Raw genomic sequence first — 72,089 nt, forward strand, 5'->3', positions numbered from 1 at the left:
GGTTGTTCCTAGCTTGCATAATGAAAGGATCCAGAGCAAAGTTTCGAATGGTGCAAGCTCCCTAAAAATTGAACCTATCGATGAGACATCCTTATTATACGATTGGCATGAGCAGTTTTTATGTGGAGTTCAAGCTCGTTAAAAATTAAACCTAAGCACTGAGCAAATGTTTCCCCCAGAGTTTAAGCTCATTAAAAAATGAACCAATCTCTGGTAAATAACCATTATGAATGCATTATCATAAGCTTTTGAGCCTTGGTCGTGTTCTTACCATCACCTCCACTCTGTTTTAGCCAATCATTCACCTCCATTTGATTGTTTACCCCTTTTGAGGAATAGCTGCGACGAGTGATCTTCTTAGCCATCCTTGTGACACTACCGTGATTGGAAAATTCCAAACCTTACCTGGAATCAACTGCTACATGAAATTATCACTCGTTCCTCAAATGAAGAGTCTCCTTTAAGCTCTTTTCACCGGACTCGTAATATATGAAAAGATTGCCAAGCAATTGGCCTCCTTAGCTTGTTAAAACTACCGGAAGTGCTATCCCTCCTCTAGATTTTAATCTTTTTGGACCTGAGGGATTATTACACAAAAAGATCGAGCACTTGTTTTGTTCAGCTCGTTAAAATTACCGAAAATTCATCCCTTTCGTATTATTTTATGCTTTTTCAGACTTAAGGGATTATATGACAAAAAAGGATTATTGGAGTCCCCTTTACGTCCCTTTCAGACTCTCTAAAATTGAAAAGGACCGAGTTATCTTTGTTGTTAAACTCGTTAAAACCGAATAGCGACAAACTTGTCCATACGAACAAGAACGAGTTTCACTGTCGCTAGACTCGTTAAAACATAGCGACGGGTTTGCCCGAAGGGAAAATTATAGAACAAGCATATGTTATCCTCCTCAAGCTTGACAAAAATAAAGACGTACTGGTCAGCAATGACTGGGGAAAAATTGGGAAGAAAACTTGAAGAAACTTTATTGGTAGCAAGTCGCTCTTGAACATGACACTTTCACTCCGCATCCGAGTCGGGTTGGGTTGTTCCGTTCACCGGTCATATCACCATTGGTCCATCGCACCATCCATATTTGGGGTTAACGCTACCAATCCATGTCAGTGTCGCCGGTATGTTCAAGAGATGTTGCTCAGAGAATTCACCTGTGTCTCATTCGCTGCAATACATTCACACTCCATTCTTTCATGACTGCCACCCTGAAATCTATATCATCAGATCGTTTTCATCTCCGAAATCATTTACTCCATTCCGTGTCATAGATGTGGGATTCATTAAGGCCCTCCTACGACGGGTCACTTCTTGTCGACATCAACTCATTATCCAATAAGTCGACTTAGGAAAAACCCTTTCAGTACTTTGAAGCTTGCATGCCTCAATGGCAAGTTTCTCACTTCTGGCGACAGGTTTACATCAATGGCCTTCGACTGAAAGATTTTGCATGGTGTTCGACGCCAAGTCCCTTTTTCACACCATGCGAATTGTACTATAGTACCTTGAGGGTCATCAACATTGTCGGTGATTCCTCTCACACCTGTTAACAGCCTACATCATTAGCTGGTAATCAATCGATGTCTTTCCATGTTCGACTCCAGAACATCTTTCACATGCATCGACTTGTACTCTGAGTGAAGATTGGACGCGTTTGAAGACCCCGGATCTAGTTTCATCCATCCGGGATGTGATATATTCAGGAAAATAAAGACATCAAATGTACATTGTTGCTGCACAGATGGTCATCGAAATCAAAGGATGATGACTCTATCAGAATCATCAGTCTGCCACTCAGACGGTTGTCTGTCTTATGTACATGAAAATGAATTTATAAAGCTGAGCATGGGAATGCCCGCCTCAGCTAGATCATGAAAAATATTATGAAGATAATGTATTGTATTGTATCTTATTACAGATCTCCTTCCAGCTCGAAAAAACTTCAGATCCTCATGATAGCATTTCACCTAACATCAAAAGATTAACGACCTCATGCTTTAGGGGGAAACTGTTATAGACATTTTTGGGCACTGCAACCCCAATCAAACATGTCCATAAACCAAGGGCTCCTAAGTCCCTAAAAGTGTTGCTTCACACTCTAAAGGAACAAGGTCTGTTGATTACATCATCTCCAAGAAGTTCTCCATAGAAAACTGCTCAGAACTGGTCAAAGCTGGACCATACAGACTGCCCAGTGTAGAGGGTGCGATGCATCTCACCTGCCCAGTGTAAAGGGTGCGATGCATACCAGAAAGCCCTTCTGTAGGGTGTGATGGGTGAGAGTAGACAAATGGCAGAGACAGTTTGCAAGGTGGATCGTCATGGAATCTTCCAGAAACTTCTCTTGTGACACTTGCCTCTCTGAATTCGCCCAGGGATGAGTAAGAGATCATCAATCTCCAATTGGAATCAAGAACTATCAGAGAGAGGACACTAATCCAAATCCTAGAAGCTGACTAACCCCCCTGCAATCATCTATATATGGATCCTTCATCCCAGAGATGTAGGGGTTGGAATTTTGTATCTTGTAAGGAAGTGCTGTTGGTTTCTTGGTGGAATATCATAGTGTTGGGTGATCTAAGCTTTTCATGAGGTGAAGAAGGGCTTTCATGCTGAGAGGATGACGCTGGGTCAGAACAATTGGTTGTAATCCTCTTTTCTATTCTTGATATTAATAAAGCTATTCAAGTTTTCCTCCACATTCTTGTATGTTTGATGATATATGCATTTGTGTGGTCGATATATATCTGGTCCTATATTGTTTATGATTTTAGATCTCTGTTCTTCGATAGTATTGTGCTGCTTTGATCCCACAGGTGCTCTTTGAAGCTGGGTAGACGAAGGCAAAGCGACAAGGATCTGGCAGAAGGGAGAGGAACCAAACAAGGAATCAAGCGCAAGATTGAGGTTGGTGTACTTTGTTCCCCTCTTATCTACTTCTCATAAAGGAAAGCGAAAGTAGTTTTAGTTAGTTTGTTTCTAAGATAACTACCAGTCTTAGTGGGACTAGTAGCTCCGAGTGGACACTAGATTTCCCGATAACAGTTACTAGGCCACATTGTAAATAAACAAAGGATTTACATAGATTCTTTGACAAAATTTCTTTACTAAGGATGATATGGGGATGAATATGGTATCCAAGGGTGTGAGGAATGTTTTGGACTTCCTTTAAAATGAGTTTCATGACATGGATGTTAATGAGTGTTTCTAGTAATTTATGTGCAGACAAGAAACCCACAACTTTGAACTAGATTGAAAGGTGTGGAAAATTAGTGGTGTGTGATGCTATCATCACCAAGGAAGTTGTTAGCAAGGTTTTGAAGACAACTGTTCTATTTTTTTTGAATATGAACAAGCTCAAGAACATAACTGGATCTACACTAGCTAGTGCAATGGGAGGCTTCAATGCTCACACATCCAAGATTGTATACTATATTTATTGTAACTAATATATATATTGGTTTCATTTTCTAATCTATATTAGTCTAACAAAATTATAGCATATATTAGCTGTCAATTCACAACAATTTGTGATTATGATGACAATTTAAGTACATATGAGTGTAATTCCCATGATGGGATGTATGAATTGTCCTCCGCATATTTCCCATCAATGACTATAACCTTGAATGGGCTAGCTCTAGTATGTTATCACCATCTCAGAATAACACAATAGATGAAAATTTACCATGTCTGTCATAATCACTTCACATTGTCTCATAGATGACCCCTTCTACATATTATATGCAATGATTTCTATCAAGTTATCCTCTCTACCTAGCCTATGATTGATTGTGAGAACATGTGAACAAAGTACAATTTATAAGTAGGAGATCTTGGCAACAAAGATCCGTCAATTGTCCTTTATTCACTTGTTGCCACAATTAATCATAAGAGAGGTAGAGGGGAGGACCTTCCATAAATTCATGCATATAATCAATTGAAAGCATCATCCATGAGATAGTGGGAAGTGAAAATGACATAAATTGTAAATTTTCATTTATCGGGTCATTTTGAGATAATGAGATAGACCAGTTCTAGCCCATTCAAGGTTATAATCATTGAGAGGAAATTTGTGGAGGACAATTCATACGTTCCATCATGGAAATTACCCACATATGTACTTAAATTGTCATCATAATCACAAATTGTTGTTGTAGAAATTCCTTGTAGATTCAAACTGCTAATTGTAATTTACTAAAACAATAGACTTGAATCTACTCTACTAATCAGCGGAAATAATTAAATGATCACGAAATCATGAAGCATACAAGAGAAATAATTTAATCAACACATAAAAAAATGATTTCCTGAGGAAAGCCACAACTAAAAACCCCTTCTATTTGTATATTGAATTACTCAGAAAATAAGACAAGATTACAATGCTTTGCTCAAGCCCATGCAACCTCTGCACTATCTCTATCTATCTCAGCACTTCCTAGTCAAGCCAAAACCAATACTTAACCAATTTCCTACTTGCCAAAGTCCCTATTTCCTTGCATTGTTCCTCAATGAATTAGCCCCCTATTAATTAGGAAAATTTCTCAATTGGAATTGCTCAATCCTCATAGACTTTCCTTTGATTGCATGCACCACAAGTATAATTCAAATAATTATACAACTAATAGTACACTATCCCTAAACTCCAATCTCAACTGGGTCTTTCTTAGATTTGACATGCATGAGTTATTTATGAGTGAATCATCGGTTTACTAGTTGATCACTGCAGTTAGCACTACACTCCATTGCAGGGAACACCACACTACTAGACCTCTCACTAGTTCCTCCAATAGTTGGAACTAGTTTAACTAACTTTAACTCAATTAAATTGAATTAATTAATTACAAATCAAAATAAACTCAACTAGGGTTCTTATAATGTAGGAGACACTCTACATGACTCTAGTTAGACCCTAAACTTGAATTAACTGAGCCAACTAAGTCAAATTAACTTACTTAACTAATAAAAGTTGCCATGAGATGTGGAAATACAATTTTATTCCCAATTTAATTCAAGGATAAAATTAAAATAGGATTTTCTTGTTGCATTTTCAACACTCCCTCTCAATAAGAAAGTGATTATTTGCTACCCCAATCCTGCCTCTGTGAAACTCGAATTTGCATCTTGACAATGCCTTTTTCAAAATATCTACATCCTGTTCCTCTCTAGGAATGTACTCCAGCGACACGATTCTCCACTACACACAATATCATAAATGGTGATATCATATGTCAATATTCGTGGACTGATCATGAAAAACTAGATTCTCAAGGAGTTTGATACAACTTTGGTTGTCACAGTAAATCACTATTGGATCGATCTACTGATCAAATAACCCAACAAGTATCTTCCTCATCTAGATGGCCTCAGAAGCTGCTTGACTAGAAGCCATGTGCGCTACTTCTGTGGAACTTAGTGCAACCGATCTCTGCTTCCTGTTGTACCAAGAAACTGCTACTGACCCAATACTGAAGATTCCCATGATGTGCTCTTTCTGTTTGATGGACTCCCTACCCAATCTACAACTGTGAATCCTTGAAGCTTCACTCCATCTGTCCATATGTACCAAAGACCAAACTGTGTGGTGCCTCTGAGGTATCTCAACACATGTTTAGTTGCCTTCCAATAGAGTTTGGTTGGCTTAACCATTTCTTGACTAAGTTGGTTAATTGCAAAGCATATGTATGTTCATGTGTTCAGTGAATACATAAGTGAACCCACAAGCTTCCTGTAAATAGTAGCCTCCACTACTTCACTTGAATTAGTATCTTTCTTCCTCCAATTCCCTACTAGAGGAGTATCCATGGGATTGCTGCTCTCCATGTGGAACTTTTTCAATATCTCGTTGGCATACTTTCCGTGAGAGACAAATAATTCCTCATCTACTTGACATACTTCCATACCAAGGAAATAATGCATGAGCCCCAGTTTCTTCATCTCGAATTCTCTTGCAAGATCCTCTTTGCAAGACTTTACCATCTTCTAATCACTTGTTAGAATTAAACCATCAACATATAATACTATAATCATCAATTTACCTTCAACCAAAATATGGTAAAGGTTTACATCTGCTTTAGTTTTGATGAAGCCCAACCTAGTGAAATAACTTTAAACCCTGGTGTACCAAGCATAGGGTTCTCATTTCAATCCATATAGGGCTCGCTTGAGTCTGCACACATGTGACTCTCTATTGAAGGTCTCAAATCCTTCTGACTGATCAATGTACACATCTTCCTCAATCCCACAATTGAGGATTGTTGTCTTCACATCCATCTGATGTATCTTCCATCCCATTTACGCTAAAAGTGCTAGAATAGATCTGATTGAAGAGTACCTTGCTACTGGATAAAATGTCTCCTTGTAATCAATTCCCTCTGCTTGAGAGAATCCTCTAGCCACAAATATGGCCTTGTGTTTCTCCACACCATATGTTGCTTTATTTACCTTATAAATCCATTTGGAACTCACCATTAACTTGTGTGTTGGTCTTGCGATCACTTCCCAAATATTGTTTCTGATAATGGTGTCATACTCCTCAACCATGGCATCAACCCATACTGGTTTCTGCACTGCTTCCTCGAATGAGGATGGCTAAATCTCTACACTCTTTCTCATCGTAGCCATGTAGCGAGTGTACCGATCTAGTGACCTCATCTTCATGCGCTGTGATGTGGGTGCTCCTACATTCTCTCTAGAATCATGCATTAATTTGTTAGCCTCTCCGGTGTGCTTCCTTCCATCTCTGGAAGTCTCTGCATGAGTGGGTGATTCCACTGTCTTCTCTTCTACATGTGGTTTCTCAACATCATCCTGAGGTTCTTCATTCAGATCTAAAAGATCCTATTCTCCATGCAATTGAAGATCCCTCTCAAGGGAAAATCTCATGGCCTTCTCTTCATCAAACTTCACATCTCTACGAACCACTGTCATCTTGTGAGATGGTAGGTACATCCGATAGTTGTGAGGTGTATCCGTGTATCCAAAAAATATGCCTAACCCATCTGTTGGTTCTTGCTCTTTCCTTGCATCCTTGGTAACATGACAGTAGACTGATGAACCAAAGATCCTAAAGTGTGCCACATCTGATTTCTTACTTGAAAAAACTTCTTTTGGTGCACTCATCCTAAGAATCCAATGAGGAATCTTGTTCTCCACATATAAAATTGTGTTGCATGATTCAACCCACAAGTGCAATGGTAGGCCCTAATCATGTAACTTACCTATGAAGCTCCCACAATACTTTTGTTCTTCCTTTAAATCACCCCATTATATTGTGGGTTATGGGGTGTTATTAACTCTTGTCGAATTCCTTTTGATGCACAAAAGTTCTTGAATTCATTTGACACATATTCTCCACCATTATCACTCCTGAGAGCTTTAACTTTCGTGCCAGTACCTTTCTCAAAACGTGCTTTAAATTCACAAAATTGAGCAAACGTCTAATATTTCTTTTGCATGAAGAAAATCTAGCATTTATGAGACAAATCATTTACAAATATTACATAATTCGTGTGCTTGGCTATGGACGCTGTCGAGAATGGTCCACATACATCTGAGTGAACTGTTTCAAGGATTGCTTGTGATCGACTGTCTTATTATGAAAGGTCTATTTGGTGTACTTCTCTAATGTACACCCTTTGCATGTGTCTCTCTACTCTAGTGTACCCTTGGGAATTCATGTAGAAATTTGTTGCATGAACTTCAAAGCTCCGTGGTGCATGTGACCCAATATTTTATTCCACAACTCACCGATGTCTCAGCTCTGCACCTTCTCTTCCTTAGTGCTCAAAGTAGCACAACATTCTACATCCAATTTGTATAGGTTCTTCACCTGAACGCCAATTTGCTTCACTTGCACTGAGACTATGTGACGAAGGAGATCCTTTCCGTTGCTAAATATCACATCATAGCCATAATCCTCCAACATGGCAACTAAAACCAAATTGTTCTTCAAACCCAGAACATATATGACATATTTTATTGTGAGAGGAGAACCAAAATCCATCTGAAAGGTAACAATACCAATGTCGGTCGCACTATACCTCCCATCATCTCCCATTTCAATGTGCATCTTGAGGTCCTTTTCCTCCAAGTCACTGAAGAATTCTTTGTTATCGGTCATATGGAATGAGGCTCCATTATCCAAATACCACACACTACCCATCACTGATGTCACCATGCAAGCGATGAGGATGAAACCCAACTCGAATTGTGAAGCAAGAGATTCACCTACCACTATTTTTGAGGGCTTCTTGTCGGGCTTCTTGTGTGGACACTTTGTGGCATAGTGTCCCAACTTGTGATAGTGAAAACATTTAATATTCAACATGTCCTTCTTCTTTCCACCTTGATCTGAATATTATTTGGAATGGGATTAATTTCCTTTCCCTTTCTTTGTCATTTTTTTATCACTCAGGTTGTTCCCAAAAGTTGTAAGAAAGAGAATACGACCGAGGTAACCACAAACCAATCTTTTAGATACAGAATCTAGCCAATCTGTATCCAGAGAGGGCTCTCTCTTTATGATTTAGCTTTGTTTTTTAAAGGTTTTAGGCTAGTTATGAAGTACCAGGGTTTCGTTTTGAGTTTGGGTGGTGAGATTCAATAGAACAGTGAGGCAAAACTGAAGAGTCCAGTCCATTGGGCATGATGGAGTCAAAGAAGGATGGTTTCCTGGATTTGGTTTCTAACAGAGGATGGCATCATAGAGCAAGGTAGTCAAACATGGAACAATTAAAGAGCTAAAAACAGATGGAATGGGCTCAAATGGATGAAGGGCAGTTGAGAATCCTTCAACATATTGAAAGAGGGAAAATGGATGTTTACCGACAAAGAGCAGTTAAGAATTCTTTATCAAATAATCAATATGAGAGAATCAGGAAACATGAGCAATTAAGAATTCACTGTTTATGCTAATTCTGAAGAAAACATAGAGAATAATAAAGACTGGAAACAGAGTGCACTCAAGAAAATTCTGAATTAATCTTTTTCTTCATCATTCAGATCATGAAACAGAGATGATATAAAAACTCAGAAAAATATAAAACATAAGGTATAAGGGACTTATTGATTCAGAGTTTGATTCAAGAATTCTGTGACAGGTCCTTTGATTCAATTCTTCATCCAGTATGCCAGACAACAGTTTGTTTCCAACAGCTCTTTATTTCGAAGTTCAATATTACAACAAAGTCTAAGAAATCTACACACACCCCACCCTCTTTAAAACTCTAATGAAGGGGGTATTTATACAACAAAATATGTACAACAGGTATCTCATCAAAGCTGTGAGATAATATTTGGATTTTAACCTAAAGTAATTTACAAGAAAAGTAGAAACAACTAACTTATGCTGTGCTGGAGGTTGGCTCTTTAGGGTTTGGCTTGCAGCTGTCCTGTAGTAGCTCTGTGCATCTGCCTATCTTAGCTGCGCTCTTAAATTTCTAATCTGCTTCTCTTAGTCGGCTCCGATATTCATTAATTCTGATTTGACTTGTCTTTAATTCTGCACTGATACTCTTTAAAGCTTGATCTGATACTCTTTATCACTGATCTGACCCCTGCTCACTACATTTCTGGCAAAAACAAGACTGCAATATGTCTTCTCACCACTTTTAATTTGGAAAATGATGTCTTTGCAGGTTCCCACTGGATAGGGCTAGCAAATATCCCTATAAATCTCTGTTTTTTCTTCTGTGGGCTAGGAAGTCCTTTGGCGCTGGCTTGAACTGTATTTAAAAGGAAGAATATTGTATAATGGAAACTTTGGTTGAGGCCGCAAGCTCATTGTTTGGAGCTTTTTTGGCTGGAGGCGGTTGAAAACTTGAACTGAGAGCTCAGACGCTTTTATGCCTCGAACGCTGTTTGCAGCGAAAACATAACAAAAAATGACCTTTTTACCCTTTATTGAACAAAAATGATTTTTGGCTGGAAATGTTGGTTCGAAGGATGGATGATGTCATCATGACATCAGTGGGGGGGTATGGGATGGATGACGTGGCAGTGACGTCAGCGAAGGGGCAGTGGGAGGGTGGTAAGCTACTTTGCTCGCAGCGCTTTTGGGCTTGGGTGGTTTCGGGCGGAGGGGCAGCGAACAATGCGGGAGAGCAACGCGTGGCACCTGTACGGGAGCAATACTGCCGGTTTCCGGGGAGGTAAAAGTCAATAGTGAAGGGGGTCACAATATGATTATGGACCGTTGGATGTGGAGGTCCAGATCGGATGGTGGACGCTCAACAGAGATGGCAGGAGGTTAAATGCGCGGGCCCGGTGAATTAAAATGTGTTTTTAATGGTGTCAGGTAGGTTTTCATTGGTTGCGGGGCTTTGGTTATTAATTAACGTGGGGTTAATTAATCCCTTTATTTGCGCGCCAAGGCTATTAAAGGTTTCAAATAAACCTTCAGTTCCTTTTTGAAACAATGATATACGTATATAGTTTAATCGGGGGCGGGAATAATAATGTTTTTGGGGTTTTTATATATATTAATATAATATGGAAAAGGGGAATGGGTTATATTGGATTTAAATAATAAAAGTTAATTTGTTAATATGAAAGAAATGAATCGAGCGCTAAGTTATAGTGTTGAAAACTTAGGCTTAAAGGGAAAAAAGAGTTTATGCAAGAAATATGGCTAATCCCTAAGTAAAACATATTCTTACTTAGGCAAACATTATGGAATGAGATGAGTGATTCAGTGATATTAAGCACATCTCAATATCATTGGGGGAAATTAGTAAGTGATTGGGGAAATAGTATGAAGGGGAGTTAGCCATGCCTCGCTTGAGCTGCTCCAAAATATCTGCTTTGCACTTGTGATAGAGATGTAAGTTAATACATGTTTTGAGAAACAGAATCCATCACAAGTTTCATTCTGCAATAGAAACCTACCTACCCTGCCTACTTAGCCTAACATTTTTTCTTCTTTCTTGGGTGCATTTAGACTTGCAAACCCTTTTCAATTTTTCTTTTCTTTGCATGGTAAACCTACCTAAGTCTGCACTTATTACTTCCAAGGGCTTAGATTAAACAGTTGAGCTCCTTTGCTTCTCTACCTATCTACTTATCTTCCAAGTTTAAACAGTTTGGACAGATTTTATTCTCTATCTCTAAAACAGGAAATTCAAATATGAACTAGCTAAGATTAAGCTATTTGGCCATTCATAAATTGTGGCAAAAGTTTCAACAAGATGTACATGATGCTTTATTTACAAAAAAATGAAATAGCGGTGGCATTTGGACTTGCACACTTTCCTGGTCTTTTTGTTTGGGGTTCATTTCTTTTCATTTTTTTCTCTTGACCATTTTATTCTTTTTACCCTTTGATTTTTCTTTTAGGGTATACCCTCTTTACATTTTTTAATATATTTTTTTTTGATTTTTCGATAATATGGAAACCTTTGCAGCAAGGAAAGGTGTGAACATATTACAGAGCCCAACCAGTCAATCATGAAATATGACACCTATTACTATAGGAGTACAACACTGGCTCCACTCGGGGATGGCTTTCCCTGGTGGAAAGTCAAGAAAAATAGGTCAGATGGCCTTATGAATACCTTTTACTGTGCTCTGAAATCTTCCTTTGTTGAATGTAGAAATTGTACAAAAGGATGCTGTAAAATATATACATTATTCTAGAGCTGATTCAAACAACTATACATCTGCGCTGGATAGTCTACTTGCATTATCTGATCTTATGTTTTCTACTCCCAAGTCTTCTTCTGCAATCTCTAATAAACTGAAATGAGGCAAAACAAAATGGTAAGGTTCCTTCACTGCTTTCAAAATTTTCTGTACTTTCCTCCTCATTCTCATTGCTGCAATAAACAAGCTGATCACTTCTTTCAAGCTGCTGAAACTGAACTTCCTTATGTACATGTTAGAGTCAGAATATATCAAAAAACTGGATCAAAGTAATGTTTCAGCATTCAACCATTCACTGATCCTTCTTCTGTTTCTGTACCATCCAGGCTCTTCAGAAAGTAAGTATTGTTACCTTGTAATGCCTGAATGATAAATGGCCCTTTCCACAAGAAGTCAAACTTCCCATGTTTTCCTTTGTCTTTTCTCCTGGAATCCCACTTTAGAACTTTATCTCCAATGTAGAAGTCTTTTGCTTTGGTCCTTTTATCAAATATCTTCTTGAGTTTTTCTTGTAATACTTGAGATCTTTGGTGCACTTCTTCTCTAGTCTGCTGCAAATGAATAGTCCGATTTATTATTTTTTGAATGGCATTGGGTTCCACCTGAGCTTCTTGTAGTAGTTTCATCACATGAATTTCTAAAGATGAAGGAAACACAACCTCCATTCTAAAACTAGCTCATAAGGGCCGGTTCCAATAGATCTCTTTGTAGTAAGTTTGTCTGCCCACAGTGCATTTGTAGGTTTCTTGTGCCAGTTTTTCTTGTTCTCTTCCAACATTTTCTTAATAATATTGATCAGGATTTTATTGGAAGACTCAGCTAGACCATTACCTTGAGGGTAATAGGCTATGGAATGGCCTAAAGTGATATGGTATTTGCTGCAAAAATTTATTAGTTTCTTGGATTTGAAGGCAGCAACATTATCAGTTATGATTTTTTCAGGAAAACCAAATCTAGACAAGATGTTGGTCTCTAAGAATCCTATAATCACTGTATCGTTGGCTTGTCTAGTAGGGATGGCTTCTATCCATTTGGTGAAATAGTCTGTGCCAATAGGAATCCATTTATGTTGGCCAGAAGAGGGAGGATGGATTTATCCAAGGAAGTCCAAACTCCATTGTTGAAATGGTCTTTTAGTGGAAATTGGTCTCAAGGGCAAGGGTAACAGTTTTCTTTTGCCTTCAAAAATTTGGCATTTGTGGCAAGTAGTGACAAACTTATTTACATCAGCGAACAAGGTTGGCCAGTAAAATCCAGCCCTTAGGATTTTTTCAGCAGTTTATTTCCAGTAAAGGTGTCCACTGCAGTCCCCTGCATGAAATTCTTTGAGAACCTTGTCAACTTATTCCTTTATTAAACAATTCAATAAAATACATTCATGATTTTTCCAAAAAAGAGCACCATCTAAAACACAGAATTTTGAATCTTTCATCTTCAAAAATCTTTTCTTTGTTCTGGATAACCCTATAGGAGCTTGTAGGTTTAATAATACATGAATTATATTAGCATACCAAGGTGATTCTAAGAAGGCCTGGCTAATTTGTGGAGTCACCATCTCCTGTTCATTATCCAGTTCATTGATGTCTAGGGCTTGAAAGTTTGTTTCAGTGATGAGTTTAGCTAACCCCTGTCCTTTTATCAGCTTTGTAGGTTTTATTTCAATGTCATACTCCAATATTTTTGCTATCCATTTACCTCGTTTTCCTTCAATTCTGTCCTGAGTCAAGATGTCTTTGACAACAACATTTGGTACATAAGCTATTACATGTGAATACAATATGTAGACTATGAAATCTTGGATAGATTTGACAAGTGCATAAACCTGTTTTTCCATGATTTTGTAATTCAGAGGTGCATCTCTAAGTGCTTTACTGAAAAAGGCTATGGGTTTTTCAGATCCTTGATCATCTTTTTGAAGTAAAACAACTGCTATGGTGTGTTCTGATGCAAATGAGAAAATTATGAAGTCTCTGTCAAACTTTGGACTTGTGAGGACTAGTGTTCTGGTCAAAGCCAGTTTAATTTCTTCAAATGCTTGTTTGGCTTCTACTATCCATTTAACCTTTGAATCCTTTTTTAACATGTTGTTCAACAATCTTATTAGTTCAGCCAAATTAGGTATGAATCTTCTCAAAAAGTTAATATTTCCTAGGAAGTCTTGAAGTTCTTTGACATTTCTGGGGTGGGGTATTTGCAGAATGGCTTTAATTCTAGCAGGATCAATTCTGATGCCATCTTTAGAGATGATATGGCCTAAGAGTTTACCTTTTTCTAGACCAAACAAAGATTTTTTAGGATTTAATGAAATACCATACTCTCTGCACTTAAGGAATACTTGTCTCAAATGATCTAAATGTTGCTGATCTGTTTTGGAAAACACAGTGAGGTCATCAAGATACACAACTAGAAAATCATGAATTTCTTTTGAAAATGCTATGTCCATTGCTCGTTGAAAGGTTTCCCTTGCGTTCTTAAGTCCGAATGGCATTTTAACATATTTGAATGTACCCCATGGTGTTGTAAATGCAGTTTTTTCTTGGTCATCAGGGTGAACTAAACTCTGATTAAAACCTGAAAACCCATCCAGAAGTGAAATTCTAGAAGCACCTACTACCCTTTGTAAAATATGATCCATCTTGGGTAAAGGGTATTTGTCCTTCAAAGAGACCTTGTTAAATTTATTAAGTCAACACATAATCTGATTTCCCCTGTTTTCTTCCTGGTAGGCACTAAATTAGACACCCACTTTGGAAACCTGATTGGAACAATTATCCCTGCATCATGCATTCGTCTGATTTCTTTTTCAATTAAAGGAAGCAGTACTGGGTTGATTCTTCTGAGTTTCTGTTTGAATGGTTTTTGATTTTCCTTGAGGGGTATTGCATGCTGAATTATAGAGGTATCATAAGACTTCAGATATTCATAGCTCAAGGAAAAAACATCTTGGAATTCTTTGATTAGTTCAACATACTTAAGTTTTTGATCAGGGGGCAAAGTTTTGGACAATTTTACCATTTTTGGGTTGTGGTCAGTTCCTATGTTGTAATATTCAATGTCTACTTTTGGAGGTTCCATCTGGGGTTTCTTTGGAATGTCATTGAAATCAAAGAGATCTTCCAAAGGAGTTAATCCTTTAGGCAAATGATTGTCTTTTAGATTGATAATTTCAGATTCTCCTTCAATAAACTCATCAACATATGTTTCTTTGAGCTCTTGTATTTCTTCTTTGGTAAATTTTGTTGGATGAAGCATTTGAGTTATGTTTTCTGCTGAAATGTCTATTTGTATCTGATTGGCTGGATCAAACTCAGTAACCGTATCTTCATTTACATAAGCGCTGGAAAATTCCTTTTCTAGGGTAAAAAATCTGTTGATCTGTTTATCACTGTCAAACACTTGCCAGTTTTTCAAATTATCAGGTATGGCTGGCCTGTGCCTAATTTCTGCTGTGAATTGATGATTTGGTTCAAATGGCAATTTATAGGTGCTGGCAAAATTTGCTAGGCTGTGAGCTTGCAAATTATGTTTTCTAGGGATTTTGAAAAGCTGGGTTTCCAAAAATGTGTTGAGGATTTCTATGGCTGTTTCTTTGTATTTTCTCAATCCGGGATCATTTGTCAAGAATTTCCCTTTTATCTGTTGAATGATTAATCAGAATCTCCTAATACTGACACTCTAGTTGCTCCCAATTTCTTCAGGAGTTTAAGACCTAGCAACAGAGCTTCATATTCAACCATATTATTAGTGCATCTAAAGTTTAACCTGTAGGCATGGCCTTCAGAATGATTGTTTTCAAGATTGTGCACCCAGACCCTTGCTTCGGCTCCTAATTTGTTCACCGAACAGTCAAATTCTAAGTACCAAAGGATTTTATGTTTATGATTTGTATCAGGAGTTTCAGGGATCTGTTCAGCAAGGATATCTGGTTTTCGATTCTCTTTTGGTTTATCTAATGTTTCATGATTTTCAAAAATTTCTTGGATTTGGACCCTAGACCTGTCATTTACAATTTTTTCTATTTCAGCCATTAGAACATTCATTTCGTGTGGGTGATCAATTTCAGCGTTGTAAAGGATAAAAGAATCCATATCTGAATGCACTGAGTAGATAGGGAAATTTTGAGGTTTCTCTTGACTTCTTACTACATACTTCATAAGGGTTTATTTGTACAGTCTCTTTGGTTGACCAAACACTGAAATAGTAGCATAAGACATGTCTAACTGCAGAGATCCTTGAAGGTTTGCACCCTAAGATCTAGACAATAACATACCATACTTTGGTGGAATATCAACAACTACTATGTCCATTAATATGGTTATGGTATGATATTGGACTAGTGACACACATAAATCTTTGATTAAACCTAAACATTTGACCTGACTTGAATCAAAAGAGAAAAGGTCTTTATATGGCCTAGTGATGTCAAGATCAAGTTTCTCCATTACAGATTTAGGCATTAAATTATGGGAAGCACCACAATCGAACATGGCATTATGGAGTATCTTATCATGTATTTTTAAAGCCACATAAAAAGGAGGAACTTGTCCTTCTATTGTTTTTCCATTTACTTCAGGGCCGAATATCAGTTCTGGGTGGTCATCAAAAATGTTTACTGAATCTTCGTTGAAAGAAATTTTGAGTGATCTACTGATTTGACTTCTGTAGACATCATGTTTAGAAAATTATGATAATGGAACAACTATCTTTATTTTGCCTACTTCTGTCTCAAGATTGAAAGGTTTATCGGTCTGAGTTTTCGTAATTCGGATGGCTGAATTTTCTGCATTTTTCTCGTCTTCAGGAGTGGTATTATGTGCTGAAATGTTTTCCAAATCATGTTCTAGAGGTTGTTCTTCCTTTTCTTTAGCAGGAATAACAGTGGAAGGTTTTCTGTTAGGTGTTTGATCATCTGATACATATTCCACAATTGGATAATTTGGGTTAGGGTCTGTTTTAGAAAGAATATGTACAGGGGGGTTATTGATCTTACCTTTGTTAGGCTGCTTGGTATCTTTCTGTTTTCTGATTTCAGGGACATCTATTCTTCTGCTCCTCAGATTATATTGTTTGTGGACTTCATAAGTGGCTGTATCATATCCCTCCCTAAAGTCAAATGATTCACCTGACTCAGTTTGGAATTGTTTCACAATGTGAGCTTCTTGATTTTCATGGGTCAAAAAAAACTTGTTGTTCATTGTTGAGTCCCATCAAATTAATTTGAGTTTCTTCTGTTGGCTCATCAGAAGTTGAGGCTTCAGCATAATTTTCTTGAAATGGGAGCCTAGTATTTTGGTCAGGCCATGTCTTTCCAGTATTATGATTTTGATTTTTCTTGAAATTTGGATTTCTTCCTGCATTGCTTGGTTGACCATCCCAAGGGGATTTTCTCTCAGTTGTTTCTACTCTATCTCCAAGCCTATCCATTCCTTTAATGATTGCATCTAATTTCTGTTCAAAGGCAGAAAGTTCTTCTTTGAAAGGTGTCCTTCTTTTAGCTCTGGCTCTAGACTGTTTAGATATCAGATTGGCCTCCATACTGACAGCTATGCTCTGCATTTCTTCTAAGTTTCTATGAGCTCTTTCCCTAAGTTGGTATGCCATATCAGAATCAAATGCATCAGGGAATTTGATCAAGGCCAGATCTGGAGGAGGTTTGAGATTTTGAGGAATAGCATTGTAGATATTATTAAATCTGGTACAATAATCTTGGACAGTTTCTTGTGTGCCTCTTCTTAGGTTTTCATACTTTGATAAAATGTGTAGAGGATATTTTTTCTTTTCCCATATGTTCAAGAAAGTTTGATAAAGAGAGTGTGGGTCATTGATACTATTTGTGGGGAGGGCTCTAAACCAGGTACTAACATCTCCTGTTAAACTTTGAACAAACACTTTCATTCTGACATCATCATCATCAATCTCATAGTTTTCAAAATAGTCGGTCATTTTATTGGTGTGTTGTTGAGCTGTGTAAGTGCCAACACCGTCGAAATAGGTGATTTTTCTTTGATAGTCTTGAGGCATAGCCCCTGGATTTGCAAGTAAGTTTAGGGGAGTATATTGGTTTGCCATGGTTGCTGCAATAGATGTGACAACTGAAAGAGCAGGGATAATAGTGGGAATGCATGCTGTAGATGGAGGAGTGGAAAGGGTGGCTTGAGGTGCTGATGGGGAACTTGGAGAAGCTGTAGTAATCACAGAAAGGTTTGGTGTTTTTCAGAGGTAAGCTTAGATTGGATAGGGTTTTGCAAATTTTTGTCAAGGTGTGAACTAGCATAATTTTCTTGGCTTTCTTGTCTTCTAACAATCCTAGAAATCAGATTAGGATTTTCAAACACAGGTGGGGGATTAGGATCAGGATTTGATCTTGTGTAATGAGACTTTTCTGAAGCCAGTTTCTAGGTATGTTTTTGGTTTTTTCTTGAAATAGATTTAATAGTACAACTTTAAACAATATCTTCTTAGGAAGTTTTGGATGTTGGGGTTTTGAACTTTCCTAAAGAGTTATTTGAAAAGAGGAACTGATCAAGTATTTGAAAGAAACTGTTCAAAACATAAACTAGACTGGAGATAGACTGAAGCAGCATTTATTTACTTCTGCAATTGCAAAGCAAAAGTAGTTTCAAAGGCTACCTGGCTATCTTCAGGCTCCATCTGTAGTTTATGAAATAAACAATAGTAACAGACAATTATTCAAGTCCCCAGTGGAGTCACCAATGATGTTATCACCCAGTTTGTTCCCAAAAGTTGTAAGAAAGGGAATACGGCCGAGGTAACCACAGAACAATCTTTTAGATACAGAATCTAGCCAATCTGTATCTAGAGAGGGATCTCTCTTTATGATTTAGCTTTGTTTTTAAATGTTTTAGGCTAGTTATGAAGTACCAGGGTTTCCTTTTGAGTTTCGGTGGTGAGATTCAATAGAACAGTGATGAAAAACTGAAGGATGGAGTAAAAGAAGGATGGTTTCCTGGATTTGGTCTCTAACAGAGGATGGCATCACAGAGCAAGGTAGTCAAACATGGAACAATTAATGAGCTGAAAATAGATGGAATGGGCTCAAATGGATGAAGGGCAATTAAGAATCCTTCAACATATTGAAAGAGGGAAAATGGATGTTTACCGACAATGAGCAGTTAAGAATTCTTTATCAAATAATAAATATGAGAGAATAAGGAAACAAGGGAAATTAAGAATTCACTGTTTATGCTAATTCTAAAGAAAACATAGAGAATAATAAAGACTGAAAACAGAGTGCAGTCAAGCAAATTCTGAATTAATCTTTTTCTTCATCATTCAGATCATGAAATAGAGGTGATATAGAAACTTAGAAAACTGTAAAACATAAGATATAAGGGACTTATTGATTCAGAGTTTGATTCAAGAATTCTGTGACAGGTCCTTTGCTTCAATTCTTCATCCAGTAGGCCAAACAACAGTTTGTATCCAACAGCTCTTTATTCCGAAGTTCAATATTACAGCAAAGTCTAAGAAATCTACACACACCCCACCCTCTTTAAAACTCTGATGAAGGGGGTATTTATACAACAAAATATGTACAACATATATCTCATCAAAGCTGTGAGGTAATATCTGGATTTTAACCTAAAGTAATTTACAAGCAAAGTAGAAACAACTAACTTATGCTGTGTTGGAAGCTGGCTCTTTAGGGTTTGGCTTATAGATGTCCTGTAGTGTTATCGAGAAATCTAATGTCTATGCAGAGCTGCTAGTCCCACTAAGATGGGTAGCTATCTTAGAAACAAACATATTAAAGTTACTTTCGTTTTCCTTTATGAGAAGTAGATAGGAGAGGATCAAAGAATACCAACCTCGATCTTTTGCTCGGTTCTTCGCTGGTCCCTTCTCCTCACTGACAGGTCTTTACCGCTTCTCCCTTGACCACTCCGCTTCAAAGAGTACCTATAAAGTCAAAGTAGCATAATACCTTCAAAGTGTAGAGATCTACAATCATAAACAATATAGGACCAGATATATATTGACCACACAAATGCATATACTATCAGACATACAAGAATATGGAGGAAAACTTGAATAGCTTTATTGATATAAAGATTAGAAGAGAGGATTACAACCCATTGTTCTAACCTAGCGTCATCCTCCCAGCATGAAAGCCATTCTTCACCTCATGAAAAGCTTAGATCACCCAACACTATGATATTCCACCAAGAAACCAACAACACTTCCTTACAAGATACGAAATTCCAGCCTCTAGATCTCTGGGATGAGGGATCCATATATAGATGATTGCAGGGGGTGAGTCAGCTTCTGGGATTTTGATTAGTGTCCTCTCTCTGATATTTCTTGATTCCACTTAGAGATTGATGATCTCTTACTCATCCTTGGGCGAACTTAGAGAGGCAAGTGTCACAGGAGAAGCTTCTGGAAGATTCCATGATGATCCACCATGCAAACTGTCTCTGCCATTTGTCTACTCTCGCCCATCACACCCTACAAAAGGTCTTTCTAGTATGCATCGCACCCTTCACACTGAGAAGGTGGGATGCATCGCACCCTCTGCATTGGGTAGTTTGTATGGTCTAGCTTTGACCAGTTCTGAGCAGTTTTCTGTGGAGAACTTCTGGGAGATGATGTAATCAGCTGACCTTGTTCCTTTAGGGTGTGAAGCAACACTTTTAGGGACTTAGGAGCCCTTGCTTTATGGACATGTATGATTGGGGTTACAGTGCCCAAAAATGTCTATAACAGTTGCCCCCTAAAGCATGAGGTCTTTAATCTTTTGATGTTGGGTGAAATGCTTTATCATGAGGATCCGAAGTTTTTTCGAGCTGGAAGGCGACCTGTAATAAGATACAATTTAATACATTATATTAATAATATTTTTCATGATCTAGCTGAGGCGGGCGTTCCCATGCTCAGCTTTATAAATTCATTTTTATGTACATAAGACACACAAACGTCTTTGTGGCAGACTGATGATTCTGATAGAGCCATCATCCAAGTTTGATTCGGATGATCATCTGTGCAGCAATGATGTACATTTGATGTCTTTATTTTCTTGAATATATCACAGCCCGGATGGATGAAACTAGATCTGGGGTCTTCAAACTCATCCAATCTTCACTCGGAGTACAAGTCGATCCATGTGAAAGATGTTCTGGAGTCGAACATGGAAAGACATCGCCTGATTACCAGCCAATGATGTAAGTTGTTAACAGGTGAGAGAGGAATCACCAATAATGATGATGACCCTAAAGGTACTACAGTACAATTCGCGTGGTGTGAAAAAGGGACTTGGCTTCAAACACCATGCAAAATCTTTCGGTTGAAGGCCATTGATGTAAACCTGTCGCCAGAAGTGAGAAACATGCCATTGAGGCATGCAAGCTTCAAAGTACTGAAAGGGTTGTTCCTAGGTCGACTTCTTGGATAATGAGCTGATGTCGATAAGAAGTGACCCGTCGTAGGAGGGCCTTAATGAATCCCACATCTATGACACGGAACAGAGTAAATTATTTTAGAGGTGAAAATGATTTGATGATACGCGGTTCAGGGTGGCGGCCATAAAAGAATGGAGCGTGAATGTATTGCAGCGGATGAGACATAGGCGAATTCTCTGAGTGACTTCTCTTGAACATACCAGTGACATTGACATGGATTGGTAGTGTTAACCCAAAATATGGATGGTGCGATGGAACAATGGTGATATGACCAGTGAATGGAATAACCCAACCCGACTCAGACATGGAGTGAAAGTGTCATGTTCAAGAGTGACTTGCTACCAATAAAGTTTCTTCAAGTTTTCTTCCCAATTTTTCCCCAGTCATTGCTGACCAGTACCTCTTTATTTTTATCAAGCTTGAGGAGGATAACATATGATTGTTCTATAATTTTCCCTTCGAGCAAACCTGTCGCTATGTTTTAATGAGCCTAGCTACAGTGAAACTTGTTCTTGTCTATATGGACAAGTTTGTCGCTATTGGTTTTAACGAGGTTAACGACAAAGATAACTCGGTCCTTTTCAATTTTAGAGAGTCTGAAAGGGATGTAAAGGAAACTCAAATAATCCTTTTTTGTCATATAATCCCTCAAGTCCAAAAAAGTATAAAATAATACGAAAGGGATGAATTTTTGATAATTTTAACGAGCCGAACAAAACAAGTGCTCAATCGTTTTTTGTAGTAATCCCTCAGGTCCAAAAAGATTAAAATCTAGAGGAGGGATAGCACTCCTGGTATCTTTAACGAGCTGGAGAGGCAAACTGCTCAGCAATCTTTTCATATTTTACGAGTCAGACGAAAAGAGCTTAAAGGAGACTGGTTTTTTGAGGAACGAGTGATAATTTCAGGTAGCAACTGTTTCCAAGTAATGTTTGGAATTTTCCACTTACGGCAGTGTCACAAGGATGGCTAACAGGATCACTCTTTGCAGCTGTTCCTCAAAAAGGGGTAAACAATCAAATGGGGGTGAATGATCAGCTAAAATAGAGTGGAGGTGATGATGAGGACACAACCAGGGATCAAAAGCTGATGATAATGCATTCACAATGGTTATTTACCAGATATTGGTTCATTTTTTAATGAGCTTAAACTATGGGGGAAACATTTTCTCATTGCTTAGGTTTAATTTTTAACGAGCTTGAACTTCACATAAAAACTGCTCGTGATAATGGTCATTGATTATTTGATTTCACCGCTAACCACTTTGTTCCTTCGACGGTTGTACTGCCTGTTCAATTGCTTCATCAAACCGATTAGAAATGAATAATACATGCTTGAAAAATGAGTAAAAACACTAATAATTTACTCGAATTACGTGAAAAGTAATTTAAAAGTGGGTTTTACCCCTCATTTTACCATTTCATTTGAACTTTGGTTTGTTGGAGCTTTGGAGGTGCCTTTCCCCCTTGATTTTCACCAGCTGATTCCAGGAGATTCTGTAGACGATTCTTGGCGCCATCTAGACCAGGTAGGAGCTAAACCTGAGCTCTTTAGTTGCATTCCCTCCTTTTTGAATTATGAGCATGTTTCCTTGTTTTTCTGAGCGCCTAGGGTTTGAAAAATTCACCCTGGCTCCATCGCACCCTTCCTATATCGAAAGGTGCAATGCATACTAGCCTGGCCATTGGCCAGTTAGTATGCATCTCACCTAGTACACTGCTGGGGTGCGATGGGCGCGAGAAGGGAAACTTTTGCACTATTTTCTCATGGAATTTTTTCCTGTTTTTTGCCAAATCAAGACCCTGACTCCTTCCTTGCTTGTTTTGCAGTGATTCATCAGAGAAAAATGGTTGTTACATGGTGAGAACATGAGCATGAAGAAGAAGACATGGTTGCTTTACATGATCCAGGTACGGTGATTGCACTGCGGAACTGTGGCCTACTCAAGTTTTTTCGCATCTCTAGCATGAGGCAACAAATCAACTTGTTGCAATATTTTCTCGATGCATGGGATCCTACCAACCAGGTGTTTTAGATCAGAGGCAAATCCATCCCCTTGACTCTCGTGGACATCTATTTTTTGACTGGTTTATCGAGGCGTGGTGCCCCTCTCTCATTATCAGGTTCCGCCTATGGGAGAAAATCCGTGAGAGATTATCTTCGCCGGTATTGCAGAGAGGGATCTCAGCCGAGTAGGGACAGCAAGATCAACATCTGAGATGTCACTAACTGGTCCTTAAGGACCATTCTTTTCACTTTTTCTATACTGGCTGGTAGTGCGGCTCTTCACCTGGCTAACAGGTCCTATATGCAGTACGCCTTGGAATGCCTTGAACCAAAGGTGTTCAATTCGTGTGATGCAGTACTCCCTGTGATGAAAGAACAACTGACCAAGGTAAAAAGTGGAAAATCCAAGAATTTCGGCTATGGTTCTATTTTGACCGCTTTCACATTAGAAAAGATCCCACTGATGCAGCCGCAATACATTTCACTTAGTTTTCCTCCACCGACTGAGCCATGGATGTAGAGATGGGTCGACCTCATGGCCCGACACGCTGGTTAGTCTCAGGTTTCCTTCTCTGATACCTTATTTGAGTGGTTCAACCGTTAGGAGATGGTTTTTTCTGAGTGTCCATATGCTGGTATGGATTTCCGGGGTTACCCGGATTTGGTGCTTCCGGCTGGTGAGCAGTGGGGTGCTATCGGTAAATTCTCTGACCATATCCCTATTTATTGTTTTTTATAATGTTCTAATGATTTCTTCTATCAAGACTAATAAAAAATCATGTGGTCATGCAGATATTGGACCAGTTTGACCAGCAGTACGTCTGAGAGCACCAGCTGCCGTTCCAGCAGGAGAGGCTGTGGGGAGGGCTATCCTTCACGACCTTGATGTGGTCAAGACTCTTTCAGCATTACAGGATCAGGTCGAGGGTCTCACTCTTGGTATTCCGGATGTGAGGACCAACGAGTTGCCTCTGAGGTTGCAGTGACATACTACTGTTGTGCCGCGTCGATGGACAAGGCTTTTACGCATGATTGCACGGGCGGTGACTTGTTATCACCAGCATCATTAGACTAGGTGCCCCCTAGAATTTTGAGTTTTAGGTCATTTGACTGATTTTGTCTTGGTTACAGAACATTATGTATAAACCATAAATAGTATATATATATATATATATATATATATATATATATATATATATATATATATATATATATATATATATATATATATATATATTTGATTTTTGGAGCTTTATTTTGGTTAAGTTACATGATCTTGATGCAAGTATTGATGAAATTCTTTTTTTATAAATGTTGCAAATGTCTATCTAACACATAATTTGCTAATGAGTCCATTAATGTGTTTAAGTTTTTGGAAATATGCTGATATTGAATAGAATCAAACTGCCTTTCCAAAATCTTGACTCTTAGGAACATGCGATAGATAGTTGGATTCCGTACGGAGTAGATACCGGTGAGTTGTAGGATGACGAGTTGTGAGTCTAGCCTGACAATGAGTCAGCGTATGCCACCTGTGATGGCATCAGAGAGGAGTTCTATCAACGCGCTGTATTCAGCAATATTGTTCATTGACCGACCAATACATACCCCTCTAAAACTCACTAACTCGCCGCTTGGATCGAAGATGGCCCAGGCCATAGAAGATAGGTCCCGCGAACTACGACTCGCTCTGTCGGCATATCCAACAAATGATTCTAATAGGTCCGACATCTGCCACAAATGTGAAAGCGGATCACTTAACCAAAAACGATTACCCTTATCGAAAACAAAAATGTAACAAAAGCATAGGGGTAACTATCTTGAGTCAAGCATAGTAACGCTTAAGGTACAACCCGTTTCGAGGTTGTGCCAATGGAGTCCCATCATAATCCACTAACTCGTAGGCTCCTTTTTGCTAATACACGCTTAACAATATAGGGGCCCATCCATAAAGACTTGAACTTATCTGCTCCCAGTTTATCGGATTCTTGGTCATAAAGTAAGACTAGGTCACCTTCTGAGAAGACACGGGGTTTGACATTCTTGTCGAACTGCACCTTGACTCATTTCTTATGGGCTTCATTAGGCAAAGCGGCATCACAACGGGTTTCATCCAATTGGATTAGTTTCAAGAAACGAGCCTTCTCTTCTGAAGTCCGGGGAGAAGGTCGACCGCGAGTTTGAGGGACGAGATTTCACATTTAACTAGTAAGATCGCTTCCAGGCTATACACCAGTTGAAAGGGTGTAAACCCAGTTGCATTCCTCACCGATGTCTGGTATGCCCATAAGGCTGAGTACAGGATCAGGTGCCAACTCATTTTGTGGACCAATCATCCTTTGCAACAGCCGCTTCAGGACCTTGTTGATTTCCTCAACTTGCCCGTTGGCTTGCAGATAATACGAAGTAGAGCTGTCGTGGGACAACCCTAATTTGGCAGCCAACTCAACCATCATGTGATTGCGAAAATGCAATCCATGATCTGTGACTATGGCCTGTGGAACGCCAAATCTGGAGTCTACATGATTGAAAAAGAAGAGGGTAGTCGTTTCGCCGCTGTTGTTTAATGTAGGCATCGCCTCGGCCCATTTGGTAAAATAGTCTACTGCGACTATGATATACCCATGCCCCCTAGCCGAGGTGGGGTTACATGTCATGAAATCTATGCCCCATTTGGCAAATGGCCCAACAACAACTACTAGTTGCAGAGGTGCGGGTGGTATTCTAGTTTTTTTATCAAAGATTTGACATGCATGGCAATTTCTGACTGCGGTTATGCAATCTTTGAACATTGTTGACCAGAAGTATCCTGCTTGTAAAATCTTTTGCGCTGTAGCGCAACTAGATTGATGCCCCACACATATGCCTGAATGGCAATCATTTAGGAATTTTTCGGCCTGCTCGTGGGTGAGGCACCTCCTCAGAATTGTATCGATCCCATGACGGTAAAGCGTATCACCGACGATCCTGTAGTCTTTAGCTTGGTATCAAATCCGTTGTTGTTCCGAGCGGGAGGTATTAGACCTATATGTTTGGGTTTGAAGATAGATTATTATGTCTCCATACCACGGATTGCTTGAAGATATTAGAAACAAAGATTCGTCCACGATCGCTTCTTCTGATGTTGCATCGTTGGACGACGATGGGAGATCGCATAGTAACTCTGTGAAAACTAGGGATTTCTTCGATTTGGATTTTATAAATTCCAGATCAAACTCTTGTATAATTTCTATCCATTTTGAATATTTTCCCCCCAGCAACTGTCGCGACAATATATAAGTCATGGGATTGCAATGGTAGTTTTTCGAAAGAGGACATAGTGTCAAAATCTCTGTATCGCTTGAACAGCTGCAAGAGCTAGCTTTTCAACGTAGGAGTACTTGCTTTCTATATCATTTAATTTTCTACTCAAATAATATATAGGATGTTCAATTCCATTGTCTTCTTGAACTAAAACCATTGCGATGGTCGTATCCGTTGCAGCCAGATATAGGTTAAAGTCTTTTTGATAATCAGGAGCGTACATTAATGATTCTTTTATTAGGGATTCCTTTAAAGCATCAAAGGAAGCTTGCGCGACCTGATCCCAGATGAAGGGTACTTCTTTTTTCAATAGACAAGTAAAACCTTTAGCAAGTTCGGCGTAATTTGGAATGAACCTCCTCAGAAAGTTTGATTTCCCTTGGAGTTTCTGAATCTGAAGCAAATTTGAAGGTGGAGGCATATTAATGATTGCCTGAACCTTACATGGGTCAAGACGAATCCCATCCTTTGAGACCACAAAGCTAGGTAAATGACCAGAACTGACACAAAACACACATTTGTGTGGATTGAGTCGTATCTTGTAGTGTCGGAAGTGTAGAAATATCGCTCTCAAATGCTGCGGATGATCGGTCTGCTTTCGCGAATGAGCCGGAAGATCGTCGAGATATGGTTGAACGATGTTTTTGATGTCATGGAAGGCATAATTCATTGCCCTCTCAAATTTTGCCCTTGCATTCTTTAAACCAAAGGGTAGCTTGCGATATGCAAATGTGCCCCACGGACAAATAAATGCAGTCTTTGACTGGTCCTGTGGGTGGATATTTATTTGATTATACCCAGAAAATCCATCCATGAATGAAAAGATTTCACATCTGATGCATTCATCAATTATCTGGTCAATGAAGGGTGTATGGTAGTTGTCTTTCGGACAAGCTTGATTTACATACCTATAATTGACACACACTCTAATTATTCCTTGTTTTTCATTACAGGAACAATATTCGATACCCAATCGGTTAGAGGAACCGGGTAAATAAAACCAGCATGGAGAAGTTTTTCAACTTCTGCCTTGATGGCAGCGGCTTTCTTGGGGTGCACCTGCCGTAGCCGTTGTCATACTAGTTTGACATCTGGATACATCTTAATTTCGTGTTCAACTATGATCGAGTCAATGCTTGGCATTTCATCATACGACCAAGCAAAGACATCTCTGAACTCGTGAAAAAGAGCGTGATATATTTCCAGTTCTGAAGGAGAACAATATTTTCCGACATGAATATTCTCTACAACATCTGTTTTGGTCGAGATATTTATGGCAATAGTCGCTTCAATATTGGACAAGTTTCGTTCGGAATCCACCGTGTTTACAGTATTTGATAGAAAGTAAAAAATTGAGGGATGATGAAGGTCACTAGGAGTATCTTCCTTGTAATCTAGAAGATGGGAATGATGGTGGTAATCTTCCCATGGTGTGCCGTCAATCATCATTGACTGAACAATTCCTTCGTCTGTATAATGTACTTGTGACCAAGGATCTGAAGGGGTACCATATTCCTTAGACCTATCTATCCAAACGCTTGATGAGCGTTGATTTGGGTTTGCCTCCCATGCCGAAAACATTGATTGCAACAATATTGGGCTTGGAGGCAATACCTATAGATGATCCATGTTAATATCATTTTCGGACATGTTTTGAATAGGAGATATCATATTGTAGGTTCCCACCATTGCCACTTCCGCTAGATTGATTGGAGGCGGTAGGGAAAAAGTCCCCATTAATATAGGGTCTTTTAGTAGGCATACTCTGATATTTTGAAGCGAATGAGGGCTTCCATGGATCATCAGAATGCTTCCCGTAACTTGTGAACTGTTGGGGAGAAATATTTGCTGGTCGATGATTCTAATACTTCCTTGGAAGGGAAATGAAATCTTCCTGAAGTAGGTCGACACAACGGCAGCCATAGCGTATATCCAGGGCCTTCCCAGTAGGATGTTGTAATCGAGGTTTTTGTCGATCACTTCAACATCAATTTCTATCGTTTTGCCCCCCAGTTCAACTTGCAAGTTACTTAAAATCCCATATGAGGTGTATGTTCGTCCATCAAATTATTTTAATGTCGTCGAAGGCCGCGACAAGGGTGGAGATCCTAAAGTTTTCCCTCATCAATAATGGTTCGATGAACAGTTTTGTTGAGGGCTTTCACTTGAATAAGGAAAGCTAGTTGAGCTGGTAACTGAGGGTCATATCCTTTGTGATTAAAGGACACAAGATTGGAATCTGTTGGGTCAATCCCACCTATAATAAAGCCTGCTTTTGGCAGGGTCATTTTTGCAGTACCTCAAGTGTCGACATAGCGGATGGTGATTGGGTCAGATCCTCCACTATATTATAATGCTATGCTACTCTGGCATGAGGATTAAATGTCGATTTGTGTACTACTCCTTTTGGCGGATTTATCGTTAGTTTAGGAATGATGGGTGGCACAACTTCGGTCGAAGTTGTTGTCGAACTACTAGGTTGATCATTAGCCTTGTTTTCCGACAGTTGTGGATTCTCGTAATCTTTATTCCTTGTCGATATCAAAGCATCATTTTTCTGCTTTGAAACCAACAACATTAGCACTTGGGACGGGGAAGCATTGTCACTAGCAACCAGATTTGTTCCTGGATTTGGAAATGGATCAGTCAATACCACCGAGGTTTTTGAATTCTTGAAGAATTTTCTAAGCTCAGCTTTATATGGACACTCTCTTGTCCAATGATCCTCATCACATATAAGGCATGGACGATTTGGTTTCCTATCTCCAGAAGGGTTTGCAGAAGATTTTTCAGGGGATGAATCTTCCTGTTTCTTCTTCTTCCCTTTCTTTTTCTTCTTGCCTCCTGGTTGCTTGGTTTCTTTGCCTTTGTCAGTCGACACGGCATTTACTTCCGAGGCGAGAAGTTCTTCATTTGCATTTTGACCTGAAACCGTACGGGCCTTCTTCCAATTAGCCTTTACGGTTTTCATGTTGGTCGTTCCTATCATGCCGTCCCAGGCATGAGAGTCTTTGTTTGATTTAGGAGAGGGAGGAACAGAAAATTTCAGTCTAGGAGCTTCAGGGATTTTATCATAGAGCATGCTAGACTGAGTATAGATCAAATCTAAATATTGCGCACGAGAAATGACTTGCTCTTCAGTGACGACTCCTCCCTTTGCCACATCTTCTGTAATAGAAGGTAATAATGACTTAATAAACCACTCAGCCAACAAATGATTAGGAAGATACGTTTTTACCATTCTACGACGACGTCGCCACTCATGAAGATGATCAGATATGTGAGTGGCCGTTGTTTGCTTGAAATTGGTAAGAAGCTCTGTTCCCATTTCATGCCTTATGGGTAACTGAAAATGGGTTAAAAAGGTTGTGGCTAGGGTAATGAAGTTATCAAATGATGATCTAGGCACTTCGATATATCATTTTGCTGCCAGACCAGTTAATGTTCGCTGAAAAAGATGAAGCCTAATCAAATCATCATTTAGAGTGTTAGATGAACACCATAGATGAAAGGTCATCACATGATTCGACGATTGCTCACTTGGATTTCCATTAAATTTAGGAATATTTGACAGAAGTTTATGAGGAATCGCTGGCCACCAAGGGGCGTAAGCGATTGGATCGTTTGTTAGTCGATTTAGATCTGGTAACTCTAAAGTTGCCACGAAGGGCAACTGTTGATTCAGGTTCGGCGAAGCATACCCAGGATAAGATGGGATTGCCTGAGCAGTGGGTCTTTGCATACCAGCATAGTGCATTTGATGCTGATAACTTTGGTAAGGTTGATGGGCATAACCATTATGAAATGGTTGATGTTGACCGTTTTGAATATACGGTTGCCCATTACTTGCAAAGATTTGGTGCTCAGATCCTTGGTAAACTTGTTGGAATTGTGGTTGTTGATATTGCATCAGCCATGGTTATGAGACCATTTTTTGTTGTCCAATACTGGCTGTTTGACCAAGATGAGGGGTAATGGTACCCGTTTGAGCCTGGGTCACTCCAGTTAAGGAGCCACTAATCGATGATTGTGGTGGCATCGTAGAGACAAGAGGCTGTTGACTTGTGACCTGTGAGACTTGAGGTTGGCATAAAACATGCAATGCTTGTACTTGCGATATCGTCATAATAGGCAGTGTAGTGGGGATATTTGACATAGGCAGACTTTGTTGCATTGAGTATACAACTCTTGGTTGTTGAGGCAATTATTGGCACCCAACTGCTAGATGTAATTCCAGCATAACCTGAATTCTGTTGTGAACTCTCGTATGTTTGTTCTCCCATAGGAGACAATGAAAGGGTATATTTCCCTCCATACGATGGTAATTCAGTGCTTAAAGGGATGATCTACCTTTGAGGACCGGACTGCCCAAATTGACATTGCGAAGAATCAATTTGTTGAGACTCAACATAAGAGATTCCAGATATTATTCCGGACGAACAAACGGGAACAGACCATACTGTCGAAACAACCCCTGGATGAATCCCGCCCAGTGCTTGAGAGCTAGTTGCGACAGATGGTATGCTAACAAACATTGTTGGAGTGACATCAGGAAGTTCTGTTGCTGCTGTGTCAGATGACACGGCCTTAGATGTCGATGGTTGTTCAGACATATCTAGTCTATCCAAAAGATTTCCTAGCAATTCTATAGGAACTTCCGATAACTGTAGACTAATTTCTGACGAAGAAGGATATAGGGTGATCCCAACTCCAAAATGCGATGGAGTACTAGATGGGAGATCCTCCAAAATCTCTTCTATAGCAATCAATCCAGGTGGAAGAGGTAGACCGTTAGGTCCGTAAAATGTTTCTGGTGCTGAAGAAGGTATAGATTCTGCAGCGACAGATGTTTGGGGAATAACACCTTTCGAATCAGCTGTAGATGGAGCCGGTTCAGGAATAGAAGTGTTTACCTTCACACTAGGATCAGTTCTACTATCCTCTGGTGGCTGCGGAACTTCTTCTGTAAAGGCAAGGATACCAGAAATGTTTGGAGTAACTGGAGTCTCCGAGGGTGTCGGAACACTTGTTCCAACCAGACCAGGGGACTTTGAACCGGTTAAAAGAGTTCTCTTTGTCCGGAATAGTTTTGATTCTAGAGACAAAGACGGTTGACTCGTAAGTCTCCACGAACGATGGGGTTTTGATTGAATTTCTTCCACGAATTTGGATTACTCGATCAACTAAAAATAGAGGGGCAAAAAGATTCCGAATTAAATGAATTTTAGACACTTTGACACAACTTGTTTTTTCAATTTTTAAGAGCCGAGAAAAAACAAAAGATGACTCTAGTCGCCTTTGATTTTTAATGAGCCTAAAGTGACAAGTGCTCAGATGGACCTTTTCCTTTAAGGAGTCTGAAAAGGAACAAAAGAGACTACTCTGGAAATCTAGACATATGGATTACCAAACCAATCGCAAAACTGCAGAATACTTTTTATGGTATGGCAGTCAATCTTCCCGAATGCTATGTTCAGTGCATTGCGATCGATAGGGCGGCAGACACGGCTTCCTATGGATAAAGGATATAGCCTATTGTGGTCTCCCAATATATACTCGACGGTACGTGGGAGCACAAGTCCATACTGGCACTTGTCATCTCAAAGAGGAGGAATCACCCAACCAACAATGAAAGCGACAGTTACCAGGCTTTACGACGCCAGAATACGTCTTTAGCCTAGACTTCTAGATGTTGTGCGTTAGGTTGCAAAGCGTTTTTATGTTCATTAAATTTATTTTACAGTTGATCTTTCTTAAGAAATTTGCCTTTCAGGTTCACTGCGTGATGTAGATATACAATTCCTAAAATGCAATCTAAGATTATAAACAATCGTTTAATCTTCTTTTTGTAATGAAAATCCTAGCTACTAAAGAAAGAGAGATGATATTCTTTCAACATAGAGGAGAGAGCACACACTAGATGCACTGTCCTAAATCAAACCAACAAGCAGTCTAAATGCAAATGCATATGCATGTATTTGTTTTCAGCTTTCTTAATGTGTGAATGACAAGAAGAATGCTAAGTACAAAGTTGAATTATCTTTTCAAAGCAAAAGTACTAACAAATTTCTCTTCAAAAACAAAAGGAAGATAATGACGACACTTTGCTATTTTGAATTGAAAACTACTTTCGACACTTGAAAAACTACTAATTCAAATCAAATACAAGAGTAACTGTATAATCGACCATCAAGAACAATAGAATTATTTTCTTTGACTGAAAACAACACTTGCGACACTTCCAAATCAAAAGACGACAGTTTGATTACGTTACTTTTTGTAAAAGAGAACTATAAATGGCGCACGATACTCAAAAACATTCAAAAATCTTTGTACTATGGAGGCGGAATCATGCAAAGGAAGGGAGTTTCCACAGTGGTATATTGATCACAGACAGAAAAACTCCTAAATAAAGTTGAAGGGAGTGAACACAAAACCAAAATTTGAGAGAAGAAGAGGTCTTATCTGATCAGTGCACCTGCAACATAGGGAAAGTGTGATGCAGTGCACCTACTGCACACAGGAGGTGCAATGCATCTAGATTCCCAAGAGGAGAAAGCGTGATGGTGCAGGATGAGAGTTCAACTTGGTTCTTGGTCACTGTTTGCAGCTTAGTTCAGGGAGTTAGGTCGAGCTAATGATGTTTAGTAAATAGAAATCACAGGGGCTGATCTAATGAGGTTACTAGAGCCACCACTAGGGAAATTAGGATGTTTGCAAATCGATTGTTCAGTTTATAAACAAAACCCAGAGATAGATTGAAGCAACATTGATCTACTTTGCACTTGCATATCAAATGCAGTTCGAAGGCTAGTTGGCTTAACTTCAGGCTCCGTCTGTAAGTTTATAAAGAAAACAAATATAGACAAGCTATTCTCTCCCCAGCGGAGTCGCCATTTTGTTATCGGGAAATCTAGTGTCTATGCAGAGCTGCTAGTCCCACTAAGATGGGTAGCTATCTTAGAAACAAACAGATTAAAGTTACTTTCGTTTTCCTTTATGAGAAGTAGATAGGAGAGGATCAAAGAATACCAACCTTGATCTTTCGCTTGTCCCTTCTCCTCACTGAAAGGTCTTTGCCGCTTCTCCCTTGACCACTCCGCTTCAAAGAATACCTGTAAAGTCAAAGCAGTATAATAACTTCAAAGTGCAGAGATCTACAGTCATAAACAATATAGGACCAGATATATATTGACCACACAAATGCATATATTATCAGACATACAAGAATATGGAGGAAAACTTGAATAGCTTTATTGATATAAAGATTAGAAAAGAGGATTACAACCCATTGATCTGACCCAGTGTCATCCTCCTAGCATGAAAGCTCTTCTTCACCTCATGAAAAGTTTAGATCACCCAACACTATGATATTCCACCAAGAAACCAACAACACTTCCTTACAAGATACAAAATTCCAGCCTCTAGATCTTTGGGATGAGGGATCCATATATAGATGATTGCAGGGGGGTGAGTCAGCTTCTGGGATTTTGGTTAGTGTCCTCTCTCTGATAGTTCTTGATTCCACTTGGAGATTGATGATCTCTTACTCATCCCTGGGCGAATTCATATAGGCAAGTGTCATAGGAGAAGTTTCTGGAAGATTCCATGACGATCCACCTTGCAAACTATCTTTGCCATTTGTCTACTCTCGCCCATCGCACCCTACAGAAGGGCTTTCCAGTATGCATCACACCCTTTACACTGAGCAGGTGGGATGCATCGCACCCTTTGCATTGGGTAGTCTGTATGCTCTAGCTTTGACCAGCCTTGAGCAGTTTTCTGTGGAGAACTTCTGGGAGATGATGTAATCAGATGACCTTGTTCCTTTAGGGTGTGAAGCAACAATTTTAGGGACTTAGGAGCCCTTGGTTTATGGACATGTATGATTGGGGTTGCAGTGCCCAAAAATGTCTATAACATGTAGTAGCTCTGTGCATCTGCCTGTCTTAACTGCGCTCTTAAATTTCTGATCTGCGTCTCTTAGTCGGCTCCGATATTCATTAATTATGATTTGACTTGTCTTTAATTCTACACTGATACTCTTTAAAGCTTGATCTGATACTCTTTATCGCTGATCTGACCCCTGGTCACCGCGTTTCTGGCAAAAGCAAGACTGAAACATGTCTTCTCACCACTTTTACTTTGGCAAAAGATGTCTCTGCAGGTTCCCACTGGCTAGGGCTAGCAAATATCCCTGTAAATCTTTTTTTTGTTTTCTCTGGGCTAGGAAGTCCTTCGGCGCTGGCTCGAACTGTATTTAAAAGGAACAAGACTATATAATGGCAACTTTTACACCCCAAAGGAGCTCAGACGCTTTTACGCCCCAAACGCTGTTTGCAGTGAAAACATAACAAAAAATGACCTTTTTACCCTTTATTGAACAAAAATGATTTTTGGCGAGAGATTTTGGTTCAAAGGACGGATGATGTCAGCATGACGTTAGTGGGGGGGGGGGTACAAGACGGATGACGTGGCAGTGATGTTAGTAGAGGGGCAGCGAGAGGGCGGTAAGCTGCTTTGCCCACACCGCTTTTGGGCTTGGGAAGTTTCAGGCGTAGGGGCAGCAAACAATGCGGGAGAGTGACGCGTGGCACCTGTACGGTAGCAATACTGCCAGTTTCTCGAGAGGTAAAAGTCAGCAGTGGAGGGGGTTGCGATATGATTATGCATCGTTGGTTGTGGAGGTCCAGATCGGACGGTGGGCACTTAGCGGAGATGGCGGGAGGTTAAATGGGCGGGCCCGATGAATTAAAATGTGTTTTTAATGGTGTTGGGCGGGTTTTCATTGGTTGTGGGGCTTTGGTTATTAATTAACGTGGGGTTAATTAATCCCTTTATTTGTGCGACAAGGCTATTAAAGGTTTCAAATAAACCTTCAGTTCCTTTTTGAAACAGTGATATACGGCTATAGTTTAACTGGGGGCGGGAATAATACTATTTTTGGGGTTTTTATATATTAATATAATATGGGAAAGGGGAATGGATTATATGGGATTTAAACAATAAAAGTTAATTTGTTAATATGAAAGAAATGAATCGAGCGCTAAGTTATAGTGTTGAAAACTTAGGCTTAAAGGGAAAGAAGAGTTTATAGAAGAAATATGGCTAATCCCTAAGTAAAACAGATTCTTACTTAGGTAAACGTTATGGAATGAGATGAGTGATTCGGTGATATTAAGCAGATCTCAATATCACTGAGGGAAATTAGTAAGTGATTGGGGAAACAGTATGAAGGGGAGTCAGCCATACCTCGCTTGAGCTGCTCCAAAATATCTGCTTTGCACTTGTGATAGAGATGTAAGTTAATACATGTTTTGAGAAACAGAATCCATCACAAGTTTCATTCTGCAATAGCAACCTACCTACCCTGCTTACTTAGCCTAACATTTTTGCTTCTTTCTTGGGTGCATTTAGACTTGCAAACCCTTTTCAATTTTTCTTTTCTTTGCATGGTAAACCTACCTAAGTCTTCACTTACTACTTCCAAGGGCTTAGATTAAACAGTTGAGCTCCTTTGCTTCTCTACCTATCTACTTATCTTCCAAGTTTAAACAATTTGGACAGATTTTATTCTCTATCTCTAAAACAGGAAATTCAAATATGAACTAGCTAAGATTAAGCTGTTTGGCCATTCATAAATTGTGGCAAAAGTTTCAACAAGATGTACATGATGCTTTATTTACAAAAAAATGAAATAGCAGTGGCATTTGGACTTGCACACTTTCCTGGTCTTTTTGTTTGGGGTTCATTTCTTTTCATTTTTTTCTCTTGACCATTTTATTCTTTTTACCCTTTGATTTTTCTTTTAGGGTATACCCTCTTTACATTTTTTAATAATTTTTATTTTGATTTTTTTTGATTTTTTGGTAATATGGAAACCTTTGCAGCAAGGAAAGGTGTGAACATATTACAGAGCCCAACCAGTCAATCATGAAATATGACACCTATTACTATAGGAGTATAACACATTCCAACTAAGGTACAATTCTCCTCATCATCATGCTTGGATGAGGATCCATATTGTTAGGTGTGGAGCCCGATTATCATCTTTATTCCGAGGTATCACCTTATTGGACCCCAGTTCATAATGTGGGCCGTTCATTAGGTGGAAATCTGATGGTAGAAGTTATGTTTAGTTTAGGGTTTTTTCCCTAGAAGACAACCCCTCACTATATATGAGGGAATTGTATCGCAGTAATGTAGGTCTATATTCTGAGCGAGGAAGAGAGAGGATATTGTGTGAGAGTGGAGAGGGAATTATATCGGATCTGCTGTAGGTTGTATCTCTTCATTTTGATGGATAATATAAAAGAAGGGACTGGCTGTTTCTCTGTGGATGTAGCCCAAATTGGGTGAACCACGTATATCTATGTCTCTCTTGTTTTATGTGTTTTCTGTGTATATTTTTGCAATAAATTTTATGTGTTCCATTGCTCTGTAACATATAATTTTCTAATGACTGGTATCAGAGCCAAAGGTCTATTTGGTTGATAAATTCGTAGGAGAGAAGGGTTCTTGGTTCAAGTGGGAGCAATGGCAGAAGATGGTAGGTTTAGGGTCGAAAAGTTTAACGGCCAAAACTACCAATTGTGGAAGATGCAGATGGAATATCACTTGTATCAGCAATATCTGTACCTACCATTGAATGGAAAGAAAAAGAAGCTGACGAGTATGACAAACATAGAATGGGATAATTCTCGACAGAAAGGCACTTGGAACAATATGGCTGTGCCTAGTAGCATTGGTAGCCTTTAATATTTCAAAGGAAACGACAACAAAGGGTTTGATGTCGGCATTGGCCAAACTATATGAAAAACCCTTGGCCTCAAATAAGGCATTTCTTATGAAGATTTTATTTAATATGAAAATGTCAGAAGGTGGATCTGTTGCTGATCATTTAAATGAATTTAATATAGTTACCATCCAGTTAAGTTCTGTAGGGGTAACTTTTGATGATGAAGTTAGGGCTCTCTTATTTCTGTGCTCATTTCTAGAAAGTTGGAATGGTTTAGTTATGGAAATTAGTAACTCTGTCTTCGGATCTAGTACTTTAAAGTTTGATGATGTTGTCAGTGAAATCCTTAGTGAGGAAATGCGATGGAAAAGCTTCAGTGAGATATTAGGTAATTATTTGACTATAGAGACTAGGGGAAGAAAAATGGAAAGAGGAAAGAGCCTAGGATACCGCAGTAAGTCAAGGAAAGGAAGATCCAAGTCCAGATCGAGGATAGTGTGTTGGAAATGCGGGAAGAGAGGACACCTAAAGAAAGACTACAAGTCTCAGAAGGGAAACGAAGGAGACACACAACAAGAAAACAATAATGAAGCGAATGTGATAGGTGATGTGTTGCAATATGCTTTGATTCTTTCATTAGAAAATATTATTGATGCCTGGGTGGTATATTCAGGGGCCTCATTCCATGCCACACCTGACAGGAGACATTTTCATGATTATGTTCAAGGATATTTTGGACAGGTTCGATTAGGTGATGATAAACCCTGTAAAATCATTGAAATGAGTATAGTTTTCATAAAACAACAAAATGGAAATAAATGGCTCTTGAAGGAGGTAAGGCATGTTCCAGATTTAAAGAAAAATCTAATTTCAATAGGGAGTTGGGAGGTGAAGGTTGTGTGACTACTTTTACAGATAAAACTTGGAAGGTCACTAAAGGAGCCCTGGTAATAGCAAAAGGAAAAAAGGTTGGTACATTGTATTTATGCAATGGTATTTCTAATTATGTTAATGCTTTAACTTCTACAAGAGAAGATATGGCATTGTGGCATCATAGGCTCAGGCACGTGAGTGAGAAGGGAATGTAGATTCTTCACTCAAGAAATTTGTTGTTAGGATTGAAGCATGTTGATTTAAAATTCTGTGAGAATTGTTTTTATGGAAAACAGAAGAGAGTCAGATTCCTCAGAGTTGGGAAAGAAAAGAAGAGCGAAAAATTATAGATTGTTCATGCAGATGTATGGGGACCTTATTAGGTAACATCTCTTAGTGGCTCTCATTATTATGTTACTTTTATTGATGGTGGAACCAAAAAAACTTGGATTTATTGTATTCAAAATAAATTTGATGTATTTGATACTTTCAAGAAATGGAAAGCTTTGGTTGAAAATGACGTAAGAAAAAGATTGAAGTGTCTCAGATCAAACAATGGAGGTGAATATCGCAGCAAAGAGTTTGATATGTACTGTTCAAAGAATGGAATTCGCATAGAGAAGATAGTTCCAGGAACACCACAAGAAAATGGAGTGTCAGAAAGGATGAACAGGACAATCATGGAGCATGCAAGGTGAATGAGATTGCATGCAAGATTTCCTTTACAATTTTTGGGAGATGCTATAGATATTGATGTTTATCTAATAAACAGAGGGCCTTTAAGTTCCTTGGATGGTGGTATTCTAAAGGAGGCATGGACAAGTAAAACGGTAAACTACTCATTTTTAAAGACTTTTGCTTGTGAATCCTTTGTCCACATTAATAAACAAAATAGAACAAAGCTTGAGGCAAAATCAAAGAAATGTACCTTTATTGGATATGGTGTTAATTATTCTGGTTATCGCTTTTATGATTATGAAAAAACAAAAAATCATTAGGATCAGAGATGTCATATTCAATGAAAAGGTTTTGTATAAGGATCAGATGCAGAAACAGAAACAGGAAAAAGAAAACAGAGAACACATAGTGCTTGATAAGATCACACAAAAAGTGAAGGTGCCTGAAAATCATAATGATCAATAGCTAGAACAACAACAACAACCACAATAGCAACAAGCACCTCAAACACCTGAAAGTGGTGTTGTAAGATATAGTAGGATATGTAGACCCCCTGAACGATACTCTTCTTCATTATATTATGTATTGTTGACTGATTCTATTGAACCAAAATGTTATGAAGAAGTAGTGCAGGTAGAAGCCAGGAAGAAGTGGGAGCAAGCCATGAAAGAAGAGATGGACTCCTTAGCACATAACTAGACTTGGGACTTAGTCAGGTTGCCTGCAAGTAAAACAACATTGCAGAATAAATGGGTTTACAGGTTGAAGGAAGAAGATGGAGGTAGAAAAAGGTATAAATCTAAAATTGTGGTGAAGGGGTTTGCACAGAAAAAGGGTATAGACTTTGATGAGATATTTTCTCCTATTGTTAAAATGACTTCAATCAAAACTATTTTAAGTCTACTAGCAGCTGAAGATTTGCATCTTGAGTAGTTAGATATAAAGACAACCTTTCTCCATGAGGATTTGGAGGAAGAGATATATATGCCAAAACCACAAGGATATGAGGTAAAAGGGGAGGAGAAACTAGTGTGCAGGTTGAAGAAGAGCTTGTATGGGTTAAAACAGGATCCAAGGGAGTGGTATCTAAAATTTGACAGGTTTATATCTGAACAAGGTTATACTAGATGTCACTCTAATCATTGTGTTTATCTCAAAAGGAAAAATGATGAAAACTATATTATATTGTTATTGTATGTAGATGACATGCTTGTTTTAGGTTCTAACATGCAGGAAATAAATGCTCTCAAAAGAAAATTGGCAAACTCATTTGCAATGAAGGATTTGGGTGCTGCAAAACAAATCCTTAGTATGAGAATAACTAGAGACAAGATGAATCGAAAATTAACATTGTCTGAGAGTGAGTACATAGAAAAGGTGTTGAAAATATTTAATATGCAAAATGCAATACCAGTTAGTATACCTTTGGCTAGCCATTTCAAACTAACTAAGGAGGTGTCCCCCAAGACTCAGGAATAAATGGCTTATATGTCTAAAGTTCCATATGCATTAGCAGTTGGAAGCTTAATGTATGCAATGGTCGGCACAAGGCCTAATATTGCACATGCAGTGGGAGTTGTAAGTAGGTACATGAAAAATCCAGGAAAAGAACATTGGATGGTAGTGAAGTGGATTCTCAGGAATTTGAGAGGTACCACAAATCAAGCATTATGCTTTGGTTGTTCAAACATTGATCTACAGGGATATGTTGATGCAGATATGGAGGGTGATAGAGATAACATGAGGAGCACCATAGGGTATGTGTTTATTATAGGTGGAACAATTGTCAGTTACACTCTCAACGACGGAAGAAGAGTATGTTGTTGCTATAGAGGCTAGTAAAGAAATGATTTGGTACAAAGGTTTCTGGATGAACAAGGTAAGAACCAGGAATTGGGCAGGTAATACAGTGATAGCCAAAGTTCCATACATCTTGCAAATAACTCTACATTTCATTCCAATACTAAACATATACAGCTCAAATACTATTTCATATGGTAAATGTTGGAAGATGGAAAGTTGAAGCTGGAAAAGATACACACTAGCCATAATCCTGTAGATATGTTAACAAAAGTTGTAACCAGGGAGAAACTAAGATTCTGCTTGTTTTCAATTGGTATTCAAGTATGATGATGAACATGAGAAACAACCATGTCCAAAGTGGAGTCATTGTCCAACAAATGAAGCAGTGGTAGAGTTGCTATAATCAATCTCCAAGTGGGAGATTGTTGGGTGTGGAGCTTGATTATCTTCTTTATTCAGAGGTATCGCCACATTGGACCCTAGTTCGAAATGTGGTGGAAACGTTGTCCATAAATGCGCACCACCAAGGGGGTCTAGGGGGGGCGACGACAATTATTTGGAGCCCCCCCTTGGCGGGGGATCGGGGGAAGCGCCCCTGAAGCTAAAAATAGATGTAAAATTGCCTTGTAAAATGTTGTAATATGATGGTAGAAGTTATGTTTAGTTTAGGGTTTTTTTTCCTAGAAGGCAACCCCTCACTATATATGAGCGAATTGTATTGCAGCTATGTAGATCTGTATTCTGAGTGAGGATGTTATGGAAACAGCTCAAGAAAAAATAGAAAAGATAAATCAACGCCTTAGAATTCAGCCTCTTCGAGGGGGCAACCTCCTTTACATTACATAAATGAACAATTCTTGGATGATTCAAATGACAAAACCTCCTTTCTATATATAGGAGTCTAAGGAGTCACAATATAATCCAGTCGACCTAACAATAATAATATAAAGCCACAAAAATAACAATAGAGGGATTCTATGGGGCACCGTAATAACAATATGGGGGCAATAGGGGCACAACAATATTAATAAGGGGTATAACTACAATAGTAATGGGGTAATCACTAGTATTATAGGGACCCAACATGCCCCTCTCCTTCAAAAAAAGTGTTGTCCTCAACGCTTGAGTAGTTCTGGATACTTCTGCATAAAATTCTCATCCTCCCATGTGGAATCTTCAGTGGATAAGTTCTTCCACTTGATAAGATACTTTGAAATTGAATGATTTCGTAGCTATCGAGTTCTTGTTTCTGTGACTGCTTCCGGTTCCAATATAATTTTTCCTTCCTCGTCAAGTTCTGGCAATATTGTTTGAACTGGGAGCTTGTCGCCTATAACCTTCTTTAAAAATGAAACATGGAAAACTGGGTGCAATCGAGAAGCTGCAGGAAGCTCCAATTTGTATGCCATAGTACCAATCTTTTGCAACACCTTGTACGGACCATAATACTTTGGTGATAATTTATTATCCTTCTTAGCTTGCTTGAGGGACATTTGCTTATATGGTTGTAGCCATAGGAATACCCAATCACCTAAATCAAAACTTCTTTCACTGCGATGTTGATCTGCCTGTTGTTTCATTCTATTCTGTGCCAACACGAGGTTATCCTTTAAGAGTTGGAGGACTTGTTGTTGATGTTCGATGTGATGTTCCACTGCCTGAGCCTTAGAATTTTCTCTTAAATATGATGTGATGGATGGTGGTTGATACCCATAAAGTGCCATAAATGGGGTCATTATTGTTTCTGTATGGAAGGAAGTGTTATACCTCCATTCAGCCAGAGGCAACAATTTGACCCATTGTGTCTGTTTATCAGATACAAAGCAACGAAGATATCCTTCCAAACATTTGTTTACTATCTCAGTTTTCCCATCAGATTGAGGATGATAAGATGAGCTATGAGCTAACTGATTACCAAGAAAAGAAAATACTTCTGTCCAAAAATTTCCAGTGAAAATGGGATCTCTGTCACTTACAATAATCTTTGGGTTTCCATGTAGCTTTTGAATTGTTTCCATAAATGCAGTAGAAACTGTACTGGGTTTAAATGGATGTGATAATGCACAAAAGTGTGCATACTTGGTAAGTCTGTCAACTACCACCAGGATGACACTCTTTCCCTCAGGCTTGGGTAAACTTGTGATAAAATCCATTGAAACCTCCTCCCAACGTTGGCTTGGAATGGATAAAGGTTGTAATAGACCCGGTGTCTTAATTGTTTCAACTTTATTTTGTTGGCAAACCAAAAATTTAGCCACAAACTTTTGAATATCTGATTTAAGGCCATCCCAAAAAAATTCCTTCTTAACCCTGTGGTAAATTTTTAAAAATCTTGAGTGCCCTCCTAAGGGAGAAGTGTGCAATTCCATAAGAATATTTTGTTTTAGCTGGGAATTCTGACAGAGGTATAAGCGATCTTTGTACCATAACGAATCATTTTTCCAGCTAAATGTACTAGACGTATTGGAATCTTGTTGTAACTTTCGAATAAGTGCCCACACTTCTTCATCATTATTCCATTCCTCCCTTGCTTCCTTTATCCAATCTGGTTGGATAATAGAAATGGCGCACAACAATGCTTCCACATCCTCATCCTTTCTTTAGAGTGCATCAGCCACCACATTTTGCTTCCCTTTTTTGTAGATGATTTCGAAGTCATAACCCAGCATCTTTGTGACCCACTTTTGTTGCTCTTCAGAGGATAATCTTTGTTGTAAAAAGTATTTAATGCTATCATGATCTGCTTTTACCTTGAAGTGTCTACCCATTAGGTAGGGTTGCCATTTCTTAAGTGCATGGAATATTGCCAACATTTCCTTCTCATAAATAGCTTTGCTTAAAAACTTTCCCTTGATTGGACGACTTTCAAAAGCAATGGGTTTTTCATCTTGCATTAGAACAGCACCAATTCCATTTCCTGAAGCATCACATTCCACAATAAAGGTTTTTGTGAAGTCTGGTGCAGCTAAGACCGGTGCTTGGCACATTGCCTCTTTAAGATGTTCAAAGGCTTTTGTTGCTTCCGGAGTCCATGAAAATGCATCTTTCTTCAATAATGTTGTTAGAGGTGCTGCTATTCTCCCATAATTCTTAACAAACTTGCGATAATACCCTATCAACCCGAGAAATCCTCGCAGATGCTTTATGGATGTGGGGATTTTCCATTCCTTAATGGCTTTAATTTTGCTAGTGTCTCCCTTAACTCCTTCATGAGATACAATATGACCAAAATATTCCACCTCCTAGACTCCAAAGAAACATTTGGATCTTTTTGCATATAATTGTTTCTCCTTCAATAGTTGTAGCACCTTGTCAACATGTTCAACATGATCCTTCCAAGACTTGCTGTAGATTAGTATATCATCAAAAAATACTAACACAAATTTTCTAAGGAATGGTTTGAAAATTGAATTCATCAAACCTTGAAATGTTGAAGGTGCATTGGTAAGGCCAAAAGGCATGACCAAAAATTCGTAATGACCCTCATGAGTTCTAAATGTTGTTTTCGGAATGTCTTCAGTCTTCATTCTGATTTGATGATATCCTGAACGAATATCCAACTTGGTGAAGTAAATTGATCCATGCAATTCATCCAGTAATTCATCAATGACAGGAATGGGGAACTTATCTTTAATAGTGAGCTTGTTGAGCTCCCTATAATTCAGACACATGCGCCATGATCCATCCTTCTTGTGCACCAATACTATTGGAGCAGAGAAAGAACTTTGACTCGGTTGAATTATACCAGCCTCTAGCATTTCTGCAACCATACATTCAATTTCACTCTTTTGGACATAGGGATATCTGTACGGCCTGATGTTTGGAGGAACACTTCCTGGAATTAGATGAATAGCATGATCATGATCACGCATATGTGGGAGAACTTTGGGAGTCTCAAATACCTTGGAATGATTGTCCAGGACTTTTTGGAGATCTGGAGAAATAGATGATTCCGATGTGGAAACATCTAGCGAGCATAATTGTGCAATTACACCTCTTTGCTCCTTTTTTAGAAGCTTTGTCATACTATTAGAGCTAATTATCTCTCCTGGTTTCCCTGCAATACCCCTTAATTCAACTTCCTTTCCTTTAATAGAAAATTTGATGAAAAGTTCTTGAAAATTAATTGTACCCAAGGATTGTAGCCATTGGACTCCTAGTACAACATCAGCACCTCCCATTGGAATGGAAAGCATTGGGCTAGTCAATACATATTCTCCCATGGATAGCTTGGTATTATGGCACTTTCCAGAGCAATTTATTGTTCCTCCATTTGCAATCATCACTTGACACTCTGGTGCTGGATATAGGAATCAATTCAATTCTTTTGCTACCTTACAATGAATAAAATTGTGGGTGCTTCCTGAATCAATCAACACTATTACCTTTTTCTTCTTGATTTGTCCTTCTATCTTGATGGTTTGAGGAGTGGTAATTCCTGCCAATGCATTACAAGATATGGTCGGATTTATTTGTTCTTCATCTAGGCTTTGTTCTTGGAGTATATCCTCTTCTTTTGACCTTTCTTGCTCCTTTTCTTCTTCTTCTTCACAATCTATGTAGAATAATTTCTTCTCAGCACACTTATGACCTTTAGTGTATTTTCTATCACAACTGTAACAAAGCCCTTTTGCTCTGTTTTCTTCCAATTGCTGTGGTGTCAACCTTATAGGTTGTGGAAGACTAGGGGCAAAAACACTTCCGTCTTTACAGTTGTGAGTGGTATGCTTCCTGGTTGCCATAATTTTGCTTTCCATTTTTCTTGCTAACCTGCATGCCTTCTCTAATGAATCAGGTTCCCAAAGGTGAAAATCATGTTGGATATTATCCTTTAAAGACCCTATGAACATATCAATCCTATGCTCCTCTGGAATATCTTTTACCCTTATGTTCAATTTTTGGAACTTCTCAATGTGCTCCATTATTGAAGCCTTTTGTTTGATACTTATCAATTGGCTAAAAAAAGTGTTGCTTTTTGTATCCTCATAATGTGCTATCAATTCTTCCGTAAAAATTTCCCAAGTGATAAATGGTTTACGAGAGCAAAGCCATTGATACCATACAAACTGATTTGGTTCCAAATATAAAGTTGCCATACGTACCTTTTGTGTGTTTTGCACATTATTGAGATCGAAGAATTGCTCCATCTGTAATATCCATGTGGCAGGATCCTTGCCATCAAACTTCCTCATATCGATTTTTGGAATATGGTGAGTCTTCGATCCAACATTAGTGTCTATGGAATCATGATTAACATTTCTTTTGTTCTCATCATGAGTTTCCTTTAGTACCCTTTCACCCTTAGGGACCATTTCTTGTAGCAACTTATTCATATTTATCTTCAATTCGTCCATGTCTGTCTTCAAATCTATCTTCAAATCATCCATCTTAGCTTCCACGTCAATCATCTTAGCTTCTACGCCTTTCTTTAAACAGTCCATCTTAGCTTCTACACCTTTCTTTAAAACATCCATCTTAACTTCTACATCTTTCTTTAAACCATCCATCTTAGATTCTGTTCCTTTTTGTGCAAGGGACAGTTGTTGCACTTGGTCTTGTAATTTTGATATATCATGTTGCATTTCTTCCTCTTCTTCATGAGTCATGCTAGAGCTTTCAGGTTCCTTACTAGGTTTTTGCATTTTCTTTCCTTGGGGCATCAGTTACCGATAATAATTCTCTACTATGCCCTTTGAATTCCTTCAAAATAAATTTTCAAACCAAGCTAAAGAAAAAATTTAAGAAAATCTACACACTTTTTTTCACTTTATAGGAGCTTGATATTGCCTCTAATGTATCTTTGTACTTTCCAATCATCTAGTTCTAAATTTTTGAGCTGTAGTAGCCCTCTATGTCCTCTTTCCAATGCCACAAGTCTGACCCAAATTGGATTCTCCAAGGAAGAGTTATGTGAAATCTCCCACAATGACTTGCTTATAGACTAGTTCAGTAGAGCGAACTTGTACGACGTGCCACGAGTCACTGTTTCGACCTTTGGATTTGAAACATGCATACAAGAAACTACAGTCCGTCCTCTTTCTGTACCTTCTTACGAAATTTCAATCCGATCCCTAGAGAGAAAGTTATGACAATTTTCCCCAGGTCACCTGTTTTGAATGTAATTCAGGAGTCTGCAAAAAGACCAACTTCCTCAGATCATATCTCCGCAAATATCATGCAAAAAGATCTGAAATTCGGACCCAAGGTTCAGCACGATTTCTTCTCAAATGGTTTTTTTTTCGACTTCTGAAATGTCACAGAAAAAAAGTTATAGCGAAAATGCCATGATGACCTGTTTGGAGCAGCGAAATCCTAGAATCCAAAGCTCTGATACAAAATGCTATGAAACCAGCTCAAGAAAAGATATAAAAGATAAATCAACGCCTTAGAATTCAGCCTCTTCGAGGGGGCAACCTCCTTTACATTACATAAATGAAAAATTCTTGGATGATTCAAATGAAAAAAACCTCCTTTCTATATATAGGAGTCTAAGGAGTCACAATATAATCCAGCCGACCTAAAAATAATAATATAAAGCCACAAAAATAACAATAGAGGGATTCTATGGGGAACAGTAATAACAATATGGGGGTAATAGGGGCACAAAATTATTAATAAGGGGTATAACTACAATAGTAATGGGGTAATCACTAGTATTATAGGGACCCAACAGAGGAAGAGAGAGGAGATTGTGTGAGAGCGAAGAGGGAATTATGATGGATCTCCTGTAGGTTGTATCTCTTCATTTTGTTGGATAATATAAAAGGAAGGATTGGCTGTTTCTCCGTGGACGTAGCCCAAATTGGGTGAACCACGTATATCTATGTCTATCTTGTTTTATGAATTTTCTGTGTTTATATTTATGCAATATATTTTATGTGTTCCATTGCTCTGTAATATATAATTTTCTAACACATCTCTAGTGTTCTGTCGAATATCTTCTTGCACTAAGTCAGACCACAAACACTCCCACTCTGGTAGATTATGCCTCCCATTTACTGAGTCCTAATAGTTGTGCCAGCTCTTGGGAAGGCCTAGAATTGCTAGTATGACCAAATTGTCTTAACTAACTATAACACCAACACTTCCAAGCTCATCTCAACATTGGGTGAAATTGGTCAAGTACTTTGGTATTGTGTTGCCCTTCTCCATCTTGATTTTCCTAAGATTTTCCTTCAGTGCCAACTTAATGTGGTCACTGATGTTTTGAAATAGGTTTGTCAAGGCCTTCCACATCGCATAGGGAGTCTCCTTACAATGGAGGTTCGAGACAATATGATATCAAACTCTTTCTATGATAATCCTTATCGCCTTTGCAACACATTTTCTCCACTCTGCTAGATCTTGAGCATCAACTGTGTTGAAAATAATACTGAGAGGGGGGGGGTGAATCAGTATTATCAAGTTCTTTTAACAAATCTTCCTTATTTACACTTTGAATTATTTTTGCATATCAGTACCATAAAATAATGAGCATGAACAAGAAAAACAGATAGTCACACCAAAGAACACCAGATATAAGGTGGAAACCCAATGTGGGTGAAAACCACCTGCTGCAATATGTCTCTATCTTCTTTCAAATTAGAAACTCCTATTACAATGATTTTGTACTGGTGCAGTCCTTTACTAGTACGCAGGCTGCAACTTGCAGAGAGCTACAACTCTCTCTCGTTTTCCAGTCTCTCCTGGAAGGGAGCTACAACCCCCTACTTCTTTTCTTTCAAGGACCACTTTTCATAAATTTTCAAACTGGATCCAATAACAACATTGAAGCTCATAATCAAACAACTTTCTGAATCACCCAATCACCAGATCCATACATATACAATGATATTATGAGAGTTATCAACCAGATCTAGTACATAAAGATAAGTCATTAATCATGCTGTTATCTGAACTCAATACCAGTAACCAAACATCAGTTATGCACCCAAAACCCTCCGCACCTGCGCCTTCTGTGGCGCCGCGACCACCGCACCTGCGCCTTCTATGGCACCGCGACCACTGCACCTGCGCCTTCTGTGGCGCCTCCGCACTGCGCCTTCTGTGGCGCCTCTGCACTACGCCTTCTGTGGCGCCTCCGTACTGCGCCTTTGTGGCGTCTCCGCACTGCGTCTTCTGTGGCGCCTCCGCATTGCGCCTTCTGTGGCGCCTCCACACTGTGCCTTCTGTGGCACCTCTGTGGCGTCTCCGCACTGCGCCTTCTGTGGCACCTCTGTGGCGTCGCCGCACTGCGCCTTCTGTGGCGCCTCCGCACTGCGCCTTCTGCGGCGCCTCTGTGGCGTCTCCACACTGCGCCTTCTGTGGCACCTCCGCACTGCGTCTTCTGTGGCGTCTCCGCACTTCCGCAGCTGCAGCGCTCGAGAGATCACCCTTCACAGATTCGATTTCAACTTCCCTTTCATAGATCAATCTTTTAAAACAATAACCCAATATTTCAGATCTTAAGATATTCGATTTGAAAGAATGAATTAGCCAAGTGATCTCCTTTTCTTTATATAGGCAAGCTTCTTCCTAAAATCATGGATCAATACCATAGATAACCAATACAAGGGGCCCAAAAGCATGGGGCTCAATAATACCAAGGACTAACCACCATGGACCAAAGGTAAGTTCTCCAACATATACACACTTTTGATGAGGTACCATGGTCCAAAACCATAGGTTCAAATACCAAGGACTAACTACCATGGACCAAAAGTAAGTTCTCCAACATGAAAGTGCATGAACTTTTTCTCTACATGAAATAAACTTTTCTCTACATGAAATAAATTTTTCTCTGCATAAAAGTGCGTGAACTTTTCTCTACATGAAATAAACTTTTCTCTGCATATAAGTGCGTGAACTTTTCTCTACATAGAATAAGCTTTTCTCTGCATATAAGTGCGTGAACTTTTCTGCACTATAATTTATCATCTGAGATGAGTGGGTTGCCATCAAGTACAACATATGTATCATAAAGCCATACCAGAATCATAATGCCAACAATCTCCCCCTTTGGAGTTGATGGCAACCTCAAAATCTTCAGCTCATTCTCCCCCTTTGACATCAAGGGCAAAGGGTTATGCTCCCCCTAAGAGCATGCTCCCCCTAAGAGCATGCTCCCCCTGAATATGAACCAGATCTGTAAAGAAGAAACATAATCCACCAAACACCATAAATGACCATGAAAGAGATAGAGACATATTGCAGTAATATTCAGATCAGCATCCATGATCGCCTTCTGTACATCCTCCATAATGCCAACAATGCATTATAAGCTCCCCCTGAACCAGTGCTATTTGATCTTCAACCAATCCGCAACCCAGCACATGTACGCATATTCCCGTACAACCAACAATCAAAAGAGATTCAACAACAAGATGATGCATCAACAACCCCCAGCTTTTGCCTGAGGTATTCAAAAGTCTCCCTGGGCAATGGTTTGGTGAGTATATCAGCAACTTGTTCCTTAGAAGGAACATACTCCAGCTTGACCTTCTGTTCAAGCACTTGTTCCCGAAGAAAATGATACTTGATTGGTATGTGCTTGGTTTTTGAATGCATGACTGGGTTCTTTGAGATGCTGATTTCACTTGTGTTATCACATAAGATGGAGATAGGTGGTGTACAAGTGATTTGAAAATCCTGCAAGGTCTGCATCATCCAAAGGAGTTGAGTGCAGCAAGATGCAGCAGCAACATATTCTGCTTCAGCTGTAGATAAGGCAATCGAACTCTGTTTCTTGCTAAACCAAGATACTAGTCTGGAACCCATAAAGAATGCGCCACCACTTGTGCTCTTCCTGTCATCCACGCTTCGGGCCCAATCGGCATCTGTATAAGCATGAAGTGTGAGATTTGTATCTCTAGGATACCATAAACCATAATTTTGAGTCCCTTGAAGATATTTGAAAATTCTCTTCACTGCCTGAAGATGAGTCTCCTTCGGATTTTCCTGAAATCTTCCAACTATTCCAACTGCATGCATGATGTCCGGTCGGGTACCTGTCAGATAAAGTAGACTTCTAATCATAGATCTGTAGGTTGGTTGATGTACTGCTGCAGATTCATCATTTTCACTGAGGCTACATCCTGTGACCATGGGTGTACATACTGGTTTTGCATCTTCCATGGCATATTTCTTCAAAATCTGTTTGAGATACTTGGTTTGAGACAAAAAGATTCCTCCTTCCTTTTGTTGGATTTGCAAACCAAGGAAATATGTCAGTTCTCCCAGCAAGGACATTTCAAATTCTTTCTGCATGACCAAGGCAAAGCTTTGACTCATAGCTTCTTCATTGCTGCCAAAGATAATGTCATCTACATACACAACAAGTATTAGCAATTTGTCATTTTCAACTTTTATATAAAGATTGCTATTTGCTGATCCTTTTGAAAAACCTTGTTGATGAAGATATTTGTCCAAACGATAGTACTAAGCCCTTGGAGCTTGTTTGAGACCATAGAGAGCATTTTTCAATCTGCATACAAGATTTGGATCATTTCCAAGAATGAAACCATCTAGCTGCTCAATATATACTTCTTCTTCTAAGTCTCCATTCAGAAAGGCTGATTTCACGTCCATTTGAAATACTTTGAAGTTTTGAAAGCTTGAGAGAGCAAGGAACATTCGGATGGCCTCAAGTCTTGCAACAGGAGCAAAGGTTTCTTCAAAATCTATTCCTTCTTGCTGCGCATACCCTTTATAAACAAGTTTGGCCTTGTTTCTAATTACTTCTCCATTTTCATTCAATTTATTTTTGAAGACCCATTTTGTTCCTATAACATTCTTATCTTTTGGTCTACGAACCAACTCCCAAGTGTTGTTCTTTTCGATCTGCTCAAGTTCTTCATCCATTGCTTTGACCCAACATTCATCTTTGCATGCCTCTTTCACATTTTGTGGTTCAGTGGAAGAGAGTAATGCCAAATAGCTTGAAGCTTCTGCAATTGTTCTTCTTGTTTGTACACCTGCTTCTTTCTGCCCCACAATCTGAGATTCTGGATGATTCTTATGAACATATCTGGATGGAGTCTTCTCTTCTATTCTTGTCTGCTCCTCTGGTTCTTCTTGAGGTTCTTCTTCTTCATCATTCTGTCTTTGAGGGTAGCCTTCATCTTCTTCGATGTCTTCATGATGTACTTGCCTAGGAATGTATCCCTTCTCATCAACCACTACATCAATGCTGTCAACAATTCTGCCAAGTCTTTTATTGTAGCACTTGTATGCTTTGCTATGTGGAGAATAACCAAGAAGAATGCCTTCATCTGCTCTAGGTTCAAGTTTGCCAAGTTGCTCATCAGTATTCTTAATATAGCATTTGCTCCCAAAGATTTTTAAGTGCTTCACCGAAGGAGTCTCACCACACCAGAGCTCATGAGGGGTTTGAGTGCTGTTAACACGGACATTTGTTTTGTTGAGAATAACAACCGCAGCATGTGTAGCTTCACCCCAGAAAGTTGCGGGAGTACCCGACTCATCAAGCATAGCACGAGCCATTTGTTGGACTGTTCTGTTCATTCTTTCCACAACTCCATTTTGCTGAGGAGTTCTAGCTGTAGAGAATTCTCTTCTTATCCCATGTTCTTCACAGAAATCGAAAAATTCATTCGAGGTAAACTCCCCACCTCTGTTAGATCTGAGGCACTTAGTTTTGTATCATGATTTATTTTCAACCAAGGCTTTGAAGGATTTGAATTTTTCGAATGCTTCATCTTTGTGGTTCATTAGTCCTAACCAGACAAACCTGGAGAAATCGTCAATGAATAATATCAAGTATTCTTCTCCTCGAGGTGTTCTTTTTCTGAATGGACCACATGTATCTGTATGTACTAGCTCAAGAGGCATGCTAGTTGATCCTTCCTTCTCTGGAAAATTAGTTCTGGTTTGCTTTCCAAACTGACATGATTTGCATATGGTGTTGTCTGGAATTTTGATATCTGGAAGATCGCGAACTGCCTGATATTTGCATGCTTTCCTTATTTGTGAAAAGCTTAGATGCCCCAACCTCCGATGCCATAGCCATGCCATAGCCAGTGTTCATCATCCTTGCTTAGATAGCATTGTTGTTGTCCTTCTTCAAATACGTATAGATTATTTGGAGTTCTTTTACCTTTGATCACCGTTTTACCTGTATCAAGATCATGAACAAGACATCCATTTGTTCTAAATATCACCTCGATTCCTTGATCACACATCTGGCTGACACTTAGAAGATTATGTTTCAATCCATCAACATACAAAACATTTCCAGCCTTGACCTTTTCTTTTAATTGAGCAGTGCCTTTTCCTTTTATAGTTGCAGGAGTATCATTTCCAAAAGAAACTTTCTTTCCATTTTCTAGAGCAGAATATGACTCAAGTTTTTCTTTATCACCTGTCATATGCTTCGAACATCCACTGTCAATGTACCATAGATTTTCCTGTCCCTCTGCATAGAATGCTATCCCACATCTTTCTGTTTTTGGTTCCTTTATTCTCCATGTTTTGGTGTTTGAGGCTTGTTCCTTTGTCTGCTGAAACCTTCTCTTGCATTCAGAATCTTCATGACCAAAGTTATTGCAAATAGAACATTCAACTTCATTTTCAAGAGCCAAAAAGTTGTTATAGGTCCTTTTTGTAATCCCGATCATACTTCTTTGTTTTTCAGCTTCTCTAGTCATGATTGTTTTATATGCAACACATTGAGCTGCTTTGTGACCAAAGTTATGGCAAGAGAAACATTGTCCATTGAAGAAATTTCTGCGGTTATCAAATCTACCGGCCAAATGATTGTAATTTCTATTGTCATCCATTCTTGAACTAAATTGAGAAGATTTTACCTGTGGCTGGTTGTAGCTTTTGTTCACCCTTAAAACGGATTGCCCTTGATAGTCTCCATTTGCAATTCGTCCCTGCCTTGCCTGATGGTCTTCATTGTGCTTTTGCTCATTCCTTCTTGCTGCATCAAGATAACTTTTTGAAGTGGTTGCTTGAGAAGTTTCTCCATTATAGCCCAGACCTGTCTTATTTAGTGGAGAACGTTGTACATTGATAATCTCATCCAAAGTTTCAGATCCTTTGACAAACTTAAGATTAATAGCTTTTGTTTTCTCAATCTCTTTTCTAGGACCAACAATTTCACCTTCTAATTTTTCAAGGTGTTTTTCCTTTTCATCAATTTGAAATTGTAGAGTATCAATGATCATATTCTTTTCTTCTATACATCTCTTGAGTCTAGTAATTTCTTCAAAAAGGCTATCCACATCTATAGCATCCATATAATCATCATCTTCAAATGCCATTAACAGTTTATAGTCATTACCTTGTTCATCTTCATCACTAATCGATATACCATCACTATCTTCATGAGTATAGTAACTTTTCTTGTTTGCACTCTGTTTCTTGTTCCATCTAGCAGGTTCCTTTCCTTTATCCCTATAAGGACATTTTGCAGCATAATGACCTACTCTTCCACAAGCAAAACATTTAAAAGGTAACTTACCTCTGAAACTTCCAGAACCCCTTTGAAGATTTCTGACAAAATTTGATTCTTCTTCTTCTTCTTCTGGCACGTGACTTGCTTCATAGTAATCTCCTTTGCTTGAAGCCTTGAAAGCTGCTTCTCTTCTGTCTGATGGACCTCCCTTTCTCATTTCATAAGCAGTTAGAATTCCATGTAGTTGAGACATGGTGAGAGTTTGTAGATTTACTTTTTCCTCTATAGTGGACACTTTAGATTCAAACTTGGGGGACAAGGATCTTAAGACTTTTTCAACCACAATAGCCTCTTTTATTTCTTCACCCAAGTTTTTCATGCAGTTAACAATTTCATCTACCCTAAGGAAATAGTTAGCCACACTTTCATCATTATACATTCTGAGATTCTCATACTGAATCCTGAAAGTTTGAAGTTTAGCACGATTTACCTGTTCGTCTCCTTCATAGCTCGTGACAATTTTGTCCCATATTTATTTTGCGGATTTATAGTGCATTACCTTCACGAATTCTGATTGGGATAAGCATCCCAATAGAGTATTGACTGCTTTCGCATTTGTTTCATATTTCTTCTTCTCGGCCGAATCTGTAGGAGTAGCTGAAGGAAAAGTGTAGCCTGTCTCTATGATATCCCAAAATTCTGTACCAAGAGATTGAAGATAGGCAGTAACTCTTATCTTCCAATAATTGAAGTTCGTCCCATCAAAAATTGGTGGCCTGATTGATGCTTCTCTCTCGTAGTTGCTCATGATGAATGATCTACCTTCAAGCGATCAAGCTTCTCTGAAGGACCTGCTCTGATACCAATTGTTGAAAATAATACTGAGAGGGGGGGTGAATCAGTATTATCAAGTTCTTTTAACAAATCTTCCTTATTTACACTTTGAATTATTTTTGCATATCAGTACCATAAAATAATGAGCATGAACAAGAAAAATAGATAGTCACACCAAAGAACACCAGATATAAGGTGGAAACCCAATGTGGGTGAAAACCACCTGCTGCAATATGTCTCTATCTTCTTTCAGATTAGAAACTCCTGTTACAATGATTTTGTACTGGTGCAGTCCTTTACCAGTACGCAGGCTACAACCTGCAGAGAGCTACAACTCTCTCTCGTTTTCCAGTCTCTTCTGGAAGGGAGCTACAACCCCCTACTTCTTTTCTTTCAAGGACCACTTTTCATAAATTTTCAAACTGGATCCAATAACAACATTGAAGCTCATAATCAAACAACTTTCTAAATCACCCAATCACCAGATCCATACATATACAATGATATTATGAGAGTTATCAACCAGATCTAGTACATAAAGATAAGTCATTAATCATGCTGTTATCTGAACTCAATACTAGTAACCAAACATCAGTTATGCACCCAAAACCCTCCGCACCTGCGCCTTCTGTGGCGCCGCGACCACCGCACCTGCACCTTCTGTGGCGCCTCCGCATTGTGCCTTATGTGGCGCCTCCACACTGCGCCTCTGCACTGCGCCTTCTGTGGCGCCTCTGTGGCGTCTCCGCACTGCGTCTTCTGTGGCGCCTCCGCACTGCGCCTTTTGTGGCGCCTCCGCACTGCACCTTCTGTGGCACCTCTGTGGCATCTCCGCACTGCGCCTTCTGTGGCGCCTCTGTGGCACCTCCGCACTGCGCCTTCTGTGGCGCCTCTGTGGCGTCTCCGCACTGCGCCTTATGTGGCGCCTCCACACTGCGCCTTCTGTGGCGCCTCCGCACTTCCGCAGCTGCAGCGCTCGAGAGATCACCCTTCACAGATTCGATTTCAACTTCCCTTTCATAGATCAAACTTTTAAAACAATAACCCAATATTTCAGATCTTAAGATATTCAATTTGCAAGAATGAATTAGCCAAGTGATCTCCTTTGCTTTATATAGGCAAGCTTCTTCCTAAAATCATGGATCAATACCATAGATAACCAATACAAGGGGCCCAAAAACATGGGGCTCAATAATACCAAAGACTAACCACCATGGACCAAAGGTAAGTTCTCCAACATATACACACTTTTGACGAGGTACCATGGTCCAAAACCATAGGTTCAAATACCAAGGACTAACTACCATGGACCGAAGGTAAGTTCTCCAACATGAAAGTGCGTGAACTTTTTCTCTACATGAAATAAACTTTTCTCTACATGAAATAAACTTTTCTCTGCATAAAAGTGCGTGAACTTTTCTCTACATGAAATAAACTTTTCTCTGCATATAAGTGTGTGAAATTTTCTCTACATAGAATAAGCTTTTATCTGCATATAAGTGCGTGAACTTTTCTGCACTATAATTTATCATCTGAGATGAGTGGGTTGCCATCAAGTACAACATATGTATCATAAAGCCATACCAGAATCATAATGCCAACAAACTGCTGGAGGCTTAGGAATATATTTGTCTATGAATTCCTTAAGCCTGTTGTCTTCCAACGCTGCCTCCATCCCGTCCTTCCAAGAAATATGGTTCGAACTACCCTCAAGGGCATATTCGAGTCTCAATTCATAGAATGACATCCTCCTGGCTCTGAAGTATGATACTACAAATTCAATTTCACCTGCAAAAGGAAAACTTGTATTATCCTCTTCTATAGTGATTTCAACTTAGATACCATTCAGAAATTCCTTTTAGATTGAAACTACTAATTGTAATTTACTAAAACAATAGACTTGAATCTACTGTACTCACCAGCGGAAACAATTAAATGATTGTGAAATCATGAAGCATACAAGTGAAAGAGTTTAATCAACGCATAACATAATTATTTCCCAGGGAAAGCTGCAGCTAAAAACCCCTACTATTTATATATTGCATTAGTAAGAAAATATGAGAAGATTACAATGCTTTTCTCAAGCCCGAGCAACCTCTGCACTATCTCTATCTGTCTCACCACTTCCTAGACAAGCCTAGGCCAATACTTAACCAATTTCCTACTTGCCCAAGTCCCTCTTTCCTTGTGATGTTCCTCAAGGACTTAGCTCCCTATTAATTAGGGAAATTCCTCAATTGGAATTGCACAATCATCATAGGCCTTACTCTGAATGCATTCACCACCTGTACAATTCAGATGATTATACAATTGATAGTACATTGTCCCTGAACTTTAATCTCAATTGGGTCTTTTACAGATCTGACATGCATGAGTTATTTATGAGTGAATCATTAGTTTATTGGTTGATCACTGTAGGCAACACCACACTCCACTGTAGGCAACACCACACTCCATTGTAGGTAGCACCATACTACTAGACCTCCCACTAGTTCCTCTAATGGTTGGAACTAGTTTAACTGACTTTAACTTAGTTAAAATGAAATAATTAATTACAACTCAAAATAAACTCAACCAGGGATCCTATAATGTAGGAGACACCCTAAATGACTCTAGTTAGATCCTCAACTCGAATTAACTGAGTCAACTAAGTCAAATTTACTTAGTTAACTAATACAAGTTTTCATGAGATGTGGAATTACAATTTTTTCCCAATTTAATTGAAGGACAAAATTAAATTAGGATTTTCTTGTTGAATTTTCAACAGTTTTGATTAGGCATTGAAGCAGTATTAGCTAGCACCTAAATTAGGATTCTGGTAGTGTATGGTGGACTGGGATAGGGATACAAAGTAGTACATGGTTGCATTATAATGGGAATGAATTGTGTAAACGCTTAGTTTAACACGAGAATTTGACTATAGGATCTTGGTGTTCCTAACGAAGTTAATTGACTTATACCATGCATTTATAAAATATATGGTATTCTACACTCTCCTTGTATTTGAGGTTAGTGAACAAGGGTTATCCGTCCCATATGGGATATCATGTCCCTAGTGTATAGCCTAACCCTACCTATCTCTCTATCTTTATGGGCCAAAGTGATGATCTACCCGCCTATCTGTGCTAGCCAAGATGGATCAACTATATATTTGTGATGATTGTATTGGGTTATAAATATATGAATGACCCATCACATTGATTTGTAACCAAAGCCATGGAAGGATATAAATCTCAAGAAAGTGTAAAATATTAAAGAGAAATAAAGTTAATATTTAAACTAACTCTTTGGCCTAGATTTCTCAACATGGTAGTAGAGCTAGGTTTTGAAGTGAGGGAAGAAAACAAGATCAACTTGGCACCATCTTATCTCAAGAAGAGTGAATTCCCTAGTTTGAATTTGTGAAGGCAAGAAGAACAAAAATATGGGAATAATTACTAGCCCTAATTGCAATTATAAGGTTGATAATATACAAAGAAAGGAGCAAGGGGTTTTTGAGGGATATATGTTAGGATATTCTGACACATAGGAAATAGTTAAGTATAACTTGGTCTAGCATAGAGTTAGGTAAAGTGTGTTTCTTTACTATGTACTTTTGTAACTTACAATACGACGATTCATTCTCTCCTCAGTATTACCGACACTTGATCTGTGGCTTAACACCCGACTGGTCCATGATCTCTATTTAAAGAGCATGGAGGGTCATTTGTAGGGTAACTGTTCATGAGAGAAGCTTATGTAAATTTTTATTTTTTTATTAATAAATTTCCGGAAGTGGCCACGTTGGCTCAGGCTGTGGACTATTTCCCTCCTTAAGGGTTTTAACCACGTCAACAATACTGGTGTATTGATATGTGATCTGTTTGTGAGCGGTGTCTTTTGGTGTTCTATCTGAGGAACTTACCCTGTAAATTTCTACATGGTATCAGAGCGAAGTTGAGGGCCGCATCCATTGGTGATCCAAACCTGAAGCCGGTAGAATTGCATCCGCCTGCTGTTTCGTATATCTATTGACTACTTTCGGGCCAAAAGGACTACTCTATTGTGTTAGGAGCATCTGTTCTAGTGAAGAACCCCTTTTGTTTCATGTGAAAAGGTTTCCGGTAGCCCTAGCTACGTCATTTTTAAAACCTGGAGGTATACAGTCTTTATTTGCAGTTTCTAGTTATTTTCTCTCTGTTTATTTCAGTTTATTTATCTCTTTGTTTTTTATTATCGGATCTATACCTTTCATTTATGCACATGCTCTTTTCCCCGCAAATCTGTGCGATCTGGGAAAATCACAAACAAAAAATAATTTTTTTTTCTCATGCGTATGCTCTTTTTCGCCACGCCTTAGTGTGATATTGGAAAATCAGAAACATTGAGGAAAATTGTTAGTTTTGGGGTAAAGCTAACTTAAAACCATAAGGTTTTTTTTTTTTTTTTTTTTGTATGTCCGTTTTGGGTTTTGTAGGCAAAAAAAGAGATTACTCAAGTAAGAACGCACCCCAAAACTTCGGTGACTAAAAAGAAAAAAGAAAAAAAACCACCTTCTCTTTTACAAAAATTATTAACCTTTTAAACTAACTCACTTGGTGCAAAGTTACTTTATGAGAATAGAGGTCTTGAGTTCAAGTCTTTCTTTTTGTTGAGTTACTTTTTCAAAAAGCACATGTAACTCATGTTTTAAAGTTACTTTATGTAAAAGTGTTCTCACCCATTATAAAAAGTGAGTCACTTACAATTCTAAAGTCTCTTTATCTTTTATTTAAGTTACAATTTAGTGCGTAGCTCATAAAGTACCATTATAAAAATGACTTTCACTTATTTATAAAAATGAGCCATATAATTTTTTTTTAAAAAGTGAGCTAATTAGATTAATTTTGGAAAGGGGGTGGATTTTTTTTTAAATATAACATTATCATTCATTTATGCACATTCCCGCACTTTTTCGACATCTTCAACAACTTTTTTTCAAAAAGCCATAACTTCTTCATCTGGAAGCTTTTTTTAAAGCCGTTTTTTTTGAATCAGCCTAATTTTTCGAGATCTTTCCATTGGAACACCTAGTTTTAGCATCTATAGCTTCAGTTTCTATTAAAATGGAAATTGCATTCCAAGTTATTCTTGATAGCACCAACTATTTCCAATGGTGGTCCTACATTGTGGATTTACTTAGAAGTAAAGGTATTTACATAATAGCCTCATGCCAAGAAACCAAACCGTAAGATGAAGATAAGACAACCAAATGGGAAAATAGGCAAGATCAAGCACGTGGGTTGATAGGGATGTCTATTTCTCAAAACCTTAGATTCCATATTGTAGAACTTGATACTCCTAATGAAGCAATGAAACAGATCGCTAAAGTTTTTGGAATTAAAAATGAACTTAGAGTCCATCAACTCGAAAATGAGTTGTTTACATTGGACCCCAATAATTTTTCTTCCATTGAAGATTTTTTGTCCAAGTTCAAGACCCTTAGACTTCTCTTGGAAGGTGTTAAGGTTAAGAAAGGAGATGGTAACCTTATATATTCCATTCTTACTCGGTTGGGACCAGCCTACTCTTTATTTGTTTCCACCTTCAATTCTACAAGAGAAGCCTTCATTTCTCAAGGACAAGACTACAAGTCCCCTTCCTTTGATGCCTTTTGTGATTCTTTAATAAGAGAACAAGAAAAAATCTTACAACTTGGTCTTCTTAATATTGGAAACTCTTCTAAGAAATCCTTAGTCACCCAGCAGCAACCAAATTCAGAGAATCCTAAGAAGCCGTATCCTAAAAAGAATAGTCCTAAACCAAACAAGGGTCATAAACAATTTTAGTCTCAAAATGAAAAATCATTTCAACAAAATGATAAGGCAAATAAAAACAAAGGGAAGAAGACTAATAGACATTTCCACTTTTGTAATCAAGATGGCCACTTAGAATCCAAATGCTTTAAGAAATGGAAGCCTTGGAAGCAACAATGAAGAAGCATAACATCCATTTGGAGCACTCTTCAACTTCAACTTCATCTTCAGGAATAACACTTTCTGCATGTGGTTGTCAAACATCTCGGTTTGGATATGCACTAAATGTATCTTCTTCTTCTAATTCTTATGAGTGGCTCATTGATTCTGGAGCTTCTTATCACATGGCCAAAAAAAAAGCCATGTTTTCTTCTTTAAATGATTGTAACACCAAACATATATATGTTGGTGATGATAGATCTCTTAGTGTTGTAGGGATTGGAACTATTCATATAGGCAATGGTCGATTTAATGATGTATTATGTGTTCCAACCTTATCCTGCAACCTTCTATCTGTATATCAGATAACTCATTCAGGTGAAGGTAAAATCATTGAATTTTCACCTCACGATGTTGTAATTAAGTATCTAATAGATCCTAGATAGATTTTAGCTACTGGCATTGCTCATGATTCTAAAAGGTTGTATAAGTTTAACAACTTTGGGTCATCAAATCTTCCCTTGTTATTTGTTGCTCATAATGATGAAGTGAGCAAACTTTGGAATGAGCGATTTGGTCACTTAAACTATCACTCCCTTCAGAATCTATGTAAAGAAATATGGTGACAGTTCTTCCAATGGTATCTTGCAGAGATGATGTTTGTTCCGGATGTGTACTAGGAAAACATCATCGGGATAGGTTTGAAAAACGTGCCTCTTGGCACGCCTCAGCCCCTTTATAGCTTGTGCATAGTGATTTATGTGGTCCACTTCCAGTTGTTTCATTCTCTGGCTACAAGTATTTCTTAACTTCCATTGATGAATTATCCAGATGCACTTGGGTATACTTCTTAAAACTCAAGAGTGAAGTATTTAACATGTTCTTGGCCTTTAAGGCCTTTGTTGAAAAACAATCTGGATATCAAATTCTTAAGCTAAGATCTGATAATGTCGGAGAATATGTTAACAACAAATTCATCAAATTTTGCACTGAGAATGGAATTGAAATGCAACATATTGTTCCATATACTCCACAACAAAATGGTGTAGCTGAAAGGAAGAATGGCACCTTAAAGGAAATGGCTAATTGTATGCTTCAATCTAAAGGACTTAGTCTTAATTTTTGGGCAGAAGCAATTAACTGTGCAAATTACATAGTAAAACACACTCCTACTAAGCTTTTAAAGAATATCACTCTAGAAGAAGCATGTAGCTCAATTAAACTAGATGTAAGTCACTTTCATGTTTTTGGAAGTGAAGCATGGGTCCATATTCTAGATGAGAAACATAAAGCTTTAGAACCTAAGAGTGAAAAATGTATTTTTACTGGATATGCTGAAGATGTCAAAGGATATAGACTTATTCCACTTAAGTCAAAAAATATTATCATTAGAAGAGATGTAAAGTTTTCTGAAAATATATCGGCCTACGAGCTTAGTTTGGCGGATGTGCCACCTCTCTCTATCCCTTCTACTTTTGAAAATATTTCTTCTTTCGATGATGATAGCGAGGATGACGATCCTACCCCACCTTCTCAGGATCCTCCTTCACCTCCTCAGCTTCCAAAATGGGTCGGTGCTACTCGTGATGCAACAGGTGTTCTTGCTGATGATCCTACATATCAACGACATACACGTTCTCAATTCGATAGAGTCTCTTCTTTATTGGCTCAAGCTTAAGCTAATTATGATCTTGACACCTTTGCAGAAGCTTTAGGCCATCTAGATTGGGATGCATCTATGAATGAAGAATATCACTCATTATTGGCAAATGATACATGGGATCTTGTTCCCCTTCCAAAGGGATGAAAACTTGTTAGATGCAAATGGGTTTACAGAACCAAATATGGACCAGATGGAAAAGTTGATAAACATAAAGCTCGTCTTGTTGCTAATAGTTTTTCACAATTTGAGGGCATTGATTATAATAAAACCTTCTCCCTTGTTGCCAAAATGAACTCTATCTACCTTGTTCTTTCCCTTGCTGTCTGTTTCAAATGGGAAGTCGATAAGATGGATGTTAAATCTGCCTTCTTGCATGGGGACTTGCATGAAGAAATATATATGGAACAACCTACTAGCTTTATACAAACAGACTCTAGCATTGTATGTTGGCTTAAGAAATCCCTTTATGGTCTCAAGCAAGCCCCTCGGGCTTCGTATGCCAAAATGGATATCTTTCTTTTAGAAAATGGATTTCCTAGGTGTCATTCTGACAATACTGTCTACACCAAGAAAGTGGGCAAGTCTCTTATCATTCTTGTTCTTTATGTTGATGATCTTATCCTTACTGGTAGTGATCCCAACCTTATAAACCATGTGAAGTCCATCCTTAAAAAGAAGTTTGAAATGATAGATTTAGGACACTTGCATTATTTTCTTGGTCTTTAAGTCTTGTAATCCAAGGAAGGTATTTACCTTTCCCAGTCCAAGTATGCATGTGATATTCTATGCCATTTTCACATGGAAGACTGTAAGCCAAGCCTTCTCCCTTTCAGTCTGGAGCCAAACTTTCAGTCACTTGTACTTCCCCTAAAGTTGATGCTACCTTATACCGTCAACTTGTAGGAAAAATTTTGTTTCTGACCCATACTCATCCTGACCTTTCCTTTACTGTTGGCGTTATTGCTCGGTTTATGAAAAACCCACATGAAAGTCATTAGAAAGTAGCTAAAAGTATACTCCATTATGTTCGAGGTACAGTTCAGTTTGGGATTCATTACAGTGTAGAAGCATCTCCTCTATTGGTTGGTTTCAATGATTCTGATTAGGCTGGTGACCTTGATGATCGGAAGTCTACTGCAGGTTATGTGTTCACTCTTGGTTCAGGACCTATTACATGAGCTTGCAAGAAACAAAGTGCCATTTCTCTTTCTTCAGCAGAAGCGAAGTATCATGGTGCCGTAGAAGCTAGTAAGGAAGCCCTGTGGCTTTGTCAGATTCTGTCAGAGTTTGGCTTTCAGCAGCAACATCTGAGTACACTTTGGTGTGATAATCAAAGTGCCATTCAACTATGCAAAGATCCGGTCTAACATCAGCGTAGCAAACACATTGAACTGCACATGCACTTCATCTGAAAGCTCATTCATGACCATGTTCTTGAAGTGCAATATTGTTCAATAGATGATCAAGTTGCAAACATCTTTACAAAGGCTCTCATAGAGGCGAAGTTTAGTAAACTTTGATTTATGGTTGGAGTTCAGGAAGTTGTCACTAAGGGGGGATAGGTTGTTATGTATCCCTCCTTCTCCTATTGTGTCATATTTATACATCCTTCAATCCTATCCCAAGTTGTTCTTAAGGGGGGTGTTACACAACAATTTGTCACCATTTGTCACCATCCCTGTTACCCCTCACCTGTACACTAGAGGACTCATTCCGGGACCTGTGAGAAGTGATATGACCTGAAATCACTTGCATCATATTCCTCTAAGTATGAGCTTCACATGCCCTGAAGACATCTCCTGAAAAATACCCATGAAAACAGCTCTTTTTGCATTAGCGCGGGTCCACAGTTCACTGCCCGCGCCAATGAGGGAAATCCTCTAAAAAGGGTGCGCCATTGGCACTCTATCCCAAAGTCGCACTCGCGCCAACCAAATTGAGTAAAGTTTTTAACCAACAAACTCCCGAAGGTTCTCTTCAACCCATTCACCAACTGAATCTATGTTGAGCTAGGATGGTTTGGCTTCGAATCTCCATAGAAGGGGAAGTGGCTTGCCACCTTTCATGGAAGTTTCTAAGTGATAAAGCCAATCCCATGAATAATGTGGTTGATCCTATCTCTTTCTTCTCTATCTATAAAAGCTTGCCTCTATGCCTTGAGCAAGCTAGTCACAATAGTCATAGTTACAATAGTTCTAGCCCCAGGATAGTGATAGAGAGTTTGAAGCTGCAAGAGCCTTCTTTGCACCCATAAGGCCAAATCTAAGTAAGGAGATCCTTGTCACCCAAAGAGAGAGAGGCTTGTTCCTCATCCCAACAAGCTTTGCAAGACTTGTGTAGCTGACTACCCAGCCAAAGGAGGATTTGACGTCAGAACAATGGTTTTATTCTTCTTTGTTATTTATTAATAATAGATGACTATCATTATGGTTCCACTCTCATTGTCTTATGTTTGATGTTGAGTTATATCTTTTCCGACTGATATATAATTGCATCTACTAGATTTTATGCTTGTTTTCATGTTGTTCTTTGCATGTGCAGGTGTCCAATCACGGAGATCGTGGGGATCGTGACCGGCCAAAGCAAAGGAACGAGGGTGACATCTCTTCTACGAACACTAGCATTGGAATCCAAGTAGGTTCTCACCATCTAATTTGTATTTGCAATTAGGAACTTGCGTGATAGCATTGTGTGATTGTTGCTAGACCCAGTCTGGGCTAGTAGGGATCGTCTCTGTCTGCAGAGAGGATTTACCTTCACAACAATTTGGCGACTCCGTTGGGGGCTTAGCTTGTTGTTTGATTTGTAAACTTTAGACAGAGCCTAAAGTATGGCCAGATAGCCTTTGTAACGCTATTGCTTTGCATTAGCGAAGTAGATCAACGCCACTTCAGTCAATCTCCGGTTTGGTTTACGAACTAAACAACTTGGAGTTTGTCTTGTCTCTTTGGTTTCTCTTGTTTTGATTGATTAGATAGCTTTCTGGGTTGGATGCTCTGTTGTCTCTTGCTGTCTATTCTGTCTGGATACTGTCGACCAAGTCTTGGACTGATTATTTTTATTTTTAAGCTAGCAAACTTGATTGGCGCTCTTTTTTGCATGACAGTCGCACCAATTGGCGCCACTTGCCAGTGTACAGCCCGCGCCAATCCTCAATTGGCGCTAGTTTTCCGCCTGACAGTCACGCCAGGCCTGTGAACTTTTCTAGTTTGCTTGTTTGCAGCCTTCCAAGCTTGGGTTTTGTGTCTAGCTACACCTTTTTTAATCACTTGAGTGTGTCAGAGTCTTGTTTGACTGGTTTTGAGTTTTTTTGGCAAATTATTAATTTGATTTCCTTTGATCATTACTTGGAGGTTTGTCTCGGTCTTTTCACAATTTTGCATCTTTTTGCTTTTGTTTTTGCAAAAAAATTCCCCCCTCATTCGCCGGGTGGGGGGCTAAATTGTGTATGAGTGTTAATCGCCTTTGAGTGTTTTTAGTATATGATCTTTGGAACTCACACCTGTTTTTCTTGATTTGCACTTGATTGGTTCTTAGATTACATTAGAATCATCGTGTGTTTGAGAATTCTCTTGCATAGATCACACTTGCATAATTAGAATTCTCATTTTCAGGATATGAATGAAAAGTGTGCATAGATTACATTTGCATACTTTGGGTGTTTGCCATTTTCCACCGATTTCACATTTTAGCCCTAGGGCATCTAGTGGCTTTGTGCATCGAGCCTTCCTTAGGAGTTTTGGTCTTCTGTTGGTCCAGTCAACTTTTTGGTTACTCTCTTGCACTTTTTCAGTGATTTTTAAACTTTTTATTGCGTTATTTGAGTGATTCTCTTCTTTTTCGCTTGGGTTTCGCTTGGCTTCGTTTGGGCTTAGATCACATAGCTCATAGAGGTCTTTGTTCTTCTTCTTGGTTTGAAGGACTGTTTTGGTGTTTTGGGGATTTGATTGTGTTCTCATTGAGTGAAATTGATCTTTTTCTCGGTGTTACTATCTCTCAAAATTTGTTTAGTGCACTTTGAAAAAAAAAAATGAATAATCTCTTTTGCGTTGCATTAGTTAATTGAAATTAGAAGCTTTTCATTGATTAAGTGATTTAAAACAAAGAAAATTTTCGTTTATTTTTCATTAGCTGCATTAGAGTGCTTCTTGATTGTGGTCATTTTGTTTGAAAAATTCTCAACTCTCTCATAGTTAGTATTCATCGAACGAAATGATATTCTTTGGCATATAGCTTGCATTTAGGGAATTGTGAGAGATTACATACGGTAGGACCTGGAAATTGAAACTTAACTAAAGATCAACCATAAAATGAACTGAATGAACTTAAAAACGCATTGGAACATAATGCTCACTAATTAGAGGTCTAGGCTAGAGACGTGCTCTGGCGTCGTTAAACCTAGTCACTGTTGTTTCACACTATGGTTGGGTGATTCCTCCTTTTGTGACTCGATAGTGGTCTAGCACGGACTTGAGCTCCCACATACCATCGCGTATATAGGGGAGACCCCACTAGGTTATCATCCTTTATCCACAGGAAGCCGTGTCTGCCGCCTTACAATTCGTAACGCACCGAACACAACATTCGGGAAGATTGACTGCCATACGGGGAGTCCTTGGTTTTCATATGACTGCCAAGGTGTATATGCAGTTTTACAGATTTGTTTGGTAAACCCTTTTGCCTAGTTCTCCAGAGTAGTCACTTTTGATCCTTTTCAGACTCCTTAAAAGAAAAGGCTCACTTGAGCAGTTTGTCACTTCGGGCTCACAAAACATTCGAAGGCGACTAGAGTCACCCTTTTGTCCTTTTCTCGACTCTTAAAACATGAAAAGGTCAAGTTCAGTTCCTTTGTCTTAAAATTTATTCGGTTGCGTTCACATTTACCTGGTTAGATCTTGTTTGCGTTAGCTTGAGTAGGCTTCTTTTTGTTCTCGATGGCAACTTTTCTGGGGTTCACCAACCCAGGGATCCCCTCTGACGGGAACCCTGGTCATTTCGCTCCTTTTGGAAATGTTGGTGCTCTTTATATGGCAACGTTGTCCCTCCCAGGGTTAACTGTTGGGTTGCCGGTTTGGTTGTTCTCAACCTCTTTGGTCCCTGCTGTCTCATCGCCTAGTCAATCTGTCCCTCCACCTGAACAACATGATGTTGATTCTAAGGTGGATCTCTCCCCTTCTACGCCCACTTCTACGTCCTCATCTTCTACTTCACCCGGTGAAAGTCTAGATTCGAGTAACCAGGTGGCTAAGAAGAAGAAGAAGAAGATGAAGAAGAAGAAGGCTCCTAAGGGAGAGGTTACAAGTGCAGCTACCCCCTCGAGTATACCCGATGTCGGGCCCCCTTCTGCTCCTCCGCGGAAGGTCAAGTTTCCTTGTCGATTATGCAAGGAGGACCATCTTCTTCGCGATTGTCCTGGCATTCCCAGGGTACTAGAAGTATGGTCTCGCGATCCGGCACGCCCCTCATCATCCTCTGAAGCTCATGGCGATGCTACCTTATCAGTTGGGAATGGTAAGGGAAAAGGGAAGATTCGAATCCCCTGTAGACTTTGTGAAGGCAGTCATCCCCTTCACCTTTATCCACTCATGGATAAAGCCTCCGTTGTCTTGGAAAGTCTTACAGCTCCTTCACCCCAACTTCCCGTTGGTTATCAACGTCTCTCTGCAGCTGCAGATCATCCCCCTGCTGACAAAGATATTGCTTCAAATTCTTCTCTTGTCCAGGCCCCTCTTCCCGAACCCGGCTGTCCCCAGCCTGTTCCAGACCAACCATTGGTCGGAAAGAGTGTCGACTTGAGTGCGCCGCTTGCTCACTCTATTTCGGAAGAGAATCACGAACATGTTCTTCTCGTCTCTTCAGATTCTCTTGAGTGCCAACATGACTCTCCTAACCCAGCTGCTCCCGAAGGTTCTCCTTCGGTTCCTTTAGCACATGGGGGCAATCATACGATTCCCGCACCAAGTAGTTTGGTCGCTTCCTTTGATTGGAATCGCCTGATCACCGGTCGCCTTCCATCCCATATGCCTTTCCAGATCACAGTACATGTCTGTGCTAAGGCAGTACCTAGCACTGTTTTGGATGAAGGGGCGTCTGTCAGTCTTATGCCGTACACTACTTGGCAAGCTTTAGGTTCCCCGCCGCTTGGGCCAGTCACTCAGAATCTGTTGGCCTTCGACGGAGGAGCCTGTCCATCTCTAGGAGTTCTCCCGAAGTTCCCTATTACTTTGGGAGGCAAAACTGTCTATATAGACGTCTTGGTTACCCAAGGTGTTTTAGACTTTAGTCTTCTCCTTGGTCGTGACTATGTTTATGCCATGGGAGCCCTGGTCTCTTCACTTTTTTGAGTGGTTTGCTTTCCACACGATGGAAGAATAGTGACGATAGATCAATTATCGTTCGTCCGTCCCTGGGCGCCTCCTGCGCAGTTGTCATCCCCTCCTGGTTTTCATCCACCAGTTGCATCTACCCCATCACAGATCGACTACGTGGCCACCTATCTCGTGCCTGGATCCAGTGATGCTGCCGTCGTGCATAGTGTCCTGGGGACATTGGACCCTGACTTCCAAGATGTTTCCCTTCCATCAGGAGTGGCACTCTTGGGAGCCTCAACTTCCTATTCATTATGGTGAAGGTCTGGCGGAGCATAGTTCGTTTTCCTATGTCAAGCTCCTTAAAAAATGAAACTAGGTCTGGTGGAGCATAGTTCCTTTCCGGTGTCAAGCTCCTTAAAAAATGAAACTAGGTTTGGTCAGAGCATAGTTCCTTTCCTATGTCAAGCTCCTTAAAAAATGAAACTAGGCTTGGTCGGAGCATAGTTCCTGATCTTGTGTCAAGCTCGTTAAAAAATGAAACAAGGGTTATGAGGATAGTTCTTTTCCTATGTCAACCTCATTAAAAAATGAAACAACTCCTCCTTTTCCAAATCGAGTCTTTGATTAAGATCTCGTAAAATCCAAGTCGAGTCTTTCCAAGATCTCGAAAGTGAACCTTCATTCCATCCACTTTGTTGAATGCGATGACGCTTGGGGGGCATGTACCTCGATTTGCGTTATTATGCTGGGCGCATGCGAACCCATAACAAGCATAGTTTTTCGTTTCAAGCTTGTGTAAACATGAAACCGAATCCATGCAGAGTTCTCCATGGTTCAAGCTTGTGTAAAAATGAACCCATACCCATTTTACATCTCGTGATTGCTGTCTTTATCTGCTAAATTCTGCTAGATGAGCCTTGGTTGTTTTCATTCCATCACCACCATCTCTTTGGCCAATCATATGCTTTCACTTGGTTGTTTTACCTTTCCTGAGGGACCGCAATTATGAGTGGTTTTGTTAGCCAGCCTCTTGACCATTACATGTTTTGAGCAGTTCCACCATTGTCGGAACCAGTTGCTACCCTTTATACCACTCGTTCCTCCAGGACGAGTCACATTTAAGCTCTTTTCTGACTCGTAAAATATGAAAAGATTGTCGAGTATTTTTCCCTTTTTGACTCATTAAAGAGAATTAAAATGGAGGTCTGCTTTCAGCTCTTTCTGACCGTCTAAATATGAAAAGATTTCCGAGTTATTCCTCTTGACTCGTTAAACGTAAATAAGAGGCGGTCATCTTTAAACTCTTTTCCGACCGTGTAAAAAACAAAAGATTGTCGGGTCTTTGTCGTTTTAGGCTCGTTAATGGTTACGGAATGATGTGATATCGATCGCTTTTTTACTTTTTCAGGTCGATGTCACTACATATGAAAATTACTCCTCGATCGTAATGATCGTGCGGTTCTTTCGAGCATTGTTTTATAATTTTTCGAGCTCGCGAGACACAACTTTATGAAAAAGGACACCCCTGGAGTTTTCTTTTCTGCTGTCCTTTCAAACTCTCTAAACATGAAAAGGCGCAGAGTTCTTCCTTTGTCAGGCTCGTTAAAACCTGATGACATCGGATCCCGTCAGAATGATGCCTCGCAAGCATATGCTAACCCTGTCAAGCTTGTTAAAAATAACTGGGGTACTCGCCAGAAATGGTGGGGAAAATGGACCCATAATTATTGTCGTGTCGGCAGTATGTCGCTCTTGAACATGGCACTTGTCTGCTTTCGTGTCTAGGTGGGGACATCTCATCTTGTTTTCATTAGCCTCCGTGGGTTTGGGTTATCCTATTTGACCTCTCATCTGCTCATTGCCTTGTCACCATGACCTCTGCTCATTTGATGTCAAATACTGCCAAGTCCACTATCGTGCCGCCGATATGTTCAAGAGAAGTTGACCTCTGCAGAATTACAACCTCCCTCTCATACCTCACATAATTTTGAATCACCACAACATCTTTCCTCTGTCTCATGTCAATGATGTGGGAAACATTATGGCCCACCTTTGATCAAGGTCACTTCCTGTCGACTTCAGCTCATTATCCAGGAAGCTGATCTAGAGGCTCCCTTCGGTGCCTTGGAGCCTACATGCCTCAATGGCAGGTTCTTCGTGTTCGACGAGAGGTTTTCATCATTGGCCTCCGATCGAATGATTCTACGGGTGTTCAACGCCAGCTCATTGATTCACATGCCGTAGATTGTACCTATAGTACCTTGAGGACCATTATCATTATTGGTGGTACCTCTCCCGTCTGTTAACAGTTTTCATCATTGACTGGTAATCAGACGATGTTCATGCATGTTCGACTTCAACTCATGTATTCGCATGCTTGAACTTGTACTCTGTTCGGGTCGAGATGGAGCGCAAGACCCTGGATTTTTTCTATTGGGATCGAGGCGGCGATTTGTGGCTTATTATGATTATTACATGACTCATTCACTGGATGGCTGTGACCATGCCTAAGTCTATTTATCGATCCTCTCTAGATGGCTGCGTCCATACCTTGGATCTAGATTGTTATGTACTCTATTATGGATGGCTGTGCCCATACCACATACATCATGTACTTGAGATATCAGTTGTACTTCTTTACGCAGGTTCTCCGGCGGCCGTGTTTTCAGTCATGCATGTTCTTGTAAAGCATTTCACCCCTCTCTCTCTCGGGCCTCATGCTTTAGGGGGCATCTGTTACACAACAATTTGTCACCGTTTGTCACCGTCCCTGTTACCCCTCACCCGTACACTGGAGGACTCATTCCAGGACCTGTGAGAAGTGACATGACCTGAAATCACTTGCATCATATTCCTCTAAGTATGAGCTTCACATGCCCTGAAGACATCTCCTGCAAAATACCCATGAAAACAACTCTTTTTGCATTAGCACGGGTCCACAGTTCACTGCCCGCGCCAATGAGGGAAATCCTCTAAAAAGGGCGTGCCATTGGCGCTCTGTCCCAGAGTCGCACTCGCGCCAACCGAATTGAGTAAATTTTTTAACCAACAAACTCCCGAAGGTTCTCTTCAACCCATTCACCAACTGAATCTATGTTGAGCTAGGATGGTTTGGCTTCGAATCTCCATAGAAGGGGAAGTGGTTTGCCACCTTTCATGGAAGTTTCTAAGTGATAAAGCCAATCCCATGAATAATGTGGTTGATCCTATCTCTTTCTTCTCTATCTATAAAAGCTTGCCTCTATTCCTTGAGCAAGCTAGTCACAATAGTCATAGTTACAATAGTTCTAGCCGCAGGATAGTGATAGAGAGTTTGAAGCTGCAAGAGCCTTCTTTGCACCCATAAGGCCAAATCTAAGTAAGAAGATTTGTACCCAAAGAGAGAGAGGCTTGTTCCTCATCCCAACAAGCTTTTCAAGACTTGTGTAGCTGACTACCCAGCCAAAGGAGGATTTGACGTCAGAACAATGGTTGTATT

Source organism: Pinus tabuliformis, chromosome J (genome assembly GCF_031772625.1).
Source record: "Pinus tabuliformis cultivar Carrire ecotype Pingquan chromosome J, CPIR1, whole genome shotgun sequence".
In the NCBI taxonomy this organism is placed as follows: Eukaryota; Viridiplantae; Streptophyta; class Pinopsida; order Pinales; family Pinaceae; genus Pinus; species Pinus tabuliformis.